Raw genomic sequence first — 53287 nt, forward strand, 5'->3', positions numbered from 1 at the left:
CATGCAAGAAGTGTAACATAAAGGAATAAAGCAGTTTACTACAGAAATAACTTACTCCATGTCTTTCATATATTATCATATACATTTCATATATTTGCAGTCTTCAGTAATGTTGTAAGCCTAATACAACTTAATGTACATTCTATGTTTTCTAAACTTTTGCACAATATATTAGATATAAATGTCTAAGTAACTCATAGAAAACTAAACAAAACAGACATTTATCCACAGAAACTTGTACTAATTTCACTTGATCCTTTGAAATATAATTTGAAATTTAAAAATTTAGAAGGTATGTTACTTATGGTAAGAAAACAAGGCTGCCGCCATTGTCAGTAAACGAGACATACAAAGAAATTATTTATCAGCAAACAAACTGATTTTATATATTTATTAAAACCATAAAACTTAAGTACTTGGCCAATAGATATATGAACCAAAAGGCCATGCACCCTAGCTAATAGATTAGTGTATCAACTTCTTAAAAGTATTATTTATATTTTAGTCACTAAACAGTAACTTTTAAAATGTACACAGATCTCTATGACCAAAGAGAAATAAAGATGGAACCAATAACCTGCTAAAAGATTATTTGCATTCCTTGACAGATTGCTTAGGCATGGTATTTGTGATATACAAGTACATGGAATGGGCAAAAACTGCCTGTGGTAGAAAATAAGTGTTAAAGGATGACATTTTGAAATTCTTTCTTCATTGTTTGAAGAAGGACGACCTTTGGAATGTTGTCTTCTACACTTGTGTTTTCTCTACAACAGTCAGTTGTCATTCATTTCTAGTGCACTTATGATTTAAATTGGGACCAAACTGTAAAATATTGAAACATCATCTCACAAGTGCTTTTAAATATTTGATATTTTATTCTATTCTTTCTGGGAATGATTCACAATAAGTGCTGTGGATTATTTTGTTCTGTATTACTGATGATTCTAACGTAGTCAATGGTCAAACTGGGATTTTTGAAAGAACGAGAACTTCCATTTGCAATACGTTCCACATATTTTAACTAGGAGATAAGGAATGCTAATGGTTTGATTCCTTAAGAGGTGAAACTCCATTAGAAACCATTCTACCTCAGTTTATTCCCTAATTGTACCGTATGGAATCTAAAATTCACACTTGATAACCAGTACGATGTTCAGGAGGGAGGGAAATGTTCAAAGTAAAACTCCTGGATGTCTCGACACACTAGAAGTTCAAGTCCTGCCATTTGTCCTTTATTAGAAATACTTTCAAATATCCTGGGATTTTCCACATAAGTGGCACCTTACAAAACATGTGGGCTAACCATCTGTCAGAGATCCCCCAAAGCCATCACTAATTTAGTCCTAACCAGAGGAAGGGTAACCAGTAAGTAGTACTTGCTAGGTATGACTTGTCGTAACCGAACAGATAAGAATGTATGACAAGTTCAACCGGCACCACTCCTTAAACCTTGAACATTCCATTTCATACCCAACCCAACTTGCAATAATATTCGTCTTAAGTTGGTTTAATTAACTGTGACATACAAACACTACCTTAAGTTTACCAATGGTCTAGTTTTTCTTTTAAACACAGCATGTAAAATCACTCTTAGCATTATCCAATATGGCTCCTGTAATCATTTCTCACCAACGTGTTTCTAAAATACGTAGTCCCAAATACAGTCGTAAGCCTGATACAACTTAATGTATTTTCTTTACTTTCTGTAGTTTCACATAATATCTTAGATATAAATGTCACTATGTTATTATCATTATTGTAGCCTGTCAAAAACAGGATCAACAAACACACACACATCCCTAACTTACAGCTTTTGTAGCCTGTGAATCTCACTTAATCTGGGAAAACTCACTCCTGTGCTCTGATATAAAGAAAGATTGACCTGTTAGACTGATGAGCTGTCAGAATATGAGGTGGTTCCCAACAGTCACGAAACTATCACACGGACATTTAAAAGGCTGGTATTTATAATTAGTTATATAATAATTTTATTGTTTTAAAAACTAAATGGCATTGCCAATTTATCTGTCTACCATCTATAAGAAACATATATTAACTTCACAATTTAACCTTCTACCACCTGTAAGAAATAAACAACAATTCACTTCACAATTTACTTTCATTTTTCTATGTTTGAGAAAAAGGTTTTAATAAATAATGCTAAACAAAGTCTAGAAAATTGGTTAAATGCAGGACCTCAAACTTCATTTCATAACTGAAACCATATTAAATGCATTCAACTACAACAGCTTATTCCACGTATGTATAAAAATTACCATGAGACACAGGAAAAGCAGCAAATAGAAACTAATATTTTGCACTAAAAATATCATACTGTTCTTATACATCACATAATAACTAAATATGTTTCAGTGATATTAATGTTTTAAGGAACTTAAGAAAAAAACAGATGAACAACTATCTAGGTTGTTCCCACGTTTTATATTAATGAAAACAATTTAAGACATCCCGATAGCAGAGAGGAAACTGAATGCAACTCATGTAACAAAAGAAATGAATAAATTAATTTTGAGGATGAAACAAAGCAGGAAAGAACCATCCAGTCAATATAAAATTTTGAGTGAAACCACAACAAAAACCAGTGTCTTTTTTCATGCTATCAATAGAATTAAAAAAAAATTATGATAAAATTGTATTGCAACATGTTACTCTGGTGGTTCTACCTGTTCCTTAAAGCACCATTTAATTTAAGGGATATAGCCCAATTTCTTTACTCACCAAGTCTGGTGTGTTTTTTTTTATCACTTTTACAGTACAATAGTATTTTGATAATACAGTTTTATCTCTTCCTCAAAGGAACACGTATGTTACTTTTTGTTTTGTGATGGTGCAAAAAATAAGTACATTTCCCCCTGCTGTTCTAAAGCCTATATGACTAGAAATGTACACTGTGGATCCAATACACCATCCAGGAATTAAATTGCTAAGAGAAACAGATAACTAAGCCAGACATCTTTTTTTTTTTCATACCCACATTAATGGTATTCAGTTGCCCTGGAACTCATGTTCAAAGGTAAGCACATGGTTAACACAACCTACAAATACTGATGTGTATTAATAACATGAAATTATTTACAGACATATAAGCCTGTTAAGAACATTACAGATACTTTAGATAGAGAAGAAGATATAACAAATATTTAGCCCTAACTACTACACGCTCTTGAGTCCAATCATACTGTATTCAAGTGTGTGCGACACTTACAATATTGATAACTCATCACAGAGTGAGCCCTTGTAGCTTTTCAGCACCATAATCTTCTGTTAAAATGACAACAGCCTAGGATTATCAAAACTACTCAAATCAATTTTTTTTTTTCAAGATTTTATTTATCATTGTTAGAAAAAAAATCACATTGTTTGTGGCTCTTCATACTGTGGCGTAACATTCCTGAATAGAAATTACAACAAACAGTCTGCTGTTAGAGCTGGAAATTACAGAAGGTGTCATCCTCTTAAAAGAAGGTGAATCTAATCAAAAATGATCATTTTCTCTGTACAAGTATGAAGAGTCAAGAAGAGGGAATGATGGGGAGAACTGTTTCAATACAGTAAAAAAAATGTTTACTGTAATCCGTTGTGAAACTAAAGTCAGTCTTAAGTAATTCCACTATGCCTCAAACATTTCTAGCAAATCAGTTATGTAGGTTTTAGGTTCCAGGAGTGCAAGAATACAGCAAAATGGAGGAAACAAGTGGAAACCAGAACAAAGAGAAATCTTGCAGATCAGACTACACTGGTTCTAAAACCCACAAAGACTAGAAATTATAAGACCACAATTTATTGTACAACTTGTAGATACAGTATGCTGACAAATTACTAAATGTTACTAATGTATGTAATCATGAGTTCAGTTACCAATCATTAACTCTTAATCACAAGTTTAAGTCCTCCAGACCTCAGTACATAGTTCAAACTATCCATTGTCTATTAGATACGTTACATGCATGCTGTCAGTGACAGTTCAGGGACACAACACTTGTTATAGTCCTTTAATGCAGCAAGTACCAAATCTCTCCAGTTTTTATACACCACATACAGCTTGACAGTATAAAGGAATACAGCAACAAATTGTATTATCAAAACTAATCTTAGAATTACTGATTAAGTACAAGTGCAATGATATTTTTTAACTGTTTAATCACCAAATTGCTTTGGAAGTCCATGACTACGAATTACAGAATCCCAACTAACAAGTTACAGAAACAAAAAAATGTTTAAATGCTATCAACATAGTAAACAAGCCCACTAATTATCCCTATGATAATCTAAGTCTTTATGTAAAAAAAAAAAAGTTATTTCACCTCATCTAGTCAACCCTTTACAGTAAGAGTAGCAAAAGGCAACAAACATATCTTAACATGGTACAGTACACTGATCTTTCAAGTAACAAGCAGTATAAAAACAATTGATAATTTGAGAGTTAATGCCAGCATATCTTTTAGGCCAGGGGTGGCCAACCTATGGCGCATGCTCCAACCGTGTCGCATTGCACGATGACAAGTGGCGCACTATACTTCAGAGATAAGAATGTACGTTTGCAGGTATATGAGTGTGAGTCCATTTATTAGGAGTTTGAAGTTGATGTGTGTGTGTTTGTCATTTGTGTTTGTGTATGAAGACGTTTGGTGCAATGATTTATTATGTAATTCAGTATATATCTTTATATCAAGACATAATACACAGAAGAGAAAGAGAAACTTAGATACAGAAACCTAAAATACATACGTGAATACACAAGAAGATATAGATACATTGAAACAAACATAAATTTAAGGGTCAGAATTAACTGTACGTTACAAACCGGATGTTAAATATTGTAACAAAAAGTGCAGCTCAGTAGAAGTATTTCATTTTTCGCATTGACATGAGTAAAAGTTTTCCTCCTTACACATACGCATGCATACATGAATGAAAACATATTCATAATAAGCAAGTATTTATTCTTTTTTTAAATTGAATTGAGTTAATTCTTTTAAAATTAAATAGTAATTTTTGTATTAATATTGAAAGTTTTATAAAATATTTTGTAAAAGTTCAAATATCTGAAAATCTCAATGTTTTATACATCATTTGATGCAATTTTTTTCAGTTTTTTAATTTTTAAATTTTTTTAGTTATTATGACTTGGTGTAATAGAAGGCTGAAAGGACATGAAAATTTCCTATAATCATTGTTAGAGAATAGTATCACAAAAAAGACTGCTTATAATCATTTTTATATAAATTTTCTAGATAAAAAGTAATAAATAATGTTTTTTTAATTTAATGTTTAGTTTTTTCAAACATTCTGTATAAGTTCAAATGTTTGAAAATGATAAAGTTTTATACATCATCTGTTGCAGTTTTTCAAGCTGATTACGAATATATAAATGAAATCTAAAAAAATTTCAATACTCTCATGGATTAAACAGGATCAATGATCCTGTGGGATGTACTAGTAATAATAATAATAATAATAATAATAATAATAATAATAATATTTTTTTTCGATTTTTTATAGTCCCATTACAGTGAAAAAGAACATGAGCAAAAGAAAAGCAGAAAGCGATAGCAAACGTCAGTTTAATGAACTGTGGGAAAATGAGTTCTTATTTATTGCGAGTCGTTCAGGAAACCCAATGTGTATTGTTTGTGAAAGCACCCTCTCAGATAACAGAAGACATGATCTTAGCAGACACTATAAGAAACACCAAGTTGAAGTAGAAGAAAAACAAAAGTTAATGCCTGGCTCTGAGTTATGGAAAAAATATGTGGTCAAGAAAAAAAACAGGATATGAAAAAGAGGCGAAATCTCTTTGTAAAGAGAAGTTGTGAAAGTTTGGCAATGCTCGAAGCATCCTACGAAATCGCCTTTGTGTTGGCTAAAAAGCATAAGCCCTTCTCTGATGGTAAATATATTGTTAAACCCTGCCTCCAAAAATTTGCAAAATGTCTTGGTGATAAAAGTATTGAAAGAAAGGTAAACGAAATCGCTCTTTCAAAGCAGACAATTACAAGATGCATTGAGGAACTTTCTCATGATGTATTTGAGCAACTGAGGGAACGTGTCCATGCGTGCTCTTTCTTTTCATTAGCTTTGGATGAATCTGCTGACATATGTGATGTAGCCCAGTTAAGTATTTTTATAAGAGGAATTGATGATAATTTTAACATATTTGAAGAACTTATTGGTCTTGAATCACTCCATGGAAAAACTAGAGAGTCAGACATATTTGAGAAAGTAAAGTCATGTTTAGAAAATCAGCATTTAAACTTTAGTAAACTCTTAAGTGTCTGTACTGATGGAGCACCGTCAATGATTGGTAGAGTTGCTGGAACTGTAGCCTTGCTCGGAAAGTTTTTAGGTCGTCCTCTTCTAAAATATCATTGCATAATACACCAAGAGTCTCTGTGTGTAAAAATTTTGAATTTGCAGCATGTTATGATACCAGTTGTAAAATGTGTGAATAAAATTAGAGCTAAAGGATTAAATAGGAGAGAATTCAGAGAATATTGTGAAGTGTTAGATATGGAATATGGTGATCTCATCCTTCATTGCGAAGTGCATTGGCTTTCTAGAGGACAAGTTCTCAAAATATTTTGGAAACTGAAAAATATTGTACATGATTTTCTGGAAAAAAAAGAAAAGCTGCCCGAGGAAAGGGCCCTTTTGTGTAATGAAAAGTGGATGTTTGATTTAGCTTTTTTAGTTGATATTACCAGCCATCTCAATGACCTAAATTCAAAACTGCAGGGCAAGGACAAATTGTTTCCTAGTTTTGTAAATGATATCAGTGCATTCAAAATGAAGTTAAAACTGTTCATCTCTCAGCTAGAAAACAAGGATTTGAGCCAATTTCCACATTTAAAGGAACAAAGTGAATGTGTATTCTGTAAATTTGGTATTATCTTGAACATTGAAAAAATCATACTACTACAAGAGGTCTTCGATAGTCATTTTAGTGATTTTGCTAAAGAAGAAGATTGCATGCTTACATTTACAAATCCATTTTCACTTACTGAACAAAACATTCTGAAGATGCCTAGTAATATACAGATGGAACTTATTGATCTAAAAGCAAATTCAGTACTGAAGAGTAAATTTAATGAACTTCCCTCACTCAAGTGAATCTGGAATGCTTAATTTTTGGCGATCATTACCATGTGAACATTTTCCAGAACTGAGAAAATTTGCCCAAAGTTATGCCTGTCGCCTCGGAACAACATACAGATGCGAGCAAGCATTTTCATCCATGAAGATGATCAAGAACAAACTGAGGTCACGACTATCCGATTCAAGTCTGAAAAACTGTCTGTTGCTGTCAGTTACTAATTTAACTCCTAATATTACAGATTTGGTGAAAGCGAAGCAAAGTAAAAAGTCTCATTAAACCTAGTTATGTTTATTTTTCCTCCATGTAAAATTATTTTTCATTAAAACTGCTAATTGTGTTGATAAATTTTTATTAGATATTCTTTCATAAATAACTAATGAAATATATCAATGCAAATGCAAAGTGTCAATAAACTAAATAAAGTTTACCTTGTATTCATGTTGAATTCTTTTTACAACTTCTACATGTGTCCACACTCCACATTAACATATATATATAACAAATGATTATATGTATAACTGTCAAATATCTCCAAATTACCATACTTAAAGGATTGAAAGGCGCATCTGAATTAGAAATGAAAAAAATTGGTGCATAGGAAACAAAAGGTTGGCCACCCCTGTTTTAGACCAAAACTTCTCTGTACCTGTAAATAAATATTATGTAGCACTTTACTACAGTTACACACTTTACCCGAAAAGAACTTTTAGATTTAAAAGACAGAAATAAACAAGGATTTCTTATTAACAAAACAGATGAAAATTGTATTTTCAAACAACAGATTCTTGAAGAAACACATTGTGCATCTTGGCAATAAGTGAAAAGTACATTATATAATAAAATGCTATCTTTAAAAAGTTCATTCTAGATACTGAATAAAACCTTCTGTAAATTTAAATGCACAAGAATTGCTTCCTCTTCTGTGTAAAAATAATTCTATATAAAACGTATAAATATGCTTCATACACCTAAATCAAATCTTAAACAATCTCAATAACACTGTTACAGGTTGCTAAGACCTACAGAATCTTTTACATCATTGGTTTCTCTCTGACCTCTTCTGAGTTGGTGCCAGTGTCGAGGACGAGCTCCCCCTGCCATGCTATTTTCTGAAGATTCATTTGTTATACTTTGACTGCTGTTACTACCCACATTTTTCCTTTGGAAAGAAGTTGCATCCTCTGTGTTGAAGTGGTTCAAGTTTTGGGTAAAATAACCTACGTGTGGAGTTGCTACAGATGCACAGTTGTTCTCTACGTGTGTGGCTACATCTATTTTCTCTCTCTCATCAGGCACATTAAGAGCTTCTCTGTGCTGTCTTCTGGAGTAATTACTTGTCACATCTTCTCTCGTTTTACTAATTTCTAGCTCACATGATGTGTTTGCTGTTGTATGGCAAGATGTACTAGGTTCTTGAGATCTAGAAGTCAAACTACACCGTAACCTAGAATGGAGAGGAACATCCAATTGTTGTACTGGAAGATGGTGCCTTGTTGAAGTTTCTACTTTGTCAACTTTTTCTGAAGAAATGTCACCACTTGAAACCAGGCCATTTTCAGCAGTTTCTTTTGATGCACAACAAGTGTCTTTGTGAAGGACAAATTTCCTCTCTCCAGTTTCTGAACACACTGATCCAGATCGAGAAAGTTTACTGGCCTGAAACATACCTTGCGCAGGCAATAAACAGTTCTGATGAGATGTACATGCTGCATCAGAACTGGACTGAAGGTTGTTGGAGGAAGGTAGTCTAAATTCCAAAAGAAGTTGGTTAACAACAGCATTTGTTCTACAACGAACAGCTATTACTGTAGGAGAGACAGGTTCGAACTTCTCAGGGGAAGTGGTGTCATTAAACTCAGGTGAGACACTACCTATATTATATAGTGAATATTTAGTTTTTGAAACACTACATAGATCATTTGGTTGAACACTGGAATTTTTCCTTGGAGACTGTGCTATTGATGCTGCAACTTCTTGGCCGTCAGTGCTTCTACTGATCAAAGATCTACTATCTGTAATATGGGGATTAACTGCTTCAAGGGAAGTATTAATACATGTGCATTCAGAATCTTGGAAAATAGGATTTATCTTAACAGGGCTTCCAACATCAAAGGAACTAAAGTTTGCATCTGGCGAAAGAGCTCTTGCTTCCATTGAAGCTCTCTTCAAGTAAGAAGCTTGTTCAGAACCTCTTCCTTTTCCACGTTTTCTGTTCTTTTTTTGGTTTTTTCTGTTTAAAGAAAATCTTCTTAGATGTTGCAAGGTTCGATCAACTGAACTAAACTTGCCTGCTGATGAACTAGAAACTTGTGAAGGTTCCTGGTTAGAGATTTTGTGTGGATTGGAGACATTCTGTTTAAGTCCCCCATTAGGATCAAAGTCCACATCCATTGAACTTGAATCACTACTTGAAGGACTAAAAGTTTGTTGTTCATAAGTTGGACTAGAACTAGAGGATGTCTCACTAACTTCTCCATTCCAAGTAGTAGGGTCTGGATAGATGTTATTATTATCACCAGCAGGTTGCAAGCTAAGCCTTTTGTTTTCATTTCCTTGCATTCGCAGCAGTCGGTGTTGCCAGTATTCAATTATATCATTGTAAGAATGCCGGCTTCCATGAGGAACACTTTCTCTCTCTTCTGGTAGCTGATGGTTATGAACAGCTGATGCAGGTACACTTTTCTCATTTGGAAATTCCTCCTTTTCTACAGCTTCAGGATTCATAGGTATGTTACCATTAGTAATATCTTCGTCTCTCAAAGCTGCATCAGATGAGGTCTGTCTGTCTCTAATGTGCAAAACAGTTACGTTATCTGGCATGTAAATGGGAATATCCTCATAACGAACGTCTGATCTAATGGCTGTATTACCAAGACTTACAGATGACGTTTCTTTGCCCTCGTTTTCACAAGTTATGTTAACAGTAGAAACAACAGGCTGGGATGGACTGCTGGTTTCATCAGAGGTTCTTTTGTCACTCTGAGAACTGTCCTCTGAAACAGCTGTTTCTGTTGCTTCTTGAACAGGAGGAGAAGAATGGTGTGGGGGGAGAGGTACATTTACCTGTGAAGTCCTTCTGTAAGGTGACAGAGAAGTAACAGAATAAGGAGCTTGCACGTTGTCCACTGAAGCTTCGTGAGGAGGAGGAGCTTCTCCTGGTGGAATATACGTCTCTGGAGGTTTCCAAAATGCATATGGTGGGGACGGATCATCAAAAGGCCCCAATTCAGCATGGTCACGGCCCATGAAATATCCCATACCAGCATCATCACCATCAAGAGAAAACCTCTGTGACAACTGAGATTCACTCATATTTCCTCCTCTGCTATGAAAACCTATAACATAATGCATACCTCATAAAAATTAAAACATCAAATTTTAACTTTGACCTTGGAAACCTAGAAATATTTCTCAGTTATTAATATTTTACTTCAGAAATTATTTATAGAATGATTTATTTAAGATGTTGTTTATGGCAAATCACCTTATAGATATTAATGTGAATAATTGTGATTCAAGAGATTTAACATTTTACTGACTTAGTAGCATTATACAAAGAGGTTTTAGACCCTGCTAGGCATAGTACATTGAACATATTTAGCTTTAATCTCTTTTATTCTTATACTGATTTACTGTATTCAAAATTTTCAAGGTATATCAAAATGGGCCTTGCATGTGTACCTTAAGACACAAAACAAAACATGAAAGGATTTCAAAGTATTTGTCAATGAAATGAGTTGGGAACAAGACACTCACGTCTAATCATTAACAGCAGCCGTCGTCGTCGAAGCCGATTGATCATAAACAAAAGCAGGGCTAAGATAAGCAATGAAGTGACGGCACCAGCTACTAAACGTAGACCAAGGTTAGTAGCATTTAATGTTGTAGAACCTGCAAAATTAACTCATTTATATCTGACTTTTTACAACTTTTTTTTTTTTACAGAAAATTGCTGGTAATTTTTGTGACTAAATAGAAAAATGAAACTTTACTTGAATAATACAATTTGATGATTTGAGTTTTGATAAATAGTTTACCATTAAAACTTTGATGTACTGAGTTATCAAGTTTGATATTATAAGCTACATGAGAACAATAAATGAAAATATATTTCATGATTTCTTCAGAGTTAATCTACTAAATACTATGAGCTTTTGACAAAAAAGAAAGAATATTTTAGAACAGCAAGGTAAATAAAAGATTCTATATTCTTATATCACTTGTATAGGTATCAGGGGCAGCATGGTTTAGTGGCTGTCTGTCTTGTACTCATAGCTGGATTGTTTCATGTTCAAGGCCAGTTCTCACCATCCTGTTGTGTCTTTCAGCAAGATACTTTACCTCAGTTCATCTTACCTACCAAGCTGTATGATGGATACGTGCTGTTAGCTGCCAGTTAAACTGGAATCCTGTCCAGGAGAAACGTGTCATAGTTCTCATCGTGTCATTTGAAAGCAATGTTAAAAAGCTCTGCCTCCTCTACATCTTGCAAAGACACAGCAAGGATTTAACTCTTCAGGAATCACCAGGTTGACAAGACTATATAATAACATATAGTTTCAAATGTGAAGTTTAAGTCTTTCTAGTATCTTGTTAACACCAAATTATAATAATAAAGATTTGTGAACTACAAGTGATAAAACATTTGTGTTTAAAAAAAAAAAATTAAGGATTATATTCACCATTATCAGCTGGATAACTGTTGTTTTTACCATAGCCAGGAAAATGGGCCAAGCTTTCATCATCACATACAAACTGACAACATTTATCATCTTCAGCATGGTATTTCTGGCAGTTTTCTGGTGGATAACAAAACACAGAGATGCACATTTCTGGCATTCCTTTTATGCAAGTACACTGTGTGCAGGGGTCACTTTCCATTGGAAAGTACCTGTTGCCATGTTGAATAACAACTCCTTGACGATCGTAACATGAAATCTCGGCCATTGCTAGATAAATTATTCAAAATCTGTGTCATTTCTGGTAAATTAATCAATACTTATGAAATCCAATTTGTACAATAACAAAACAAGACTTCACTCTTTAATTTGTTAATGGTATGAATTTGTGAAATGGAAGTCTGTTCTTTATTATGCATTTAGTGTTCCTCACCAAAAATTTAAAACTTCTAAACAAAAGCAATCCTTAGTCTATTGGTAAGTGTTCTGTATCTTTGTTGTCTGTTACTAATGACTGGCAGTAAATGAAGAAAACATTTATCAAACCACATATTTTTGGAGTTTTGTAAACATTTAGTATCAGAATTAATTTAAAGTAAATTAAAAGGAAATACTTCTAGTAGAACAATGTGGTATTCTTTTTGTTTGTATAAACAAAATGCATTTCAAAGAGTAAGTTTTAAATTGTTTCATTGGATTACTCAGGAATTTAATATATTCAATGGCAATATATAGTTAAAAATATCACTTACTGAATATTATTTTTACACATTAAATGTTGAAATTCAGTAATCCAAAATGAACTCCAATCAATGTGGCCAGTTCAGAGAAACACACGGGTATCTTGTACACATAATTTAAAGATTACAAGAGACTCGTGGATTCATTTTGGCCATCCAATTTCCTAAACTAAATTTTAAAATTAAAATTAAACACTGAAAACAATACTGCCATTTTCAAGAGAAAATAATTTTGGGCACCTTAACCTGTCCTCATATGACCTTCCTATGCCAGGTATAATTTGAATAGCCCTCCCCTGAATGTTTTTTAATAATTTAATGTCTTAAGATAACAAACTTACGACTAAATACAGTTCTCCAAAAGTGACCTGTACAATGTAATTATAAACTCTTTAGACTTGCATTTCTGTACATACAACTTCAAATCCTATTTGCTCTAACACTACCACTGATCAACTATTACACCAAGATCCTTTTCTTTCATGACATTTAAGGTTATTTACATCAAAATTATAATTATAAATCAAATTATGATAACCTATGTGCACTATCTTCAATTCATCACAATTGATAACCTATGTGCACTATCTTCAATTCATCACAATTAAAAGTCACATGCCATTTACTTGACCCAACTCATTAAATAATACAGATATCTGTATCATCCTCACAGCCAGAAACATCCAATACCTTGATATCAACAGTAAGTTTAAGTAATTTATTGACCATTCTTTCATCTGAGTCACAGATGTAAATTAAAAAACAAAGGTCCTAAGACTGAGCCCCAAGGTACCCCACTCATAACATAAATTTAGCTAGACTGAACTCCATTTATAACCCTTTGCTTCTTCCATCCAGCTAGTCTGTCTATCTTCCATCCTAAAAGAACATTTTTCAACACACCTTTTACATAGAACCTCATCAAATGTTTCCTTAACACCAATATGTATTGTAGCCATACCAATACCCTCATCTAACCAAGCAGTAACATCTTCAGATAAAATGTAAAAGATTAACAAGGAAAGATTTTCCCCTTGTGAAACCATGTTGACTATCAAACAAAACTGTAGTCTGTGTTAAATGACTTCACAAAGTATCTTTCATCAGACTTTCAATATCTTTTCCCACCATTGATATAAGACTGAGATGATGACACTTACCAGGACTGATCACAATCTCACATCTCAGAATGGCTGGTATGGAAATATTAACACTTTTATTGATAAGGAGAGACATTTGGAAAAAAGTTATAATAAAACACAACATTCCAGTAAACACCAAATTTAATCAAAAACCAGATACAAAACTGATGCCCATAGTATGTAAAAATTACACTGACAAACAAAACACCAACATAATTTATAAAATACAATGCAACAACTGCCATGACTTCTGTATTGGAGAAACAAGCAGAAAAATGAAAAGTATACTCAAGGAACACAAAAAAACACCTTCAGATATTTTTGAACCCTGCAAGTCAAATGAAAACAACATAACCATAGAAAACACCCAGATATTAAGTAGGAAAACAAATATAAACAAACACAAAATTAAACAAGCCCTACTTATACAACAACTAAAACTAAAATAAAGGAACACCTTTATACCTATACTAATTAATAGCCTAACATCTACCTGCAACGCCCCCAGAATCTCGTACCCATTTATACTCTCGTCCCGAAGACGTGTCCATCAATGGTCATATTCAAACTCTCTCTTTCTTAACCCGAAGATAACCTAGTAAGGTCGAAACATTGTTCTCTCCTATCAATAAAAGTATTAATACCTATATCAGATGTTCTGAGATACATTTTTATTTCAAGTGGGTCTCTCATCATCAAGAATTGGTCACAATCTTACAATTCATCTTAAAAATGGTAATAAATTGTCTTATTCAAAATCAAAAACTATCCAGGAAATAAATGTTGCAGTTTCTTTGTTTTGAGTACTTAAGGCAATTAGAAAAGACATATTGAAAAATGTGAAGAAAAAAAACAGAAGTTAGGCTTCACATAAGACTGTTTCAAGTTTGAAATGGCATGAAGGTAACATGTTATCAGCCTTTCCTATGAAATGAGATTACAGAAATTACACCTCACTGCACTTGAAATCCATCACTAAGGAGTGATTTAAGTGAGGTCTTAAAAATTTTCAAAGGTCTTGAATTACTATGTGATGCAAATTTCTTTATAGTTAATATTTCTAAAACTAGAGGCCACCAATATAAAATATATAAGCAGAGCTCCAATTTGGATTTAAGAAAGTTCCTTTTCTCTCAAAGAGTAGCAAATATATGGAATAATCTTCCAGTTGAAGCAGTTTTTGCAAGAAGTGTAAACACTTAAATGCCACCTTCAAAGACAATTAAGACACAGGGGAGGAGCATATATGAGCCACTTTCCTTCTCCATTGCCCAAAACCCCTCCTCAACATGGGAGAAGTATGGAGGACACAATATTTTGGTCTTGGACTCTTTGTCTTAAGAAAAACACTTTATTGTTATAAAGGGTTCAAAGGTCAAAGGATGTTCACTGGAATGATACCCAACATCAAAACATTGTGGTACAAGGATAGGTTTAAGATCTTTGAACTGTTTTTTCTTCTTAAAAAAAAAAGGGGGGGGGGGTTAAAGTGTATTTGAAATGTTAAGAAAAGTAATTTTGATCCATCTTTTTTGGTACTTAATGGTTAGAGTGATACCAGTAAGGGACACAAATATAAATTCTAGAAGGCAAGGAGCCATCCTCAGCTAAGAGTGACTAGCATTTGTAACAAGTTGCAATAAAATACAGTATAGGTAGTTAATTTAATGTAGTTTTAATGAATTAATTGATAAATATGAGAATAACAAGAACTGGATCCAAGTGTTTTATCTTTACTTTAGAGTTTAATATAGTGGAAGGGGTAATCTAAATGGACCAATAGCTCCCCTGTCCTTAAATATGTATTTATAAAGCAGTTGCCATAATATCTAAGTAGTGTTGTGGCATCTTACAAGGATTAACAAAAGGAATTAATGACTGTCTTAAAAATAAAGGTTGGTTTGTTTTATGTGCAACTAGGTGTGCCAAGCTCACACTGAGAGATCGTATGTTGTCTATTTTATGAAGTTCTAATTTGTACAAATGATTAGGAACTTACTAATTGCAGTAGTGCACAGATGCATGGAACACAATGCTATTTCTTTTACAATTCTAGTTTATATGCATTCTTTTTAAATAACTTTTATGGTATATTCCTTTCATACATTAATTATTATATTTATTTCAAAAGACATGGTCGCCATAAGCAAATATATCTTATATTACTACAAGTGTAATTTATAAGAGCTATCAAAAACAAAATAATACCCAAATAACTAATACTAATAATACACTAAATATTAGTATTACCTGAGTCAGTACTTAGGAAAGGCCTAAGCCTTAATCTTATAGTAGCAGACAAACAGCAGCGCACAAATCTGATTACTAAGCCTGAATTTTTGGACCACCAAATTAATCTACTACTAGTATCGGGTAGTAGTAGTAGTACTGCTAAATTGTGCCACAATTAGTATAACTGGTTTTGCACAATTTCTTCTACATTATGGCAGTTTTATATTTACATTTACCTTGTATATGCTGTATAACAAAATTCCTTAACTTTTTTTAATAATAAATTTATTAAACATTAATAGCATCATGCTAATTCATTGAAGTAATAATAATGATAAAAAATATTCGATCCTTAACATAATTATCACTATCTTTACTTATTTTCCCGTAAGGTAGAGATAAAATATATGATTTGAGGGAGCAGTTTTTAAATTCATAATAAAATCATTTTTTTTTATTTCAAATATAAAATTTCAAGATGAATGTATTTTCGTATCTATTTATCTGTCTGCATATAATGAAAAATAAAAACGTTTGAAAAACGTGATTTTATTTATTGTTTTAAATTATTTATAATGTAGAGTTTTATTTTATTTCTATTTTATCAACCACTTCTTTGAGCAGTTTTGGTTTTTGTTGTTTTTTGAATTTTGCACAAAGCTACTCGAGGGCTATCTGTGCTAGCCGTCCCTAATTTAGCAGTGTAAGACTAGAGGGAAGGCAGCTAGTCATCACCACCCACCGCCAACTCTTGGGCTACTCTTTTACCAACGAATAGTGGGGTTGACCGTCACATTATAACGCCCCCACGGCTGGGAGGGCGAGCATGTTTGGCACGACTCGGGCGCGAACCCGCGACCCTCAGATTACGAAGCGCACGCCTTAAAGCGCTAGGCCATGCTGGGCCCCTCTTTAAGCAGAATGGATTTTATTCCTGGTATGTGTTTTTATACATGTGTGTGGGTGTTATTTATATTTAAAAACCTATTGAAAATTTCGTAAAACTTGGAATTTTAATTACACTGGTTAGTTTGTTAACTGTTAATAATATTGTAAAACTTGTCGTTTTAATTTATTATGTAAAATTAGATAAGAAATCTATATCAGAATCTATGATTTTGAGTATTTTCAGTTCGCCTTATTCCAGTTGGTGATGATAAGAAATGACATAAAAATAAAAGTATTGAATATGTTTAGATTTGATCGTGAATAACTTACTTTCAGTTACTTATCCATACACAATTTTTATTTATACGTTTTTATTTCTGAATTTTATGTTCAAAGAGAATCAGTGTTATAATTATGAAAATTGTTGATACTTAGAAGAACGCTGTTTGAAAATTTGAGTAGAAAACCATATAAAGGTATAAAAATTAAGCAAGTATTGTGGCCGTGGTGTAATTTACAATTCTACTCAGAAGCTCATGGCAATTAATAGACGTATTTTAAATTGTATTTTCTGCGCTTCTTGCCTAAAATCTGCAAGGAACTAACTGAAAGAAGTGTGGCAAAAAATATTTACAGTTTTTGTTATTTTTTACAGAAACGTTTATTTGTTTGTAGTTAAACGCCAAATTACATAATAAGCTGTATGTGTTGTGCCCATCATGAGTAGCGAAATTCGGTTTCTAGTATTATAAATTCGCAAACCTTTTGCTTTGTCACTGAAAGCTCAATACTACGATTATTGCTGAAAGAAAATTAAATCTTCCTCACGGTTATTAATTTAAATAACCTTTTCTTTCTTTCTTTAATCAGCGTTATTGACTGTCACTTGAAAAAGTTTCATTTTTTAAATCAAATAAAGTTTAAAATTTCGTGTCGTTCCAAAAGACTCCATACGTGTGTTTTTAATATATTTAGAATCAGAATAAATACGTAAATATTGCAAACACGTAAGATGTCTCTCTCGCTTGGGTGAGGCCAGGCTTCAATTTCCTGTGCTTGGGGAATAGTATAACGAGGCGTTTCGTGTTTTGGAAGAGGTTTGTGATAGGCTTGGGAACATTTGTCCTAATTCCTTGGAACTTGATACCTTTAAAATTAAACAGAAAGTTAACTTATGGCATCTGATACAGCAAGACAGGTAGGATTAATTATATTGTCAATTCAGTAAAATTTTATTCATAAAAGTAAGTGATATTTCATTACTTTAAATTTAATGGATAACTTAGTTAATAGTAATAGATGACTTACCCTTTCATCAGATTAGTTGGTATTAGAGATCCATGAGCCTCCCCTCCCCTCTCCTAACTACCAACTCTGTAGTTAACCAAAATTTGTACATATTTAATGCTGATTTGACTTTGCAAGTTCAAGAATTTGTGTTGAAGTGAGTGTGTGTATGTATGTATGTATGTATGTATGTGTGAGTGGGGGGGGGTCTACATTCCTGACAATCCTATGTCACCCCACGTACTCTGTTTAATATGAAATTTTACTCATATTAATAATTTAATGCTGCTTTTATGGAATTTAGTGATGAAAATTCTGGAATTTATTCTTTATTAACAACAATAATTAGATTTGTGACACTGTTTGTGTGGGATAACTTTAAAACAGTCTTGGAATAGTAGAGGTAAAAACATAAAATACATAACTATATAAAGGAAAACATACAATGAAATATAAGTAACTTAATGTATATAAAATTGGGAAAGAAAATAAGCAAGTTAGATATTTTTTTAAAGAAAAAATAATGAATGTAAGTGACAGTTTCAAGAGTTGTGGAACGTGGTACTGAAACTTGTTGAAGATGTCAATCCTATAGGGGAAACTTTCCAGTATAGCTTTTATAATTCTGCACACCATTAGTATACTTAATAGAATTTGTGACTGGTGGGTGTTTCAAAAATACTATGATGCTGTTTTTTCACAAGACTAACCAGTTTCATTTATATTAACAAGATTCACATGGCACTGAAGTGTCACACTTTTGTTAATTGCATATTTGTTGAACATACGTCTTTTATGTGTGGTGACACTGGTTATAATAAAAGACTGTAAATTTGCCCTTCATCCACCATAAATCACATGTTTCAAATTATTCTTGTTTTGTCTGGTTTGTTTGTAGCAGTTATCACAATTCTCAGACACCCTATAGTTTGTGATAAAATCTCTCATTGTCTTGTATAATAACAAAAATGTCTAGGATGTTAAAATAATTTGATATATGTAAAAACGGCTGGTTTGGGTTGAGAAAATTTTTATGTAGAGGAGTGAATAGCGTTTCAACCTTCTTCGGTCATCGTCAGGTTCACAAGGAAAGAAAGAGGTAACTGACCAATAGCTGACCACATGTTTGAAGGGGGTTGTGTAACTGAGTGTAGGAATGTAGAAGGCATGCTTAGATGTTTGATTATATTTATTAATATAGGTATAAAAGTGTTCCTTTCTATTGGTTTATTTTGGGCTTGAGTTGTTGTATGAGTAAGGCTTCTTTAATTTTGTGTTTATTTGTTTGTTTCTTTATTTAGTATTTGGGTGTTTTCTGTGGTTATGTTGTGTTTATTTGACTTGCAGTGTTCAAAAACGTGTGAAGGTGACTTTTTATGTTCTTTGAATCTGGTTTCCATTTTTCTACTTGTTTCTCCAATATAGAAGTCATGGCAGTTATCACATTGTATTTTATAGATAACGTTGGTGTGGTGTTTGTTTTTACATGTAGAGAAAAATATATAAGTGGGTTTTCTCATCATCACTGATTTATATAATTTTGTACGTTTAAAGTTTTAAGCGACAAAACATGCTTAGTTTTTCCCATTATTTTTACTTAATAAAGAATGGAAACATCACCTGGTTTATTTGGCAGAGAAATATTTTTACTTGTTCAAATATGTTTTTGTACATAGAGAAAAATTATTATTGTTAATAACAAATTGTACCAGATATTTTGTGGATGGCTTAGTGAGTTAAACCCTGAATATTTTAGCTTGTGAGCAAAGTTTGAATCCAGTGACACCACAAAGTATTCTGTATCGCTTTTTAGACTGTGGAGGTCCTTATAAGATTGAATATTGATTCTTTTATAATTAATAAAAGAACATCCAAAAGTTGATGGTGGGTAGTTGTTGCTGTTTGGTTGTAGATTATGGTTGACTGGACATGTATTATGGATCTCTGACCAAGACAGTTAGTGTACTATGTTCTGTAAAGTTACCAAACAAACAAAAATAGAATGAATGTTAATGTACTCATTATTAACATTTGATGTTCCTGTCAGTGACATGTTGAGACTATTTGTACGAAGCTTTAATGTATACACTGAGAACTACGATATTAGCTTGAAAACCATATTATATAGCTTGTTATAAAGCTAATAATGAAAAAAATCTCCCTAAGAAGCCAGTAAATGTTTGGATTTGTTGTCGTTTGCTGAAACAATAGATGATAAATTCGGGATGATGAGAAACTCACTTGATTTAAAAATGTGTCTCCAGATGGCTGGTATGGGTATTAATACTTTTACTAATAAAGCAGAGAACAATGTTTTGACCTTCTTCGGTCATATTCCTTTATTAGTAGAAGTGTCAATACCCATACCAGCCATCCTGAGATAAAATAGTTGATAAAGGTAATTCCTGTTGGGATAACTTATGCTATGAATTATTTAAATAGGATGGTAACTTGTCATAAACCTTCCTTGTAATGTTTATCTTTAAATACTTTGGCTTATGCTTCAATTGTCTTTGTCAAATTCTACAAAAGCAGGTTTGTCTTCATCTGCTGTTATGCTCATTTAATCACTTTTGGTTTTATCTGATATTTTTTGTGATATGACAAGTTTGTGTTATTGTATTTTTAATGCTCCTTGTAATATTTCCTGATGTTATGTAAACTGAGTTTCTTTGCTATAGATATCATGATATGTAAACTGATTTTTTTTTGTAATAGATATCATGATATGTAAACTGATTTTCTTTGTTAAAAATATTATGATATGTAAACTGATTTTCCTTGTTAAAGATATCATGATATGTAAACTGATTTTCCTTGTTAAAGATATCATGATATGTAAACTGATTTTCCTTGTTAAAGATACCATGATATGTAAACTGATTTTCCTTGTTAAAGATATCATGATATGTAAACTGATTTTCCTTGTTAAAGATATCATGATATGTAAACTGATTTTCCTTGTTAAAGATACCATGATATGTAAACTGATTTTCCTTGTTAAAGATACCATGATATGTAAACTGATTTTCCTTGTTAAAGATACCATGATATGTAAACTGATTTTCCTTGTTAAAGATATCATGATATGTAAACTGATTTTTCTTGTTAAAGATATCATGATATGTAAACTGATTTTCCTTGTTAAAGATATCATGATATGTAAACTGATTTTCCTTGTTATAGATATATTTAATATGATATTCTAATATCAAGGACTTCTTTTCTTTTGTGTCTGTATCAGCAAAAGGCAGGTTTTAGATAAAATTTTACCAAAGAGAAACAATTACAATGTATTTGTGTAGATATATAATTATAGGGTAAACAGTCCAGATGTTGGAATGAAAAATGTTTTAGGTGACAAAACTGGACTGTGTCCAGATGGCTAAAACAATCAATGCTACTTAACTATAGAAGAGTTGTTCAGTGTGATGATGTCTGTTAGTTAATCACATATAGTTAATATCTTTATACCAAGATCTGAAAACAATCTACACAGTCAATGAAATATGCAAGAAAAATGATCCTTTGGCTAGTGCCAAAAAGAAGAAAAAAAGAACTCTGTGGATAAAATTAAATTTTGAAAGGAAAAATAAAAACATAGTAAAGTCGAGCAACCCGACAGATTTGAGTCAAGATTTAATCCTATTCTCATAATGTGTGGTACACAATTATATTTGAATGATATGCAGCTGATACTTGTGAACATAGCAATAGGAACTGGTTGTTTTGATTCCACCTGTGATGTTTATTGAAGTGAGCATTACGGTTACTTTCACCCGAGAAAAAATGTAAACTTAAGATCAGTACAACAAATTTAATTCTTTATATTTTCCTTCAATAATACTAAGGCGATATGCTTCACTCATCTGTTTAGATAAGTATTTAAAGAAGCATTTCCATAAAAATTGTTAAATGTCGTAAAACAGGAAAAGGATTAATCATAAAGGTTCACTTTATTCATGTTGGTGCACTTTTAAAACGGGACTGTTATGGGGGTAAAATGAAAGTGTGGAAATTTTTTAGTGAAAACTTGCATCACAAGTAAACATTGGAGGGTCACTCATGGTGTGAATGTACATGTCTGTCAGAGGACTTAGACAATCAGTAACTCAACTTGATTCAAAAGTAAACATACAACTCCATAGTAGGGTTAGTTTCTCATGAAATATTTTAAACTTTTATATTTATAGTCCTGCATCATAAAACAAAACTGTTATAGGTTATGAAACATTAAAATTAAGTTTATGAAAACTATAAAGATAGAAGTCGCCCACTCAGAGTTCGAGTTCAATTAAATGCCTTCAAATTAGCCAAAATTTATAATAAAATACAAATAGTGTATTTTAAAAAATAAACATAATTTATTTATTGCTATGGTTGATGAGAGAAAATTCATTAAAATCTGAAGTTTATTTTTGAGTAGCATTAATTTAAATATGATTATACAGTTTCATTAGCTTTATTTTGTTAAACTCCAGTAATGTGTTCTAAGTTTCATGTGGAATTGAATTGATATTTGCATGTGAAGAGGGCTATGGTGAAGTTATCCCACATAAAGATTACCCTGTAAGTGATATGAGCCTGGTCCTATAATTTGAAAAACAGTATTGTAACTAAATATATGGCAAGTTTCATATGCATCAGAATCAATATGGGAACTAATGTAAAATTAGCCCCCACAAAAACACAGGTTACCCCATAAGAGTGGTTATAGTATAAGACAACATGTGTCAAGTTTAGTTAACTATAGTGATGGGCAAGTTCATGGACCTTGTTAGATTAAGGGAGAATTTCATTGCTTTGGATAAAGAGATAGAAAATTAGTCTACAGGTTAATGTTTTAGAAATATTTTAAGTCTGACAAATCATGTGGTTAGAAAATATACAACTCAGTCACAAAATTTGTGAGCTAATCTTTTAGTTTAAAAAAATACTGCTACTGTGTGACACTGGTAATGATGCCATGGAGGGCAAAGCAGAAATAGCCCATTGTGTTTTGTTTTTTTTATCAAGAAACTTAATGGCGTATTTCAATTACTTGGATAAGTGTAATAGTAATAATAATTAAAAAATTATTATAAGAAATTTTAATTTTTATTTCTCAGTTATTAGAAATTTAGAAATCATGAAACTAATCTATTAAACTGAACTTGAATTATTAATAAAAAAAATAATTATAATAGCAGTCTTATGATTAGTGGGTAACTGGAATAATTTAAAACAATAACAAAAATAATTAGATATGCTGAATTTGATTATTTTCATGACATTTAATTAATCAGTTTTATCATAATTTTGATTACTGGAATAATAGTACCAATCAGGAATACTAGTTGATTGTTTATGTGATATTATTCAATTTATTCATAATTTGATTTTTGATTATTTTGGGTGACACAAATAGATGTAATTGATGCTCATGTAATTTACTGATAAGGTTGATTAACTGTGTTGATTTGACAACAGTTCACTGATTGTGTTATCTACACTGATTTGACAACAGTTGGCTCATTAGGTTATCTACACTGGCTTGAGGACAGTTGGCTTGTTGGGTTATCTGAAGTAGCTTGACAGCAGTTTATTAATTAGAATATCTGAAGCAGCTTGACAACAGTTAAAGTATGGATTACAATTTCCTTATAGAGAAATAAAATGGATAAATTTTATTCTCTATGGGCTATAAAAATGTAATGAAAAAACCATTAATTATAAAAAACTTTAACACTATTTTATCTATATTAAAAATTTATTAAGGAGTGGTAATAATTATTATACATCTAATGAAAACTGAATAAATCATTTATAGGAAGACAGTGCTACATCAGTAAGTAGGCTTATGAGTATTAGGCCTACTTGTATTCATAAAACAATGCTATATTTCTTTTCAATTTGTATCATCAAAAGTGTGTGATAAGTGTACAAAGCTTACCACATCAGTGTAGTTTATGCTGTTATTAAGACTGATATCCACAGAAGATTGTACATATTTATTGTTCACATTCTAAAAAAAATTATCAATTAGAAACTTGAAATTATTTGCATCTTCTATTTTACAAAAATTCATGAAAACCTTTTTTCATTTTAATAAGAATTCTGATCTTTCAGTTTGTCAATCCAGAAATGCCTGGATATGTGGGATTTGCTAATCTACCAAATCAAGTCCATCGAAAATCTGTGAAAAAGGGCTTTGAATTTACCTTAATGGTGGTTGGTAAGTTGCACTTGGAATATGTACTACTTTTAATGCTCTAAAATCAACATTGTATATCATCTGTCTTTCTTAGACTAATGAACCATATAATAATGTGAATATATATATTTATCTTCACATTGTATTTTGTTTTGAGTGAGTTAAGTAAATATGTGGAGGGCATTCTTGTAAACAAATAAATTTGTTTTCCATCATGGTAGAACATTTCTGAATTAATAATTATTACGTTTTGTGATACTTGTGTAATGGCATTTTTTATTGCATCTTATACCTTCTAAATCACTTTTCTGGTATTATATAAAACAGGAGAAATATATTAATAAGCCTAGCATTTTTTAATATTGTTAACCTAATTTTTAGATATAGTTGCTAAGTTGTAAATTGCAAAAGCTTGTAATATGCTAATGTAAGGAGTTGCCAAATATCTCTGACATTTAGGAACCAGAATATCAGTTAAACCTAGTGAGAGCAAGAGAATATCCTCTCTGCATTACCCAAAAACACCTTGACCGTGTTTTTAATGTTCAAAATGTTTTCAAGATGGAACCAATCACATAATGTCTCATATGCAACATAAATTAAGTAAGGCACGTGAAAACAACCAGTACCAACTTTCTTGGCCACAATTTGATAACTGAGTCCACTTGATGATAAATACATGTATTTGCTAGCTGTAAAATATGAAAATCTGAAAATTTTTGCAGCATTATGTTAATTTAAATTTTTTTTACAGTAATTCGATACTTATAGGAAATTCAAATACAGTACCAGGACTCTCTATGGTGTTTTGATTATATCATAAATATTACTGTGTATAACACATTTTCTAAAATTAAGATTTAACTGGTTGTGATGGTGGTAAAAAACAAAGTTTGTTTGGCAAGCTGTGATAATGTATATGTGTGTTTAACAATGTTTGATACAAGATGTGTTTCTTTAAAAGTTCTGTTCCTTGCAGATGAAAACAACAAAATAAAAATCATCAGTAGAAATATAAGTACTGAAAATATTTATTTCCTAGGTGAGTCTGGACTTGGAAAGTCAACAATGATCAATAGCCTTTTTTTAACAGATCTGTATCCTGAAAGACATATTCCTGATGCTTCTGGTGAGTGTTTTGATGTACATTTTTTTAGTTTATCACATAGCAATAACTTGATGCCAGGTTATATTTGTAAAATGTGTTTTCTTTGATATTTTAACTTCTGTCTGTGTAGTTTCAGGAACTACTCTAGCTCAACAAAAGTTGTGGGGAAAAAAATTACCAACCCCAGGATTTTGTTACGAATTTTTAAAACCAGGAGTTAATTATTTTGTTACCTGTTGAAATGGCAGATGTTAGCAGACAGAATTTGGTATCTATGATTTTACTTGTACAGTAAATGGGAGGCATGTTGTTCAGTGATCAATGACAGATTGATGCTGATATTTTGCTAGCATCAAATGTTATAGAGAAAAAAAGAGTAATAGATAATAGTAAATTAACAAATGCTAGTTTTATATAAATAAAGGTAAAAATTCACAATGATTTTTTTAGTGGTTTCTTAGTTTCTTATTTTTGTTAATAGATACTGAAAAAAATAACTGAAATCTGATAATATTCCTTGATATTGTTTGTCTAGTTTTATTCTACCTTACTAGTTTATTATACTTACATCTCATGTTGTTTTATGTTTTTCTTTTTCTGGAAAGATTAACATTTAACTATGTTGGAGTTGGAAGACAATGATATAGTTCTCTTGTGTAACACTACATTCTCAGGGGAAGAATAATGGTTTGGTTAGTGTTTTTCTCTAAATATTTATTGGTGTGAAAATTAATGCAAATTATTGACTTTTAACATACAGAAAAAATTAATCAGAATGTGAAACTGGAAGCCAGTACAGTTGAGATTGAAGAGAGAGGAGTGAAGTTACGACTGACTGTGGTGGACACACCAGGATTTGGTGATGCCATAGACAACACTGACTGGTAAATTTAAAATAAACCTTTAAAGATTGGTTTCACTTGTTCCTGTACATACATTGCTTGAAGCTGCAGACTTGAGATAAAATAATGTAATTACATGCTGAACTTGTACTTAATGATTATCAGTTGCAAAAACCCAAACACATTAGGCTTAAAAAATATGTAAATACATACTATTCATCATACTAATGGGTAGATAGATAATATCACATAGTGACTTTTAAATCCACATTAATGGAACAATGCAAGACTTGTGTGGACAATAGTTTTGACATTTCATGTTCTATTCAATTCAACATTTGTTGGTATGTGTTTCTTCCACAAACGAATATTGGACTGAAGTGGATATGCAATGTTGAAACTAGTATCCATTGTGGTATTGTTCTGTTATTGTGGATTTAATCTATTACACAACATTTGTGTTCTTATGTTTGTTATTATATTTCCCTGCCATGTGATGGTGAACTGAGGTTTTTCATCTTAATAGTTTCAGATCCATAATACAGTATATTGATGAGCAGTTTGAACGTTTTCTTCAAGATGAGAGTGGGTTAAACAGGAGAAACATCACAGACAATCGAATCCACTGTTGCTTCTATTTCATTTCACCCTTTGGCCATGGACTAAAACCATTGGATATTGAGTTCATGAAACAGTTACATAGTAAAGTTAATATTGTTCCTGTCATAGCTAAGGCTGATGCTTTAACCAAGAAGGAAGTGTTGAAACTCAAGAGAAGGGTAGGTCACAAAATTCATACGTAATATATGAATTTGAATATGAAACGCCAAGGTTGGTGTTTTAACCACAAAGAAAGTGACAAATTTCATTGATTATATGGTTTAAACTACATAATTTAGTTCATGTAACTTTTGTTTGAAACATCTAGTTAAATGTCTTTGTTCAAAGCTTTTTTATAAATTTCTTCCTATGCTTTAAATTTCAAGCACATGATAGGTGTTCATCAATGACGAGCGAAATGTTGTAGATGTATAACATTAATGTATTAATTGTTTTAGCATGTTTTCAGATCTTTTAAGTTTGACTGCTCTATCAACTCAGAATAATCTCTTAATCATATATCATGTGGGATCCACAAGATCCATCAAGTTTAATCCAGTTCAGCTATAAGCATAAAGCTAATACGATGAAAAAAACTAGTAATGATAAATCAGTTACTGTTAAAACGTTAGTAATATTTCATATACAGATTAAAATAAAAGGAAAACTGCTCTACCAAAAAAAAAATGAGTCATGATTTTTTTTATCTACAGAAGCATGACATAAATTAATTGTTTTCAATGAACAAACCAGGTTATGCAGGAAATTGAAGAAAATGGTATCAAGATCTATCCTCTTCCTGACTGTGACTCTGATGAAGATGAAGACTATAAGGAACAAGTAAGACAACTGAAGGCAAGTTGAATGAATCATTGGAACTTGTATATGACTTGTACAGTCAATATTTTGTTATAACTAATATGGTAGTGTCCACAAAGTTGTAGCTGTATTATGACCATGGTAGGTCCATGGGCAGCTTCAGTTCTGTGAGCCCCACCCCCCTTTCTCTGCAGTCCCTCATTTTTTGCATTAAAGTTTTGTCCGTTGATACAACCTTTTAAAATGCTAAGGTTCCCAACTTTATTAAGTTATTTAATAAGGCTATTAAAAATGAAGTACAACTACTATTGGCCTCTTGGCTGTATGGGTTCCTTCAGTCGCTGCCTGTCTGATTTTCTGTTAATATGGCCCTGATAATAAAGTTGTATAGATGTTCAGCTTAGAAAAATTCTGTAGTATCTTTATATCAGTTTTGAATATAAAAAAAATAATTAAGGTTTGAAATATATATTCAAGACAAACATTTTATCATCCTAAAATAAAATTCCTACAGGCTAAATCTAACCTAATTTCTTTAAGTCATGTATACAGTCATATTTCCATATTACAAAGTTTCTCTTGATTTCTTTTCAATATAGTTTTTTTTTAATGAATGTTAGGGTATTCAAACAGGCTAATCCTCTATCCATATGCTAATAACAGTGGCACCAACTTTGTGAGTTTACAAACAGTTGTTTAACAAAGTGTCACTTTAACATTCTATGTAAACCTATAAAGAATGAAAAAATTTTCTTTTAATGATAGCAAAAAAAAAGTATTAGTAAAAACAGTTGTAATGCTGGCAGACCTAGCTCAAAGGTACTTAAGTATCTTATCTAAGATGAGTGTTGTCTTAATATACAGTTTGTCAAGATTTAACATTGATAACTGATGTTTTGTGTCAATTTTCATGTTCTCCTGTAAACTCTTTTATTAAGGTTCAGATTTTTAAAGAAGTTATATGACTAAAGCTCAGATGTTTTTACATGTTAACTCAGATGTTATGTTCTGGATTTCACAAATGTGAGAGTAGTTAACAAAAGTAAAATGAATAGTGATCTTCAACCTCAGCTACAGGGTAGGATGAACCCATTGCCCAAGGGTAAAATGCACCATTTAATTAAAATAAACTTGGCATTTATCCACACATTTTTTTTTGTTGCAAACACTCTAAGAGTGGAAACTTGTTCATTAAAGTTTTTCTTAGTTTATTTTGTACATAATTTTAGGTTTGATTACAGCTCTGAATATAACATTAGTGTTTGTGAATTTCTGAATTTTTTTTGTACACAGGGAGAAAATAAAGTTAAGATTTTTAAACTAAATGACTCCAATATGAACCCTGTAACTTCAGTACAAGTGTATTTTTTAATGATTTTAGCCATTAACTGTCTTTCAAACTTGATTATGTGAGTTTCTTATATCTCATCTTCAAGGTGTAGGCTAATAATCTAGGCACATAATGGAAGCCTTTTTTGTTCTTTTCAACTGAACAAGTCAATATGACTTCTGTTTCAGTAGTTTCAGGAGCAAAAAATTTAACCTGGTGGTGTATATTGCTAGCAGAAAAAATATAACTTCCACCAAATCGAAGTCCTGTTTTATTTTTTCAAAGTTAGCTTTATTATTTTATACTTTATGTGAATTGTGGTATTACAGTTGCGAAGAAAAATAATTTTTTTTATGGAACAGGATAAGATGAAGAATTTTTAGGCCTAGTTAAGTTACTATGCACTTGATCACATGAAGTATTGTTTCACAATTAAAGCCAGCCACAGCTTGTTTGGCTGTGCTTATATTAGTCTTAAGGAACTGCTTCAGTGAGTAAAAAAAACCCATAAAGGTGTGTATAAACAAATTTAAAACTTAATTACAATATATTAAATGTTGCCTTCTCATTAACAATTAAATCTAGTAAAGCATTCTTGTTCAAGAAACCAGTTTACAAATAGCATCTTTACCACTACTGTGTTTGGTATCCCAGTTTATCTAATGGTATTGCATGACAGGTCTTGTTGGCATTGATCATTACAGACATAGTATGATTAACATATTACTACATTTTTATTTACTTTTATTTTTATTTTATTTTATTTACTTTTATTTACAAGTTCTTATGACTTTTAGTGTTGTAAAAAGTTATTTTTACTGTACATCAGTGATCGTAAAGAAGATGAAGTTTCATGAGATGTTTAAAAAAAAGTCTCATAAGAAAGATGTATTAGTTTTACGGGAATGACAAAGAAGACATAAAAAATTTAAAACTAAAACTTATAGCAGGAATAAGCATTTTTATTTGTTTCGTTAAAATATTTCACAAAAAAAAATATTTGAATTTCCAAAGCTGAGAATTTGTAAAAATAATATATATCACAGAAGCAGTATCAGCAGTGGAAAGTTTTATCTGAAGTTTTGAACAAAATCACTGAATATTTTTTATTTTTTTAATACAATGAAACAAGTTTTGTGACAGATACATTGATAAAATGCACTTGGCCATCTAAGGGTTAAGTGCTTTCTGAAGAACTTGATTTAGAGCTAAACATTGAGTTTCTAACAAACCACTACATTTTAACAAGATATTTTCTTATTATTATTATATGAAGAAATTATCTCTTAGATCAAAGATGGTTGTGAAATTTTTAAACTAATGGCCAGGTCAGAGAACACTAAAGTCCAAGCATACCTATCTCAAAGTTATAAATGTTGACCAGAGGAAGGACAACCAGGTGAAAGCACCTGGTGTCTATGCAGTCTATGTTGACTGTCACACTTATAATGCCCCTAGAGTGTGTAAAGTTAATGGTATACGAAACACACACACTCACACAATTGACTATATAATTTGACGGACAAGAATGACTCGGAGAAATATTTTATACCTGGTTTATTGTCATATTAAAATTTATAATTTTTCAATATCAAGTTATCTTTTGAGTTGATTCTACTTGACCTCGTAGAAAGTTTAAGATATGCTGAAAATATTTATTTCTAATATAAAAATTTTGCTAAAATTATTTTCTTAAGTCACTCTTTGCAATTAAATGTAGCCAGAAATTTTTGAAACAATTTTTTTTTCTGGTTCAGGTCTTTGAATGAACAATGGTTAAAAACAGATATAATTTGTTTTCACAGGAAGCTGTGCCTTTTGCAGTATCTTCAACCACACAAACACTTGATGTGAAAGGTCGAAAGGTCAGAGGACGGCTTTATCCTTGGGGAGTAGTAGAAGTTGAGAATCCTGACCATTGTGATTTTATCAAACTAAGAACAATGTTGATGTAAGGAAGTATTACTGGTTCATGTTTCACATTAGGCTGTTCTAAATTTTTTAATTAAGATTTTTAATAATTATTTTATAATTTTCTTAAATACATTTCTTTCTCTGTGAATCTCAAGATGGCCGGTATGGGTATTAAAGTAATGTAGAGAATGTTTCGACCTTCTTTGGTCATCTTCAGGTTAACCTAAGAAGGTCAAAACGTTGTTCTCTCCTTTATTTTAATAAAAGTTTTAATACCCACACTAGCTGTCTTAAGATTAATTTTAATCCAGTTGGGTTTCTTGTCATCACGAGTTTCTTTCTCTGTTGAGAAATAAATTTTATCCAATCATTTGACAGAATTTTGATATTTGTGCTGATATAAATACAGTCCAATCAAAAAGAATTTTTAAAGTAGTGTATCATAAACTAAATACACTACCTTTAAAAATATACATGTTGTGTTCAAAAATAAATATTTTCTGAGGGGAAAAGAGCCATTGGGTATATGTTAATATTATTGTGTAACTAATATAAATATAATACCATCTGACCTATACATCTATGGACAATTCTGTATTGTGCAAAAGACCTATTTATCATTAGCATGCAATCTTATTTCAAATGTGTATTGTGCTAGTAAAGAAAGATATGATTAGTTCATAATAATATATTTATCAAAACTGCACATGTCAGGTGTCCCATGTATTAATAGACAGTAATGGACATGTCAAAGTATTCATTGGCTGCAGTAATAGTCATTATGCATGTTAGATGCCTTAACAGTAACAATAATTAATATATAGTTTCATGTTATAATTAAAAAACTATTCTTCATCCAAAAAATCTTAAAGTATTTGCATAATCTCTAAAACCTACTAAATACACTTCAAATTTTTGTTTTCCATAAGACTATATTTTATTTTCTATACTCTAATTATGTGGGTTCTATCACTTGACCAACCTTGTAACCATTGTAACAAAAATTAGGAAATAAATATAAATTATGCCTTTTTTGTATGCTAGAATGACTACATATTATAACACGAAAATGCAAATGTTTAGTCCAAGTAACTTAAGTTTCATAACGCTATATTTATTTATTATCATATTGACCTTCCAGTCATTCTTAGTTAACATTATATAATTTGCATTGACATGGTGCATGTGCACTCAGGTCATGTATCTAGTAATATAAAACTGACCTTTCATGTTTCCTGTCTTGGCTATGTTTCAGTGGATTAGTATTTTGTAATATGCAGGCACTGTTCAGTTATTATAAATTATATGTATATATATTATTAATATTTAGAAATAAATTATTTAACTTGTTTTTCTTAAAATATAGAACAATAAATCAAGAAGTAAAGAAAACAATTATCTTTCCTTGCTATGACCTCTGTACTCGGTTGATGCTGGACATACAGTTACGACAGAAAGTGTTCTTACCCCTGCGTCCCAAGTAGTTTTTTGCTCATAACTTTAAAAGTATCACGATTAGGTGAATAGACATATGATATATTATACTAACACACATTTACATACATTTTTATGTAAATTAAACAACAAATAAACTGTTTATAAACAAATAACCAAAAATAGGAGGAGCAGAAATTGTTCGTACATTTCAGAACGTGTGAAAAAACTGATATTCCCGTAAAACTTTTGTTTAGTTTGGCAAATAAACTACATTATACCATTCCAGAACTAGACACTGGGTTCATAGTTATTGAAATTTAGCCAGCAAAACATTTGCTTTTGGCAATTTAGCGCCGTCTCCATCATTATCTGCTTGGTCATCATGGGGAACGGGAAACAACTGTCCAGTGATTTGAAAAACCGAATTATTGTAAAATACAAGCCTCCTGTGTCTCTTTCTGGTATTGCTACACAATTTAATGTGCCAAAATCTACTGTTCAAAGCATAATTGCCAAGTTTAAGCTTAGAGGATCAACTGCTAACCTCCCTCGTTCCGGATGCCCCACCAAAATTCCATAGAGAACCAAGAGGATGGTTTTCAGAGATGTTAGTAGGAACCCTCGTTTAACACGTAATGACATACAGAAGCTGGTAAGGGAAACTGGGGTTGAAATAAGCACCTCTACAGTTATGAACATGTTACGCTCTTCTGGGTTCAAAACATGCCGTCCTTGTAGAACTCCATATTTAAAGCCTGTTCATTTAGAAGCACGATTGTGGTATGCAAGAAAGCATGTAGATAAACCCTTTACCTACTGAAAGAGTATTCTTTGGTCAGACGAGACTAAAATCGAGCTTTTCGGCCACAATGATGTTCGCTATATTTTCCGTAAGAAGGGAGAACGAAATCTTCCAAAGAACACCGTCCCTACAGTTAAACACGGAGGTGGCTCCATCATGCTATGGGATTCCTTCAGCTCTTCTGGTGTAGGCAGCCTTCACCGTGTCAACGGAATCATGAAAAAGGAAGAGTACGTTAATATATTAGGCACTCATATCAAGAATGATGCTCGGAACTTGCGGCTTGGGAGTTGTTGGATCTTCCAGCACGACAATGACCCTAAGCACACATTGAAATATGTGCAATCCTGGTTGCAGAGGAACCATATAAGTGTTCTGGAGTGGCTGTCGCAGTCACCTGATCTCAACCCAATTGAAAACATTTGGCATGAGTTGAAGATCAGGGTTCATCAGCATCATCTGAAAAACTTGCAAGAGTTGGAGGACTTCTGTAAAGAAGAGTGGAAGAAAATAGCAGTGGAGTACTGTCAAACAATCATGAAAAGCTATGAGGAGAGATTGTGCAAAGTAATTCACCTGAAAGGCTACACGACTAAGCATTAAAGTAGACGCACAAACACTTTCTGCCCCTCCTATGTTTGGTTATTTGTTTATAAACAGTATTTGTTGTTCAATTTACATACTAATTTATGTAGATGTGTGTTAGTATAATGTTTATAATATACTCTAAGTTCATTATCCTAATCATGATACTTTTGAAGTTATGAGGAAAAAACTACTCGCAACGCAGGGGTATGAACACTTTCTGTCATAACTGTAGGTTGCTAAGTCTTAAAATTTTGCAAATGCAGGGATATCAATAAAAAAAAATTTTTTAGGTTTTATGTATACAGTCAAATATTCAAAACATCATAAATAACTACACTGATACCATAAACTCCACTATAATTTATTAAACTTAGTAACTAAGATGTGTCTGAATTTTAAAAAATATGAAACTTTGAGCAAATCAGAGATACAACCTACCTCCTTGAAATCTTGGATCAAAAGAATGTAGTAAATTTCGCAGATTAAAGTAGCTGAGAAAATCACACTTGGGACATTCTAATTTGTTGATTGGTTATTCGCATCACATACTAAAGTAAGTATTTTTAAGGGACTGTTTTCAAAAATGGAAAGAGGTGAACAGGGCCACAGTGTGTTTGATTCAGTACCTAAATCATATCTCGGCAAAATAAAAAGTTATGAGGTTCTCATTTTATATTGTAACTTGCAAATATTTATAATTTGAGTTCCTAATTTTGAACAGTGCTGCATTCAACATGTGACTCACTAAAATCCATAATTAGATGTGTTCTTTTAATATTTACTTAAATTAAGAAATTAGCATATATAATATTAAAGTTTGAATTATTTACAATTTGATTCAAAACTAACTGACAAATTCATAAATTTATAGTTCAGTAAAATTTTGAATGCAAACCAACAAATGCAATGACATGGCCTTTGACTCATGACCCATTGCAAAGTGTTAATAGGACATTTTAAGGTTAATAAGTACATTAACAGTCCCTTTTATGATAGTATCAGTGCACCATTTCTATTTCTTTGGTAATGTAATGCAGTTAATCAAAAATACATGTTTGATATACTTAGTTCTTAAAATCTTTCATTGAGTGTTTTATTCTGCAAACATCTTCCTTTATGGCAAACCATAAACAGTGTTGGTAGAAACACTGTTAAGATAATTTTTAAGAGTGCAGTTGACTATAACTAGCTGGTTTAGGTCCCGTTGTAACTGTTTCTTTTTGTTACAAGACTATAGGACATTGCAATGTTTTCAGTATCAAACTAAGCAGTATTGAAATAATCATATTTTTAGAACCCACATGCAAGACCTACAAGAAGTCACTCAAGAACTTCATTATGAGAACTACAGGTCCGAAAGATTGGCTGGTAAGGCCGCACCACAGAAGACCACAGTGTATGTGATTGTTATTTTTCATTTACCTATCACTTCAAAGGGCACGGATAATTTTAAATGAGGAAAATACAGCATTGATGTTTGTAGATTCCAGCTTCCCATTGTTTTTACTATCTGTTGATAAGATTTATTTTTCCTGATAGATTTACTGATAGGCCAATATTTTTAACTGTCTTTTGTATTTCTGAAAAAAATGTACTTTGTATTTTAGGCAACAAATGTGTAGCTGAAGCATTATGCAGTACTTTACTTAGTCATTTGAAATGTGCAATAGTTTTAACTGTTTTTTGTAATTAATGAAATTTCACATCTGTTGTTTGTTCTGATCAAAATTTGTTCAGATTTGATATCTTCTTGTTTAAGAGCTTAATATATTATTCCTGTAGTCTTAATAGTACTAATATTGGAGTATCTAATAAACTCTGTACAGTATTTTATCACTGGCTATTGTTAACTTTGTAACAATGACATTGGCATATCTCGTAACGATAAGCTTGCTATGTATAATGTATCTCAGAACGACTTGGAATGAGTATCAACACTTCCATCAATAAAGCAGAGAACAATGTTTTGACCTTCCTAGGTCATCTTCAGGTTAACAAAAAGGTTAACTTGAAGATTACCTAGTAAGGTCGAAATGTTGCTCCCTACTTTATTGATGGAAGCGTTAATACCATTACCATCTGTTCTGAAGTACATTTTTACTTCAAATGGACTTCTTGTCATCAAGAAGAAGCTTGCTATAGTCTTATTATTGACCGTTGTCATGCTCTCTCTCTTATAATAGTGACATCTGAAAATCAGAATGTTAAATAACAGTTAGCTTCATGCAGTAGAATTAATTGGTGGTTATAACTTTCCTTTTGCAGCCCTGACAGTGGAATATCAGAAAAAGAACGTATTATCCGCGAGAAGGAAGCGGAACTCCGGCGCATGCAGGAGATGTTGACAAAGATGCAGGAGCAAATACGTCAGAAACAAAGCGATGACTCTCGTCAAGCCACTCCCTCGCCAACTAATGCTCCACTACCACAGAGTGATTAAACATGGAACTTGGCAGTTAGTTGTTTGCCATAGATTCAGTGTAGGCTACTTTAATAATATGTAGAGCAGAAGATCGTATTCCGTAGTTGCACCAAACCTCTCCTACTTCCATCTATTGTGTCATTGCATCTAAGAAATAAGCACTGCAAAGGAGAGAGTTTCTGTACAATGACATAAAAATATAGATGATTTCAGTTAATAAAGATATCAAAATTTTTACAGATAAATAAAATACATCTGAAATTATTCTCCTCTAAGTTGCATTAGATTTTATCATTTAGGTAGAAAACTCATTAGGTTTTGAAGCTTCAAACTGTATTATTTACTATAATGTAGGAAATTTAATGATGTATTCTGTAAATATGAAAAAAGCAATAATATTATGTTAGAATAATATAGCACAAAATATTGAAGAATTAATAAAACAACAAGAATAGAGTAAACATGTTCTCAGGTAATTCTGTTTAGATACTGTTGATTGTAGTCTCATATTCAGGTTCAAACTGATCCAGAAAGGCCAATATCCATTAACTAAACAAATTAGAAAAATTTATTTCCATGTAGGGTTGAGTTCAAATTTCATTTTATTATTTGTTTTCTTTTGATTCTGTTGTGTTTGGTTAATCAATATTTTTTTATTAATTAAAATTAATTTGTTGGTTGATTGTGCAAATGTGTAACACTAAAGCCTTCATATTTCTTTATTCTAATTGAAATCAATAATTTTGACCATTATAAGTACAGTAACAAGAATGAGAAATGGATTAAACATTGTGTTTGTAGTGGATATATTGTTAGATTTATTGGAAAGTTTGTTCACTGGCTAATAAAGCTAGTTTATATTTACACCATTTCTTTTTTATTGGGTGATAATAGGGTATTGTTAGATAAGAACTGTCAGTTAATCTGTCTGCAGTTAACTTTGTTGTACAAGTTGGTTACTAAGTTTGATTTAAATTTCTTACATTTTTGAGATAATTAATCTTGAATGTCCTTTTATTCAGAACAAACATTCAACATAATATATGCTGATCTTCTGAAAGTGTCTAAATTTGTCAAAATATTTTAATAAATGCAACTTACCATATGAGCATCACGTAACTAAACCATCGATAAAATATCTCTAGTCATTAAATTCCACTTCTTAAATGAATTGTTTGTCTGAATGAATAGAGTTTAATTTTTCTGAAAATGTTTAAAGTAATCATTTATCGGAAAGTAAGGGGAACGTGTCATCAACACATAAACAGATCAGGCTTCTAAGTCAGTTCATTGAAGAACTTAATTTATAATTTCTACATTAAAATGTTACAAAGAGGGGACAGTAGATTGCCTGCAATAAGACCATGATTTTCTTGAAAAGAGTTGAGTTTTTTTATGTTATATTTATTTAAACCCATTAGTTAAGTGTTCACTAAATATTTGGCTAAAGAAAAGGTTAGGGTATTTCTAGAAATTACAGTTGGTCTACATTTTCTTTCTTTACTTTGAGGGAGGAAGACAGTAATAGAAGGGACATTGGTTTAAATCTTTCTTTTTTGAACTTTTAATTTTCTTTATCGTACTTTGAGTTGTGTTTATAAAATCTGATTGATTGGGGCACATTTCAGTTTCATATAGAAATTATCAGACAAGAGATTAACACTATTAATGCACTCTGTTTTGTTTAAAATTATAACTTTCTTGTCTTGATTCACATGCTTGGCCTGTTGAAACATCAGTTTTTTTTACATGTAATTAATTCTTTAATCTTTTGTATATATTATATTTTTGACAATATAGAACTGCTATAGTTACTTTCAACAATTAGTGGGATAAATGACATTTTGAATGGTGATAAAACTAGAGTTACATCCTATAAATTTACAGACAATGGTTACAACTTAGACATTTCTTGTTTGTGGCAGTTATGTTGAACAAGAAATCAGACATAGTTAACCTTCTTGTTATTTCTATCATACTGTACAATGATTTCTGTTTAAGTAGTGGTGCTTGTAGTTGGTGACAGACTTCTTGGGTAATTACATGAAATGAACAAATATAATAGACTAAAAGATTTAAATTATAATTAATTTGTCAATATCTTATTTGTGATTTTAAATTAAAGTTGGTGGAAAAGAAAAAAAACTCCCTAAGGATTTTGTGTAAAATGCTTACAATATACTTTTTTTCAGAAATAGTGTTTAATAGAAAAGGTTGGGTAATTCTGGGAATATCTTATTAGATGGACTAAACTACATGAAGTTTGGGTGCTAAACTAAATGTTAAATAAAGTTCAATAAAGAAAAGTATTTGAAGCTTCTAGTAACATTTTCAGAAATTACAACAGTATACCTTATGGAGGTTAACTTTAATTCTTTTTCCACATTAACCATTCCATGATTAAAGGAGTTGATGGGGGTACCTCAGTTATAGTTTTTGATGGACAATCTTAAAAACTAAATTCAGAAAAACCATCACAAACAAACTTCACTTGAAACAAAAAGGTAGAAAAATAATTACAGTGTGTTAAACCATTGTTTTTCTTTATTGTGAGAAAAAGTACTGAATAGTTACAAATAACCATTTAAAGGAAGGTGATGTTTTTAAAATAAAACAAACCAAAAGACAGGTTCAAAAACAGAATTTGATAACTGGAAGAATATTATATAAATTATCAATATTCTATGAAAAGGATTTTGAGAAAAGTGAATGAGTTTTATGGTAATTTGAGAAACAATTTTGTTTTATCATCAATAGAAGTCAGTGGTATTCATGTAAGGTTTGCAGCACAGTCCCATAATCCTTGAAAAATGCAGCGACTTGATCTCATAACCTTGGTCATAGAAGGGTTGATTTTAACATAAATTTCATATGTATAAATCTTTAAATATTACGAAGTGGAAATTGAGAAGGAAAATATTTCTTAGGGATAGTTTATAAAAATAAAATTTTAAACACCTTATGATAATAACAATCAAAATTAAGGAACAGAAGTTAAAAAATTGATTGGAGATCATCGCATTCAGAACATTAAAATAATGTTATGAAACAGAATTAATGCACGTAAAGGCCTCATAACAAAATGATTAAAAATTTGTGTTGGAGGTTAAGCTCTTTTTTTTGTTTCCACATTTTACATAAATTTCTCTGAATATATTTAGCAGTTAGTAGATCAGAGTAAGTGCACTGTACGCATTAGTGTCTTATTCCATTTCCAATATTAAATATTGCACTTGATGCCATCTTATATCAAGGTACTTAAGCAAGACCGTAACATATTTCTGAATAGAGCACCTGCTGTCAAACCAGTCTTTGTATTACTTGAAGTTGAGACTACTTGCTTATAGTTACATGGGTTAGTTTTGCCAGCCTAAACTAACTAATGAGAATGTTTTTCTGTCAGAGTCCATGATGTTATAGGGATACTTCTAGACTAAATTATTTTGTGAAGATCTTAATACAGAATACGATTTTGTCAGTTTCTCTCGTATACAAAGTAAATGATGCACAGTGTTATAAAAATGTTTCTATGCTTAAATTTATAATTAACATTTAGAATAATTGAAAATGCATTTTGATTTAAAAACTTTAAAAAGTGGTATAAATTTACACTAGTTCAACTCATCTACACATTATACTTAAATAATATTGTATTACTTTAGATCTTAAATTATTTTGTATTGAGTGCACTAATTATATGGTTTACAGAGAAACTGATTACTTCTTCACAAAATAGTTTCTTGTGGACATGTGCCTGGGTAAGTTTAGATTTTGTTTAAACTGCCTTAATTTCTGCAGGAAAATCAAGATGTTCTGACTGAAAATTAAACATATATAAATATTATGGTGAAGAAGTTTAAAATGTTCATTAAGCTACTTCAAAATAGAAAGAAAATTCTTGCACTATTTAGTTTTTGTAGGCAGATAATTGTATATACTTTACAGAGATTGAACCATTAGACTTTATGAATTTCTTAGAAACATGTGGTTATTTGTAGATGTTTACTATTTTACTCAAAAGTAAATGATTATTTCATGTAGTTATAACAGATAAGAATTGGTGAAGGATTTCATTTGCTACTGCAATTGATTTTTTTTTACTTTAAATCAGAATCAAGATGATATCCCTAAACTGAAGTATATGAGTCCAAATAGCAGGGCCTGATTTGAGGAAGTTTTATCAAATCACTAATAATTGGGCAAAGGATTTGGGGACTTCTCCATTTGTAAATAGGTTCAAAAGGAAAAGCACAGGTGATAGTACAGAGAAGTGAAAAAAATATCCTATCACAGATAATCTATTTTATCATAAAGTTAGTTTAATGGGAGGAGTTATTACATTTTTATTAAAGACAAAAAAATAATTTAGCTTAGAAAAAACAAAAATGAAATTTTAGATTTTTATAATGTTTCAGAACAGATATTAAACAGAATTACTAGATTAAAAAATATGACAATAATTGAGTTTAGAGAATCATTATAAATAATATAGTACCAGATAAATAAGTGTATAAAGTGCTTTTTGTGTAGATAAACACATTTAGGGATGTTGGTAGGAGAATTAGGTTTGGAACATTCAGTTGTGAAATCTGATGTTCCTGTGTCTTGACGTGTTTATTGTCGTACCCTAAAGAAATATTTGACAAAGGTCATTGACCAGTTTGTCTTTCTTTGATAGCCTAATAACATAAAACAGTTGTGAGACACAAGTATTGTTACGTTTACGTCGTGGTACTTAATACATATTGCATTCTGTAAAGGATCTTCCTTGTGAGAAACTGGATTGTCAGCTGTACGGTTATGTTATGTTAAACTATCTATCCAAGCATATAACATTTGTGCCAAACTTCGAGGTGTTGCCAGTTCTATGTGATGCAATTATTTATTTTTAGGAACATGGTAATAAGACGATTTGGTTATTTTCAAGTTTCTTTGATTGCTAGAGTCATTTATTTTTTAGGTTTACATCTGTAGTAACAAAATTTAGAAGGTAGTGTATTTACATTAGGGAAAAACTTGACAAACTATATGGTAATTAATCTGATTTATCAAAATTACAAAACCACTTCGTACAATAATCATGGAAAATTCCAGATCTCTGTCACAGAGGTTATTTGAATTGTATGTGAAAATGACATACATGCTTTACAGTGGTATTTAAGATGTAACTGAAAGGTGTGTAAAACAGAATTAATGAAATTATAAAAACTGAATGTAGCAGGTGAAAAAACATTGTTTTAAAAGGTTCATTTCGAATATTTATTTTTATATTCAACATTTAACAGTGGTATACCTAAAGTACTTCACCTGGGCCTCCTCTCCTCATGTTATTTTTCTTTTTTGACAACTGTGTACAATATATTTGCAAATAATAGCCTTTATTTTTATTTCAAGCTTCAATCTTGAAGTAATGTTTCCTTGAAGCCAGCCAGGTTTAGTCACATGATTTGCCTCCACTCCTGGTTAATCAGTAATCCTAGATTTGCCACTGTTGTGTCAAAAAATATCTATCTGGATTTAGGTTGTTGGAAAGTATACCCATAGAACCTTAGAAAATTTTTATACAAGTACTGATACATTTTGAAACTTTCAGTTATATTGTCAGAATTTTGTTTATCTTGTCTTCAGGGTTAAAATAAAACGTTACTATGTAAAAATATATATTTGGTTTTTATATACAAAATGAAATTTGAAACAACAGCTCCAAGCTAACAGTGAGGTCGTCTTCCTGTAACAATTAATTTTTACATATCATGTTTTCTTAACTCATCGTAAGTAGTACACATACCATTGTATTTTTTATCGGTTTTTGTATAACCGCCTTTCGTATTTGTCTTGCACTTATGTAAATCATTTTGAAAGCTTTTATTTTTATAGTTCTCTATGACAATCGTTTGTTGTTGTTTTTTTTTAATATTCTTTGTAATTTGTTTATATATTAAGTGTTAACATACCTGGTCTTTTCAAATCGTTTTTTGTGTTAGCCCTCAATATCACTTTTGAAACAGTTAGTAATTAGATTAGTTGTGTTTTGATACGTTAATGCTTTGTATGTTTTAGTAAATAATAAAAAGTACCTAAGCCTAAATATGGCTCTGGTGTGGTTTTTCTTTCACGTCTTAGAATTGCTAAAAACTCTGTTAAAGAACAGTGGTTTACACACGAGGGAGCTATAACCCAGGTTCACTCTGTCCAAATACGTTATAATTTTATCAAGTATCACATACAACATTTTATTATTACATATCAGAAATGAAAAACCACTATCAGTTTTAACGAAAGTCGTAATTATACGACCTTCAATGTGCGTACGACAGCATAAAAGGTTCGCCACGACTAATACTTCTAGGTCCACCTTATCGTGGAAACTTTCTCGTACTTTCATTACCTGAAGACGACACGATTTTACGAATAATTTAAATCTTACATACCTGATAGTTCCTTCACAAAGTGATCGATGCCTAATGATACTGATTCCCAACAAACTGATCGTGCCATCTCTTTGACAAGAAACCCTCAACAAACTGACTGAAGTCAATTACAGGTACATCTAAGATAATTCGAGACTAAAAAATAAATTTTCAGTTTCAAAACTTACTCCTACTTTACAAATAAATTGAAGTTCAGAACACCGCTTTCGTGTCCTTAAGAATACTATTTAGTTATCAAAACAAGATTTGTTTCTATTTTTAAAATCGCCCCCCGCTAGTACAGTGGTATGTCTCCGGATTTACAACGCTAAAATCAGGGGTTCAATTCCCCTCGGTGGGCTGAGCAGATAGCCCTTTGTGGCTTTGCTATATGAAAAACACACACACACTATTTTTAAAACAAAATCTAGGTAAGATTGACAATTTTCTAGCTCACTTTTCTTTTATACCCTTGTGGCTTCGCAGTAAATTTGACGTCTTATGAAGCTAACAATGGAGTTTCGATATTTAGGGTTGGCGGAACAGATTTACTAAATCGAAAGTGTATTATATGACGTAAAAGCATTGGTTATGACCAAAACATCTAAAAAAAAAAAAAAAGGTACGTTGTAACAAGAAATAGTGGATAAATCCATGAATTCGAATTCTAGAGTATATCTAGATCTAGGTTCGATTTTTACGGGAGATTTTCGCGTTAATGTCAAAACTTGACTGCGACAATACAGTAATCTACATGCACTAACTGAAATAATGCACGCAGACCATTCAACTGGATTCGGGAATGGGTTCATCCTTCTTTTATACGAAAAGATACTGTCTTTTAAAAATAACTGGATCTGGTGTTACTGTGTCCGAATATGAAAGATGCCGCTTTTTCTTGTTTTAATGGGTCCGGCATGGCCAAGCGTGTTAAGACGAGCGACTCGTAATCCGAGGGTCGCGAGTTCGCATCCCAGTCGCGCCAAACATGCTCGCCCTTTCAGCCGTGGGGGCGTTATAACGTGACGATCAATCCCACTATTCGTTGGTAAAAGAGTTGGCGGTGGGTGGTGATGACTAGCTGCCTTCCCTCTAGTCTTACACTGCTAAATTAGGGACGGCTGGCAGAGATAGCCCTCGAGGAGCTTTGTGCGAAATTCCAAAACAAACTTGTTTTAATTCGGCACCGCCTACTTGACTTCCACCAAAGAATCTTCTGTAGAATAAATTGAATCGTATATTTTTTTAACACTAGGAACGAGCATTTTATTCTTATTAGATTAACACTAAATCCTCAAAAACAGTTTTTGGTAAAAGGTGGATAAATTTATTTCCTAATCCTCTATGCACAATGTGTAACATATTCACTTTAAACCGCCTTTTAAAAACCCTACGATAACTCTTTGGGTCTTCCCCTCAATTTGTAATTATTCAACCATAATCAAGTTATACTTTTTTATTATCAAAAAAGTAAAATGTTACAGAAGCGGTTAAAAATCGGCGAATTCGGCGGGAATCTGTATTAACAATACTTCCAAACATAATGAAAAGGGAAGTAGTGCCTCTTTCCTTCTCTCCGTCAGCTAAGAATTACATATCGGAACGATAGAAGATGTTCTGCCTCAATGGAAGGAATTGAAAAAATAGAAAAGAGGAAAAATATTTTAACAACTAAAAAATATCTGTTTTGTATTCTCAAATCAGATGAGAGGCTAGCGAAATACGTTTTCTCACGCGCAGAGTTGACGTCATAAGAAGCGCCCAGGACAACGCTATTTATTAAAATATGTTACCATAAAGAACAGGAGTGCTTAGAGTAAGTGCCAACCTCTTCCGCCAGCTGCGTGGGCAGGATTTTTTTTAATCTTAGTTTTTTCGTGACGCACAAACGAAATATGACCCTTCTAGATGGAAATAAAACAAGAACGTCGTACTTATACAGATACGATATATGCATAATGTAAATTAAAAAGCCCACGTAAAAATTGACCACATGTGATTAATAGCAACCAAGTATAGACGTCCAAAACTCATATTTGATCGTCAATCTTGGCATAGCTGGCCTCTTTTTTTCTTTCAAATCATCTACATTCTAATACTACGACACTTTACTGTGGCCTTGGTGCGGTTATAGTTTAAGTTTTAAGCTGTAAGTTATGGAAGTGCCGCGTCCACAACCTTATGCCAAAAGATAGAATTGAGCTAATAACTAATTGGAGTAACAGGTCAGACAATTTATAATATTATAAGGCTGCAGTAGCTTACGTCTCACTCTTTTTTCTGAAAATCCTGAATCCGACGGATTCATATGTCAGACAGATGGTCTAAACGTAACTCGCTAACAACTGAGAGAACACTGATTTACATAGCATGGAATAATTAACTCTCTTTAGTGTTTTGCGAAAATTCTTAAACAAATAATTATTATCCGTGATTACTTTAAACTTACTTGAAGTGAAAAGGTATTCTTAAGACGGCTGGTAAGGGTATTAAAACTTTAATTTAAATAAAATACAGAACAACGTTTTAACCTTCTTAGGTCATCTTGAGGTTTGTTTGTTTGTTTTGGAATTTCGCACAAAGCTACTCGAGGGCTATCTGTGCTAGCCGTCCCTAATTTAGCAGTGTAAGACTAGAGGGAAGGCAGCTAGTCATCACCACCCACCGCCAACTCTTGGGCTACTCTTTTACCAACGAATAGTGGGATTGACCGTGACATTATACACCCCCACGGCTGGGATGGCGAGCATGTTTAGCGCGACGCGAACCTGCGACCCTCGGATTACGAGTCGCACGCCTTACGCGCTTGGCCATGCCAGGCCGCTTCAGGTTAACAAACTTTGTTTGTTTGTTTTGAATTTCGCGCAAAGGTACCCGAGGGCTATCTGCGTTAGCCGTCCCTAATTTAGCAGTGTAAGACTAGAGAGAAGGCAGCTAGTCCTCACCACCCACCGCCAATTCTTGGGCTACTCTTTTACCAACAAATAGTGGGATTGACCGTAACATTATAACGCCCCCCACGGCTAAAAGAGCGAGCATATTTGGTGCGACCGGGATTTGAACTAGCGGATCACGAGTCGAACGCCCTAACACGCTTGGCCATGCCGGGCCAGTTAACAAAGGGAGCTTGCAACAGTTGCAAATGTTATTTAAAGTTTTAATACCCATACTACCCATCTTGTAGATACAAATAATCACTGTATAAGGATGTTCGTTTTGAAGACCACGTTTAAGCAGACCAGATACACAAACAATTGTTTCGGCAAATATAAACAGATATAAAATTGTTGTGATTTTAGTTCCCTGGTCTTTCTTTTCTGTGAAATCAGTCAATGCGGATTTTCAGGTGCAGCTGAAAAGTTGTGAATGTTTATCTACTTCAAATCCTTTCGTAGCATCTTATTAAGAGGACACAAAGATATATGACCCCTTTGTGTCGGAAAGTTCTCTTTCGTAACCATAGCGCTCACTTTACAAATGAAGCTGTTGCTTCGGATTGGCCGTTACCATAGTATAAGTGTTCTGATATGCGGAGTTTTCCACTTCTATGGCTCATTTTTCTTTCTTTCTCAAAATGTTTTTATTTGTTTTACGATTGCTTTCAATAGTCTCGCTGTGGGATTCTTTCTATTTTTAATTTCCTCCAAACAAATTTAAGTATGGTAGTACTACACTGTCAAATGGATAAAAACTAAGTAGGTGTGATGGGGAAGGGGTTAAATTCTTACAGGCATACGCATGTAAGGGATCGTTCCAAAGTTTGTCAAGCAACGACGAATTTGCTCACATTTTCATAATTAATACTTTCTGTTCGTAGGCGGCTTTTATTTATCTTTAGCCATTTATATAACAGTATGTGTATATATATGTGTATATGTGTGTGTGTTTTTTTTTGTTGCAAAGACACATGAGACTATCTGCTGAGCCCCCCGAAGGGAATCTAACCCCTGATTTTAACGTTATAAATACTTAGACTTATCGCTATACTAGCAGGAGGTGCCATTTGGATAACAGTATGTGTATATGTGTGTGTGTGTGTGTGTGTGTGTTTTCTTATAGAAAAGCCACATCGGGCTATCTGCTGAATCCACCGAGGGGAATATGAATATAGATATAGAAATCTTCAAGTTAAATCATATTGTTTATTACGTCAAAAATAGGCTTCCTGAGAACACAAACACGCTTGATTTCTCCAAATTTCGTAAGTTACATGAGTCCAATTCTACTTTTTCTCCGTTTCCATTTTAGTTGTTTAATCACTACCGTAAGCGTAAATAGCTCCTAACTTTCGTCACTTTTTCTGTTCTATAAAAGCCTGTCAAAAAGGGAGTTCTCAAGATCAGATCAGGCATGGCGTTACGTGTGTGACACCACATCATCCACAAGCTGGGAATTATTACAAACAAGTCTTTGTTAAAACAGACTGAAGATACGAATAACACTATGTAACAATATTTTTACTTTTTCTTGTTTCTGAGCAAAAAGTGTTATTTCCCAATTGGTTATGCCTAAAGTAAATGGAAAATACCTATTTTTCTCTTCAAATTTTGCTTTTATGACCTGGAAGCGTATAACGAAAACATGATGGGAGACTATATTTGGGGGCTGATACATGAAAGTGATTTAAATTACAGTCGCAAATCTCAAGAAACTGCTCACTTCTAAACATTTTTGTTCATTTTTGTATAATTTTAGTACAAATACATGTAAATCTTGATTCATATGTTGTTTTATTCAGACTTTATATAAATGAATATGTGAAAATTTGCCTGTTTTTACATAGAAAATAGGTTAATTTCTAAATTTTATCATCCAGGTCACAAAAGCAAAGTTTGGAGGAAATAATAGCCATTTTCTGTACTTTTACAACATAAGTAATTAAGAAATAACAGATACTATCCAGGAACAAAATTTGTGTTACATAGTGTTATCAGTAGGGGATAAGACGGCTTTTGCTCAGAAGAAAAACATGTGTATATGGCCATCGTATGTGTTAATCTTTTATCCCAAGGCACCAATATGTAGCAAGCAGAGTTACACTCTTAAGCTCAAGTAAATATTACTCATGATTGATTTTGAGTTCGTGAAACTAGAAAGTCGTTTTTTTATGTCCGTTTACAGTTGGCAAATTTAGAAGTGCATATTGTAGGGTACAATTTAATACAAAACAAAATGCAATCTCAAGTTTATGTTTGAATCTGACAATTAGGGTCGTTTAGAAAAGGTTGAGTAGTTTAGTTACCGAAAAAATTAAACAAGTTGTTATTACTTATAAAATGATTCCTCATTTTAATTAGTACTACAATATATGTTTTTACTTTTTTTAAATTGTTTTTCCCAGACGATTTTATCAAACTTGAATTTTCGTTTCTATATTTATTGAAAAGGGGCTGAATGTAGGAATTCAAATTTGACCGCTTTGGTCGGGGTGGCGCTGAACACACGCACCTATTCTTATATATATAAGCCCAAAAAATGCACATACATGATAAGTATTGAAAGAAATAGCATTACACCAACCAAAATAACCGAGTTTGTATACAGATTATGTATTATTGTATCTCTCTTTTAAAATGTCTTCTAACAACACTTTAAAGACAGATGGTTATATATTATTATATTTCTCTTTTCTAGCAACACGTGAATGAGAAGCCATAAATTTAGAGTGAAAACAATTTTTTTTATAATTTATCAGGTTTATTGCCATAATACAGATCATAAATGTTTAGGTTATTTTTAGTCTAGTGCTACCGCAGTGGTACAGGGATACGTCTTCAGAATTATAATGCTAGTAACAGGGTTTCGATATCCGTTGTGGGCAGAGCAAAAATTACCTGTTGTGCAGCTTTATGTTTAACTTCAAACAAAACTGCATTCATAGCCATTTTAAGGACCCTTTTCCTAAGGGTTAAAAAACATATAAGTGTTAAAAACTTTCCTTTTAAAACAAAACGATTTAGGTGTTACCCCAAACCTTATTGGCATATGCATTCATACTTTTTTAGGATCTGGCATAGATGTCAAATAATATAATGCTTCCATGGCTAAAACGACGGACATATTCAGTGACGAGATTCTAACTCAAAACACGCAATTTTCGAGTCGAACTCTAACCACCAGGCTATTCCAGTTTCGTTAATAAAAGATTAGTCCAAGAGTTGGCGGTAAGTGGTATAAACTAACAGCCTTTCCTCTAGTCTAACACTTTTAGATTAGGAACGGCTAGTGCAAATCGCTTTCGAGTAGCTTTACGCGATATTCAACAAAATAACAAAATAAAACTTTTGTACTATTTTCTCAGTTTTAAAGTTTTAACAGGAGAAAAAGTTTCGTCTTACGAGCGAGAGAAGGAAATGAGCAATAATTTAAATTAAATCATATGTAATTTTAACCTGTATTTGGGATATATTGTGTGACAAATAAACGCATTTCAAACGACTGCTAAGACTTGATAACTGTCGTCATGGAAACGCAGCTCCTGGTGACTGTTATCTTATTTCGATTTGCGTACGCAGGCGCAACGTCTATTGAAAGTCGACAGTTACTATTGGACACGCCTTTAGTTACGTGAGCGAGAGAAATATTGTTCGCTCATTGGTTTACTTGTAATTTGCTCCACAAGTGACCACGTACTGACGTCATTGCCTGTGATAAAGTTGAAGTGATGTGTTAAAGCTTAAAAAAAAAGAACGTAGTGATATAATATAAATAAAAATTCTCTTCTAAAAAAACACAAAAAACGAAAAACTTATCCAACATAACATAAGGTATGAGCGGGTATGCGAGAAAAATCTGAAACCAGCAAAAATAATAACGTTTATCGTTTTGTTAAAACAGGTTTTAGTAACATTCTTTTTCTAAAATTTACTTGTATTTTTCTTTGTAGTTGTAAAGTACATCATACTCTCAAAAGACTTTAAATTAATATAAGAAAAAAAAACACTTTACTGGTTGGTTAATTATAATATTATAATTATCGCAACAATATTATTTTACCGCTCCTGTTTTACAAAACAAAAAGTAAATAAAAAGGCCAATTAAAAAAAAACATCTGCAACTAGTGACGTCTATGGTTTCGAAATTAAATTTAAATTGGATCGATTTTAAAATAGGTTTGTGCTGTCAGAAAACAAAAGGAGAGAAAGATAAAAAAAAAAGTATTTTTATTTTATCTGGAGTGAATATTTTATCTGAAATTCCGTTCAGGTTAACACTTGATAAATTAGTTCTTCATATTTTGATCTCGAAATTTGATTTTCAAGAATCATTACGTGAAATCAGGGATCTCTCCATAACGCTGCTGCCTGTTTTAATGGATTTTTGTTAGACTGCAAACAAGCAATTATTTTCTAGTTGTTAACTTTACAACGTAACAACTAACAGTTATTTTCTGTCTCTCACTGTTACCGTGGTAGGTCAACGGATTTACAACGTTAAAATCAAAGGTTCGATTCCCCTTGGTGGAATCAGCAGCTAGCCCGATGTGGCTTTGCTATAAGAAAATACACACACAATTATTTTCAAGTGTTTATTTCTTATAACATTAACAAGTTTGATGGTACAAGTATTAAAGTTAAAGGGAATATGTTAGAGATGAAGTAGTCATATATTATTATATTTATTTTTTTAAAGTGTCTTCTAACAACACTTTAAAGACATATGGTTATATATTATTGTATCTTTCTTTTAAAGCGTTTCCTGACAACACTTTAAAGACAGATGGTTATATACGACTATATCTCTCTTTTCAACTGTTTTCTAACAACACTTTAAAGACAGATGGTTATATGTTATTATATTTTCAACTGTTTTCTAACAACACTTTAAAGACAGATGGTTATATGTTATTATATTTTCAACTGTTTTCTAACAACACTTTAAAGACAGATGGTTATATGTTATTATATTTTTCTTTTCTAGCAACACGTGAATGAGAAGCCATAAATTTAGAGTGAAAACAATTTTTTATGCTTTATAAGGTTTATCGCCATAATACAGATCATAAATGTTTAGGTTATTTTTAGTCAAGTGCTATTGGAACCTCCCGTGCAGCCAAGCAGTAACCTTTAGAATTTACAAAGCGAAAATTTGTGGTTTGATCCTAAAAATGGACGCAGTGCAAATAACCAGTTCTACAGCTGTTCACTTAAAACAAACAAATCTATTGGAATTTGTAGGTCTTCTTCAACGACCTTATAAAAACTCTTGTCGGTAAAATTACTTCAATTCATAACTTGTTTTCAAACATTTATTAACGAAAATTATACGTAATACACGTGTATCTAAGCTTTTGTGTCAAGTAAATAGGGGAAAATAAGAAAGGACTCATTCGGGGGAAAATTACTGTAGAATTTTGTTTTGAAGATCTAAGAAAAGAGCCCTCGTATACAACGAACTTTCTTCTTGTTCTTGATGTGTTGCTATTTCTGCCTAACTATTTGATAAAAAAGTGAAATAAATCTTGTACTATTTACACTTGTATGAATTCTTTTCTGTTTGACACATAACACCGTCATGCATACAACATGTTGGTTAAGGCTTATCGTCATTGGCGTCGGAAATATCAAAGAAAAAAGGTATTTTTAAAAGTTTATTAAAATTTGAATAATTCATGTCACAGTAAAGTAACCCTCCGTCACTCATTTTCGACTACGTCAGATGTAGCTGGTCACTAGTAACTGTTATTAAAAGTAATTCCAGTTTAAGGTCCCTCTTGTGATTCACAGTCAATATCCTGGTCAAATTCCCCAATTCGCCCCAATAACTCATGTAAAAACTGTAAGGAGCCAACATGTGAAATAAAATCATTGTTATGACAACAACCCGTGAGCCAAGTTTGATCTAGCTGGATTCACATCGATCAGTTATTGGAATTTAAGTCTTGTATAACACTAGAAGGGTCGGATGTAATTTCAACCTATTACACCCTCCTCGACTGTTGTTTTAATGGAGGCTTGTAGCATTTTTTATTGTCTATTTATCATTTTCAGATAAACTCATGTCTATGAGTTTTATCCTATAGTTGATGTAGTTTAAGCTCTGGAATGAGACGACTTTTATTTTCACTTGGCTCTAGATATTTGATTATTTGGTTGTGTGATATAAGTGAACGATGTGTTGAAATAGGTATGAAGTGTTGTTTCGAAAGTTTTATTAAGAGTGTAAAACTGTCTTTACAGTTTTGGAGGTTTCTGTATTGTTCCGTGAAATCCACGAATGTATTTTAATGGCTTCGAAGATGGGACTTGTTTCCGGATTAGGCCTGGCATGGCCTAGCGCGTTAAGGCGTGCGCTTCGTAATCTGAGGGTCGCAGGTTCGCGCCCGAGTCGTGCCAAACATGCTCGCCCTCCCAGCCGTGGGGGCGTTATAATGTGACGGTCAATCCCACTATTCGTTGGTAAAAGAGTAGCCCAAGAGTTGGCGGTGGGTGGTGATGACTAGCTGCCTTCTCTCTAGTCTTACACTGCTAAATTAGGGACGGCTAGCACAGATAGCCCTCGAGTAGCTTTGTGCGAAATTCCAAAAACAACAACAACAACAAGTTTCCGGATTGTTAGGTTCGGTTTCAAATGTATTCCAGAAATGTTTAATTAACAAGGATGAGTAGAGTGAGTTGGAATAACAACACAGTTTCAAAAAATTATCCTCCTGTAACCTCGGGGAGGATCAGGAATACAGAATTTGGTGACGATAACTAGCTTTGAGTTTAGGGAGTTCCTAGATCTTCAGATCTTTCGAGCGTGTTTTAGCCTCCTTGTAAGGTGGGTGGGTGGATACAACATGTATGAAACACCAATGTTTCAGGCATCTCTAGATGAAACTATAACTTTCATTAAAGAGTTAAATGTTTTTAATGCCTCTTGTTATGACTTTTTTCCCCACAGGACTGATATAAATTCGATATTGTAATATATTAATGTCCTACAGTCTGATCTTCCACTACTCAAATTATTGTTTGTTTGTTTTAGAATTTAGCGAAAAGTTACACGAGTGCTATCTGTGCCTAATTTAGCACTGGAAGACTAGAGGGAAGGCAGCTACTCATCATCACCCACCGCCAACTCTTTTACCAATGAATAGTGGTAAAACGCCCTCACGGCTGAAAGGGCGAGCATGTTTGGTGTGACGGGTATTCGAACCCTCGACACTTGGATTACTAGTCGAGCGCTTTAACCACCTGACCATGCCGGGCCTACTCAAATAATAACTAGAAAGTCGCTCCCACTCAAACAAATTCTCTCACCATTCTCTCATGGCTGCGCATCAAATCGTATTAGATTCACTGAAATTGCATCAATGGTGTCAAATGACCAAAAGACCACAAACTGGATTTCCAGCATCCTGTCTACAATCGTGTTTCGCTTTTTGGTTATATTAACATATTTTAATAATAATATATTAATCAATAGGTTTTCAAGGCTTGGGCCTAGAGAGCTACAATCGGGGGTAGTATCTTAAAGAAAACTATTTCAAAATAAATTTAACTTTTATTTTTATTTATTTATTTTACAATAAAACAAACTTCCCTCCTTTTCACCGCACTTTAATATATTGTTATTTTTGTGTTGATGGATAATTTCCCTGGGGAGTCTGGGAAGAATGGGGTGCGTCTAAAATCATGGTCCTAAATCTCCAGTTAGGCTTAATATGTCCCTGCCTCTTAACAAACACTTTAGAATATAACATTCCAGAGATTACTCAACCGAAGGTTAAATATTTTAAGTCCCACACCA

General features: G+C 32.2%; 3 protein-coding genes across 5 annotated transcripts; 2 read left to right on the forward strand and 1 right to left on the reverse strand.

Annotated features, from left to right (window-relative positions):
• Positions 1-4147: 4147 nt before the first annotated feature.
• Positions 4148-16304, reverse strand: LOC143253904 (uncharacterized). Of its 3 annotated transcripts, none has more exons than XM_076508463.1 (5): positions 15932-16291; positions 11803-12069; positions 11477-11659; positions 10877-11011; positions 4148-10455 (listed from the first exon to the last, which is right to left on the reverse strand). In XM_076508463.1, exons 4-5 carry the CDS (start codon positions 10920-10922, stop codon positions 8123-8125), a joined length of 2379 nt encoding a protein of 792 aa, XP_076364578.1. In that variant the 5' UTR covers positions 10923-11011; positions 11477-11659; positions 11803-12069; positions 15932-16291; the 3' UTR covers positions 4148-8122. The 3 variants fall into 3 exon arrangements, with proteins under 3 accessions (XP_076364578.1, XP_076364575.1, XP_076364576.1); XM_076508460.1 differs by lacking the exon at positions 11477-11659 and adding an exon at positions 14175-14303 and having other exon boundaries at positions 15932-16274; XM_076508461.1 differs by lacking the exon at positions 11477-11659 and having other exon boundaries at positions 15932-16304.
• On the forward strand, positions 5764-7134 carry LOC143251750 (general transcription factor II-I repeat domain-containing protein 2A-like). Its single transcript, XM_076502995.1, has 2 exons — positions 5764-6567; positions 6838-7134. The coding sequence occupies exons 1-2, from the start codon at positions 5764-5766 to the stop codon at positions 7132-7134; spliced, it is 1101 nt and encodes a 366-aa protein (XP_076359110.1).
• Positions 16305-17775: 1471 nt separating the features above from the next.
• On the forward strand, positions 17776-42231 carry Septin1 (Septin 1). The gene is made up of 9 exons (XM_076508464.1): positions 17776-17999; positions 24197-24302; positions 25324-25410; positions 26150-26273; positions 26758-27010; positions 27585-27690; positions 30790-30931; positions 35016-35117; positions 35987-42231. Exons 1-9 carry the CDS (start codon positions 17976-17978, stop codon positions 36159-36161), a joined length of 1119 nt encoding a protein of 372 aa, XP_076364579.1. The 5' UTR covers positions 17776-17975; the 3' UTR covers positions 36162-42231.
• Positions 42232-53287: the final 11056 nt, after the last annotated feature.

The sequence above is a fragment of the Tachypleus tridentatus genome, chromosome 6 (genome assembly GCF_004210375.1).
Source record: "Tachypleus tridentatus isolate NWPU-2018 chromosome 6, ASM421037v1, whole genome shotgun sequence".
In the NCBI taxonomy this organism is placed as follows: Eukaryota; Metazoa; Arthropoda; class Merostomata; order Xiphosura; family Limulidae; genus Tachypleus; species Tachypleus tridentatus.

What these genes read in the sequence shown, in the direction of transcription:
- LOC143253904 (XM_076508460.1), bottom strand. Translation starts at nt 14,232, where the DNA reads ATGGACACGTCTTCGGGACGAGAGTATAAATGGGTACGAGATTCTGGG. An exon ending in CAGTTATCCAGCTGATAATG is followed by an intron (nt 11,012 to 11,802) that starts GTGAATATAATC and finishes TTAATTTTGCAG; the next exon opens with GTTCTACAACATTAAATGCT. An exon ending in GCTGCTGTTAATGATTAGAC is followed by an intron (nt 10,456 to 10,876) that starts GTGAGTGTCTTG and finishes ATTATGTTATAG; the next exon opens with GTTTTCATAGCAGAGGAGGA.
- Septin1 (XM_076508464.1), top strand. Translation starts at nt 17,976, where the DNA reads ATGGCATCTGATACAGCAAGACAG. An exon ending in TGTTGAAACTCAAGAGAAGG is followed by an intron (nt 27,011 to 27,584) that starts GTAGGTCACAAA and finishes TGAACAAACCAG; the next exon opens with GTTATGCAGGAAATTGAAGA. An exon ending in GCACCACAGAAGACCACAGT is followed by an intron (nt 35,118 to 35,986) that starts GTATGTGATTGT and finishes TTCCTTTTGCAG; the next exon opens with CCCTGACAGTGGAATATCAG.
- LOC143251750 (XM_076502995.1), top strand. Translation starts at nt 5,764, where the DNA reads ATGGAAAAAATATGTGGTCAAGAAAAAAAACAGGATATGAAAAAGAGG. An exon ending in ATCTCATCCTTCATTGCGAA is followed by an intron (nt 6,568 to 6,837) that starts GTGCATTGGCTT and finishes TTCATCTCTCAG; the next exon opens with CTAGAAAACAAGGATTTGAG.